Raw genomic sequence first — 72,089 nt, forward strand, 5'->3', positions numbered from 1 at the left:
CTATTTGCCTTATCTTTTTCTTTACGAGAAAAATGGGCGAGTGAAAACCGAAGTTTGGATTTGAAAAAAAAATTGAACAACCAAAGGCACAAATGCTGAGAGTCATAATTCCAAAAAGTATCTATGATTTTTAAGGATTTTAAACTCTTTTAGTTTCTTATATATTAGGTTTTGCAATCATAGGAAAAGGGGGGGATGAGGCATTTTAAATTGAGAGTTGACTCCCTAACCATCAGTCATTTCTAAAACTGTTACACATCATTAATCGATCAAACCATTTACGATGATCTATATTTTTTAGGTTGGCTTTTTGTAAAATAGGCAAAATGTGGGTTGTTTGGCCCAGGTAAAATCCCACCGCACGTTAACTTGAGAAATTAATTTTTTCTATTCCTTGAAATTTTTGGATCATTAGGTCATTTGCATCTTCAACATGTTTCAGGCATGCATATCCATATTTAAGGCATGTTAGGATCAATTAGGAATCTCTTTCATTTAAAATTCCACCTAGCTATTTAGGGTTGAACTATTGGAATTTTCCAAACTTGGATAACAAAACTTTGGTGTTCATTTTTAGTGCGTGAAATAACTTTCTTCACTTACATTTATTATAGTTTTAAATTTTTTGCATACATAAACTTTAAAATTTTCATTTTGTTGTGATCTATCTGCCTTATCTTTTTGTTTACGAGAAAAATGGGAGAGTGAAAACTCAAGTTTGGATTTGAAAAAAATTATACATCCAAAATGGAAATGCACAAATGTTTAGAATGATAATTCCAAAAAGTATTTGTCATTTTTAAGGATTTTAAATTCTAATATTTTTTTATATATTAATTTTTGAAATCATCAGAATAGGGGGCGAGGCATTTTTAACTAAGTTTTGACTCCATTACCATAAGTCATTTCTAAAAAAAATTATAGCCATTACCCATCATTAATCAATCAAAACATTTACGATGATCTATGATTGTTAGGTTCGCATTTTGTAAAATAGGCATAAATGAGCGGTTTGGCTCTGGTAAATATCCCACCGCACGTTAACTTGAGAATTTAATTTTCTCTACTGCTTGAGATTTTTGGATCATTAGGTCATTTGTGTCTTCACAATGTTTCAGTGTTGCATATCTATATATGTACTATTGGAATCTCCCAAACATGTCTAACGAAACTTTAGTGTTCATTTTTAGTGCGTGAAATATTTTTGTTCACTTACTTTTATTATAGTTTTCAATTTTTTGGCATACATAAACTCTAAAATTTTTATTTTGTTGCGATCTATTTGCCTTATCTTTTTGTTTAAGAGAAAAATGGGAGAGTCAAAACACAAGTTTGCATTTAAAAAAAAATTGAACATTCAAAATGGAAATGCACAAATGCTGACAGAGATCATTCCAAAAAGTATATGTGATTTTTATGGATTTTAAATTCTTTTTGTTTTTTATATATTAGGTTTTGCAATCATCGGAATAGGGGGCGAGGCATTTTTAACTGAGTGTTGACTCCAAAACCATAAGTCATTTCTAACAAAAATATAGCCGTTACACATCTGTAATCTACCAAAATATTTACGATGATCTATGATTGCTAGGTACTCTTTTTGTAAAATAGGCAAAAAGTGGGTTGTTTGGCTCTGGTAAATATTCCACTGCACGTTAACTTGAAAATATTATTTTTTTACGCCTTGAAATTTTTGGATCAATAGGTCATTTGCATCTTCAACATGTTTCAGGCATGTAATTCCATTTTAAAACATGTTAGGATCAATTAGAAATCACTTTCTTGTAAAATTCCTCCAAGCTATTTGGGGTTGTACTAGTGGAATTTCCAAAGCATGGATAACAAAACTTTGGTGTTCATTTTAAGTGCGCGAAATAATTTTCTTCACTTACATTTATTATAGTTTTTCAATTTTTTGCATACATAAACTCTAAAATTTTCATTTTGTTGTGATCTATTTGGCTTATATTTTTTTTACGAGAAAAATGGAAGAGTGAAAACTCAAGTTTGGATTTGAAAAAAAATTGAACAACAAAAACGGAATTGCACAATACTGAGAGACATAATTCCAAAAAGTATCTATAATTTTTAAGGATTGTAAACTCTTTTAGTTTCTTATATATTTGGTTTTGTAATCTTCGGAAAAGTGGGGGTGAGGCTTTTTAAACTAAGTGTTGACTCCCAAACAATAAGTCATTTCCAACGCCATTACACATCATTAATCAATCAAAACATTTACAATGATCTATGATTGTTAGGATGGCTTTTAGTAAAATAGGCAATAAGTGGGTTGTTTGGCTCTGGTAAATATCCAATCGCAAGTTAACTTGAGAATTTAATTTTTTCAACTCGAAATTTTTGGATCATTAGGTCATTTGCATCTTCAACATGTTTCAGGCATGCATATCTATATTTAAAACATGTTGGTATCAATTAGAAATCTCTTTCTTATAAAATTACACCAAGCTATTTTGGGTTGTACTAGCGGAATTTCTCAAACAAGGATAACAAAACTTTGTGTTCATTTTTAGTGCGTGAAATAATTTTCTTCACTTACATTAATTATTTTTTTATATTTTTTGCATACATAAACTCTAAAATTTTCATTTTGTGGTAGTCTATTTGCCTTATCTTTTATTTACCAGAAGAATGGAAGAGTGTAAACTCAAGTTTGGATTTGAAAAAAAGTTGCACATCCAAAATAGAAATGCACAAATACTGAGAGATATCATTTTGAAAAGTATCTGTAATTTTTAAGGATTTTAAACTCTTTTAGTTTTTTATATATTAGGTCTTGCAATCATTGGAAAAGGGGGGGGGGGGGGGGGGGGGGGTGAGGCATTTTTAACGAAGTGTTGACTCCTAAACCATAAGTCATTTCTAACAAAAATTATAGCCGTTACACTTCATTAATCGATCAAAATATTCACAATGATCTATGATTGTTATGTCAACTTTTTGAAAAAGAGGCAAAAAGTGGGTAGTATGGATCTGGTAAATATCCCACCGCACGTTAACTTGAGAATTTAATTTTTTCTACGCCTTGAAAATTTTAGATCATTTGGTCATTTGCATCTTCAACATGTTTCAGGGCATATCCATATTTAAAACATGTTAGGATCAATTTGAAATCTCTTTGTTTTAAAATTCCACCACGCTATTCGGCGTTGTACTAGTGGAATTTCCCAAACATGGAAAACAAAACTTTGGTGTTCTTTTTTAGTGCGTGAAATAACTTTATTTACTTATATTTATTATAGTTTTCAATTTTTTCCATAAATAAACTTAAAATTTTTCATTTTGTTGTGATCTATTTTCCTGATACTTTTGTTTACGAGAAAAATGGGAGAGCGAAAACTCAAGTTTCGATTTGAAAAAAACTGAACATCCAAAATAAAAATGCACAAATGCTAAGAGAGATAATTCCAAAAATTATCTGTGATTTTTAAGAATTGTAAACTCTTTTAGGTTTTTATATATTAGGTTTTCCAATCATTGGAAAAGGGGGGTGAGGCATTTTTAACTGAGTGTTGACTCCTAAACCGTAAGTCATATCTAACAAAAATTATAGCCATTACACATCATTAATTGATCAAAACATTAACGATGATTTAAGATTGTTAGGTCCGCTTTTTGTAAAATAGGAAAAAAGTGGGTTGTTTGGCTCTGGTCAATATCCCACCGCACGTTAACTTGAGAATTTAATTTTTCTACTCCTCTAGATTTTTGGATCATTAGGTCATTTGCATCTTCAAAATATTTCAGGCATGCATATCCATATTTAAAACATGTTAGCATCAATTACAAATCTCTTTCTTTTAAAATTCCACCATGCTATTAGGGGGTACAAGTGGAATTTCCCAAAGATGGATGAAAAACTTTGGTGTTCATTTTTTGGGGGTGATATTAGTTTTCATCACTGAAATTTATTATATTTTTCAATTTTTGGCTTACATAAACTCTAAAATTTTCTTTTTTTTGTGATCTATTTGCCTTATCTTTTTGTTTACGAGAAAAAAATGGGAGAGTGAAAACACATGTTTGGATTTGAAAAAAAATTGAACATCCGAAATGGAAATGCACAAATGTTGAGAGAGATCATTCCAAAATAGTATATGTGGTTTTTAAGGATTGTAAATTCTTTGTTGTTTTTTATATATTAGGTTTTATAATCATCAGAAAAGAGGGGGGGGGGGGGGGGGGGGAGGCAATTTTAACTGAGTGTTGACTCCCAAACCATAAGTCTTTTTTTGCCAAAAATTATAGCCGTTACACTTCATTAATCGATCAAAACATTTACAATGATATATGATTGTTAGGTCCGTTTTTTGTAAAATAGGCAAAAAGTGGGTTATTTGGCTCGTGTAAATATCCCACTGCACGTTAACTTGAGAATTAAATTTTTTTAACTCCTTGAAATTTTTATACAAGTAGGTGATTTGCTTCTTCAACATGTTTCCGGCATGCATCTCCATATTTAAAACAATATAGGATAGATTAGAAATCTCTTTCTTACAAAATTCCACCACGTAATTAGAGGTTGTACTAGTGGAATTTCCCAAACATGGATAACAAAACTTTGGTGTTCATATTTAGTGCATGAAATAGTTTTCTTCACTTACATTTATTATAGTTTTCAATTTTTTTCATCCACAAACTCTTAAATTTTCATTTTGTTGTGAACTATTTGCCTTATCTTTTTGTTTACAAAAAAAAAAAATAGTTGAATGAAAACTCATGTTTGGATTTGAAAAAAAATTTAACATCCAAAAAGGAAATGCACAAATGCTGAGAGAGATCATTCAAAAAAAGTATATGTGATTTTTAACGATTGTAAAATCTTTTAGTTTTTAATATATTAGGTTTTGCAATCATCGGAAAAGGGGGGGCAATGCAATTTTAACTAAGTGTTGACTCCCAAACCATAAGTCATTTCTGACAAAAATTATAGACATTACACATCATTAATCGATCAAAAAATTTATGATGATCTATGATTGTTAGGTCAACTTTTTGTATAATAGGCAAAAAGTGGGTTGGTTGGCTTTGGTAAATAATCCACCGCACGTTAACTTGAGAATTAAATTTTTTCTACTCCTTGAAATTATTGGATGATTAGGTCATTTGCATCTTCAATAAGTTTCAGGCATGCATATCCATATTTAAAACATGTTAGGATCAATTACAAATCTCTTTCATATAAAATTCCACCAAGCTATTAGGGTTGTACTAGTGGAATTTCCCAAACGTGGATAAAAAATCTTTGGTGTTCATTTTTAGTGCGTGAAATAATTTTCCTCACTGAAATTTATTTTAGTTTTCAACTTTTTCCATACATAAACTCTAAAATTATTTTTTTTTTTATCTGTTTGCCTTATCCTTTTGTTTACGAGAAAAAATGGGAGAGTGAAAAATCAAGTTTGGATTTGAAAAAAAAATTGAACATCCAAAATGGAAATGCACAAATGTTGAGTGAGATCATTCCAAAAAGTATTTGTGATTTTTAAGGATTTTAAACTCATTTAGTTTCTTATATATTAGGTTTTGCAATCATCGAAAAAAGGGTGGGCAAGGAAAATTTAATTAAGTGTTGACTCCCAAACCATAAGTCATTTCTAACAAAAATTATTGCCGTTACGTATAATTAATCGATCTAAGCACTTACAATGATCTATGATTGTTTGGTCTGCTTTTTGTAAAATAGGCAAAAAGTGGGTTGGTCGGCTCTGGTAAATAATGCACCGCACGTTAACTTGAGAATTAAATTTTTTCTACTCCTTGAAATTTTTGGATCATTAGGTCATTTGCATCTTCAAAATGTTTCAGGCATGCATAGCCATATTTAAAACATGTTAGGATCAATTACAAATCTCTTTCTTATAAAATACCACCAAGCTATTAGTGGTGGAACTAGTGTAATTTCCCAAACATGGATAAAAAAACTTTGGTGTTAATTTTTAGTGCATGAAATAATTTTCTTCACTTACATTTATTATAGTTTTCAAGTTTTTTGCATATATAAAATCTAAAATTTTCAATTGGTTGTTATCTATTTGCCTAATCTTTTTGTTTACAAGAAAAATGGGAGAGTTAAAACTCAAGTTTGGATTTGAAAAAAAGTTGAACAACCAAAATGGAAATGCACAAATGCTGAGAGACATAATTCGAAAAAGTATCTATGATTTTTAAGGATTGTCAACTCTTATAGTTTCTTATATATTATGTTTTGCAATCATTGGAAAAGGGGGGGTGAGGCATTTTAAACTGAGAGTTGACTCCCAAACCATCAGTCATTTCTAACGCCGTTACACGTCATTATTCAATCAAAACATTTACGATGATCTATATTTGTTAGGTCAGCTTTTTTTAAATTAGGCAAAATGTGGGTTGTTTGGCCCAGGTAAATATCCCACTGCACGTTAACTTGAGAAATTAATTTTTTCTACTCCTTGAAATTTTTGGATCATTAGGTCATTTGCATCTTCAACATGTTTCAGGCATGCATAACCATATTTAAAACATCTTAGGATCAATTAGAAATCTCTTTCTTATAAAATTTCACCAAGCAATTAGGGATTGTACTACTAGAATTTCCCAAACATGGATAACAAAACATTGGTGTTCATTTTTAGTGTGTGAAATAATTTTCTTCACTTACATTTATTTTAGTTTTCATTTTTTGGCATACATAAGCTCTAAAATTTTTATTTTGTTGGGATCTATTTGCCTTATATTTTTGTTTACGAGAAAAATGGGACTGTGAAAACCTAAGTTTGGATTTGAAAAAAAATTGAACATCCAAAATGGAAATGCACAAATGCTGAGAGAGATAATTCCAAAAAGTATCTGTGATTTTTAAAGATTGTAAACTTTTTTAGTTTTTTATATATTAAGTTTTGCAATCATCGGAAAAGGGTGGGCAAGGGAAATTTAATTGTGTGTTAACTCCCAAACCATAAGTCATTTCGAACAAAAATTATAGCCGTCACACATTTTAATGTATCAAAACATTTATGATGATCTATGATTGTTTGGTCCACCATTTTTAAAATAGGCAAAAAGTGGGTTGTTTCGCTCTGGTAAATATCCCACCGCACATTAACAAGAGAATTTAATTTTTTCTACTAGTAGAATTCCACCAAGCAATTTGGGGTTTTACTACGAGAATTTCGTCAACGTGGATAACAAAACATTGGTGTTCATTTTTAGTGCGTGAAATAATTTTCTTCACTTACATTTATTATAGTTTTCAGTGTTTCGCATACATAAACTCTAAAATTTTCATTTTTTTGTGATTTATTTGCCTTTCCTTTTTGTTTATGAGAAAAATGGGCTCAAGTTTGGATTTGAAAACAACTTGAACATCCAAAACAGAAATGCACAAATGCTGAGAGAGTTAATTCCAAAAGGAATTTCTGATTTTTGTGGATTGTAAACTCTTTTAGTTTTTTATATAATAGGTTTTCCAATCATAAAAAAATGGGGGGTGAGGCATTTTTAACTGAGTTTTGACTCCCAAACCATATGTCATTTCTAAAAACAATTGTAGCCATTACTCATCATTAATCGATCAAAACATTTACGATGATCTATGATTGTTCGGTCCGCTTTTTGTAAATTGACAAAAACTAGATTGTTTGGCACTCATAAATATTCCACCACACGTTAACTTGAGAATTTAAATTTTTTTACTCCTTGAAAAGTTTGGATCATTGTTTCACTTGCATCTTCAACATATTTCAGGCATGCATATCGAAATTTAAAACATGTAAGGATCAATTAAAAGACTCTTTCTTATAAAATTTGACCAATCACTTAGGGCTTCTACTAGTGAAACTTCCTAACCATGGATAACTAAACTTTAGTGTTCATTTTTTGTGCGTGAAATAATTTTCTTCACTTACATTTATTATAGTTTTAATTTTTTTACAAACTTAAATTCTAAAATTTTTATTTTGTTGTGATCTATTTGCCTTATCTTTTTGTTTAGGAGAAAAATGGGAGAGTGAAAACTAAAGTTTGGATTTGAAAAAAAAATTGAACATCCAAAATGGAAATGCACAAATGCTGACATAGATCATTCCAAAAAGTATATGTGGCTTTTAAGGACTGTAAACTCTTTTAGTTTTTTCTATATTAGGTTTTGCAATCATCGGAAAAGTGGGGGCGAGGCATTTTTAAATAAGTGTTGACTCCCAAACCATAATTCATTTCTAACTAAAATTATAACCATCACACATCATTAATAGATCAAAACATTTACGATGATCTATGATTGTTAGGTTTGCTTTTTGTAAAATAGGCAAAAAGTTGTTTGGCTCTGGTAATATCCCACTGCATGTTAACTTGTGAACTTATTTTTTTCTACTCAAAATTTTTGGATCATTAGGTCATTTGCATCTTCAACATGTTTCAGGCGTACATATCCATAGTTAAAACATGTTAGGATCAATTAGAAATCTTTCTTTTAAAATTCCACAAAGCTATTAGGGTTGTACTAGTGGAATTTCACAAACATGGATAACAAAACTTACTTGTTAATTTTTAGTGCACAAACTAAATTTATTCACTTACATTTGTTTTAGTTTTCGATTTCTTGCATACATAAACTCCAAAATTTTCATTTTGATGTGATCTATTTGCCTGATCTTTCTATTTATGAGAAAAATGGGAGAGTGAAAATTCAGGTTTGGATTTGAAAAAAAATTGAAGATAAAAAATGGAAATGCACTAATGCTGAGAGAGATAATTCAAAAAAGTATCTATCATTTTTAAGGATTGTAAACTTTTTTATTTTTTTATATATTAGGTTTTGCAATCATCTGAAAAGTGGAGGTCAAACATTTTTAAATGAGTGTTGACTCCCAAACCATAAGTAATTTCAAAACAAAAATTATAGCTGTTACACATCTTTAATCGATCAAAACATTTACGATTATCTATGATTGTTAGGTCCGCTTTTTGTAAAATAGGCAAAAAGTGGGTTGTTTAGCTCTGGTAAATATCCCACCGCACGTTAACTTGAGAATTTACTTTTTTTTACTCCTTGAAATTTTTATACCATTAGGTCATTTGCTTCTTCAACATGTTTCTGGCATGCTTCTCCATATTTAAAACATCTTAGGATCAATTAGAAATATCTTTCTTATAAAATTCCACCAAGTAATTACAGGTTGAACTAGTGGAATTTCCCAAACATGGATAACAAAACTTTGGTGTTCATTTTTAGTGCGTGAAATAATTTTATTCACTTACATTTATTATAGTTTTCAATTTTTTTCATCCATAAACTCTTAAATTTTCATTTTTTTTGTGATCTATTTGCCTTATCTTATTGTTTACAAGAAAAAAAGGTTGAGTGAAAACTCATGTTTGGATTTGAAAAAAAAATTAACATCCAAAAAGGAAATGCTCAAATGCTGAGAGAGATCATTCAAAAAAGTATATGTGATTTTTAACCATTGTAAACTCTTTTAGTTTTTAATATATTAGGTTTTGCAATCATCGGAAAAGGGTTGGCAAGGCAAGTTTAACTAAGTGTTGACTCCCAAACCATATGTCATTTCTAACAAAAATTATAGCCATTACACATCATTAATTGATCAAAACATTTATGATGATCTATGATTGTTAGGTCCACTTTTTTTATAATAGGCAAAAAGTGGGTTGGTTGGCTCTGGTAAATAATCCACCGCACGTTAATTTTTTCTACTCCATGAAATTTTTGGATGATTAGGTCATTTGCATCTTCAACATATTTCAGGCATGCATATCCATATTAAAAACATGTTAGGATCAATTAGAAATCTCTTTCTTATAAAATACCACCAAGCTATTAGTTGTTGAACTAGTGTAATTTCCCAAACATGGATAACAAAACGTTGGTGTTCATTTTCAGTACGCAAAATTATTTTCTTCATTTAAATTTATTATAGTTTTCAAGTTTTTTGCATACATAAACTCTAAAAATATTATTTGGTTGTTATCTATTTGCCTTATCTTTTTGTTTATGAGAAAAATGGTAGAGTGAAAACTCATGTTTGGATTTGAAAAAAAATTGAACAACATAAATGGAAATGCACAAATACCGGGAGACATATTTCCAAAAAGTATCTATTATTTTTAAGGATTTTAAAAACTTTTAGTTTCTAATATATTAGGTTTTGCAATCATTGGAAAAGGGGGGGGGGGGGGGGGGGGGGGGGGGGGGGGGGTGGTGGTGAGGCATTTTAAACTGAGAGTTGACTTCCAAACCAACAGTCATTTCTAACGCTGTTACACATCTATAATCGATCAAAATATTTACGATGATCTATATTTGTTAGGTCGACTTTTTGTAAAATATGTAAAATATGGGTTGTTTGGCCAAGGTAAATATCCCACCGCACGTTAACTTGAGAAATTAATTTTTTCTACTCCTTGAAATTTTTGGATCATTTGGTAATTATCATCTTCAACATGTTTCAGGTATGCATAACCATATTTAAAACATCTTAGGATCAATTAGAAATCTCCTTCTTATATAATTTCACCAACTTATTAGGGGTTGTAGTAGTGGAATTTCCCAAACATGCATAATAAAACTTTGGAGTTCATTTTTAGTGCGTGAAATAACATTCTTGACTTACATTTATTAAAGTTTTAAATATTTCACATACTTAAACTCTAAAATTTTTATTTTATTATTATCTATTTTCCTTATCTTTTTGTTTTCGAGAAAAATGTGAGAGTGGAAACTCAAGTTTGGATTTGAAAAAAAATTGAGCATCCAAAATGGAAATGCAAAAATGCTGAGAGAGTTAATTCCAAAAAGTATCTGTGATTTTTAAGGATTGTAAAATCTTTTATTTTTTTATATATTAGGTTTTGCAATCTTGGGAAAAGGGGGGGGGAGGGGAGGGGCGAGGCATTTTTAACTGAGTGATGACATCCAAACCATAAGTCATTTCTAAAAAAAATTATAACCGTTACACATCATTAATTGATCAAAACATTTATGATGATCTATGATTGTTAGGTCCGATTTTTGTAAATTGGCAAAAACTGGATTGTTTGGCACTGGTTAATATCCCACCGCACGTTAACTTGAAAATTTAATTTTTTCTACTCCTTGAATATTTTGGATTATTGGGTCATTTGGGTCTTCAACATGTTTCAGGCATGCATATCAAAATTTAAAACAAGTTAGGATCAATTAAAAATCTTTTTCTTATAAAATTTCACCAAGCACTTAGGGCTTGTACTAGTGGAATTGCCCAAACATGGATAAAAAAATTTGGTGTTCACTTTTAGTGCGTGAAATAATTTTATTCACGTACATTTATTATAGTTTTAAATTTTTTGCAAACATAAATTCTAAAATTTTCATTTTGTTGTGATATATTTGCCTTATCTTTTTGTTTACGAGAAAAATGGGAGATGAAAACTCATGTTTGGATTTGAAAAAAATTGAACATCCAAAATGGAAATGCACAAATGCTGAGAGAGATCATTCCAAAAATTATATGTGATTTTTATGGATTGTAAACTCTTTTAGTATCTTATATATTAGGTTTTGCAATCATTGAAAAAGAGAAGGCGAGACATTTTTAACTGAGTGTTGACTCCCAAACCATAAATCTTTTCTAACAAAAATTATAGCCATTACACATCATTAATATATCAAAACATTTACGATGATCTATGATTGTTAGGTCCACTTTTTGTAAAATAGGCAAAAAGTGGGTTGTTTGGCTCCTGTAAATATCCCACAGCACGTTAACTTGTGAATTTGTTTTTTTCTACTCAAAATTTATGGAGCACTAGGTCATTTGGATCTTCAACATGTTTCAGGCATGCATATCCATTTTTAAAACATGTTAGGATCAATTAGAAATCTCTTTCTTATGAAATTGCACCAAGCTCTTAGGGGTTGTACTAGTGGAATTTCCCAAACATGGTAACAAAACTTTGGTGTTCATTTTTAGTGCGTGAAATAATTTTCTTCACTTACATTTATTATACTTTTCAATTTTTTGCATACATGAACTCTAAAATTTTAATTTTGTTGTGATCTATTTGCCTTATCTTTATGTTTTCGAGAAAAATGGGAGTGTAAAAACTCAAGTTTGGATTTGAAAAAAAATTGAACATCCAAAATAGAAATGCACAAATGCTGAGAGAGATAATTCAAAAAGTACCTTTGATTTTTAAGGATTGTAAACAATTTTGTTTTTTATAAATTAGGTTTTGGAATCATTGAAAAGGAGAGAGGGGGGGGGGGGGGGGGGGGGGGGGGGGGTGTGTTTAGCATCTTTAACTGAGTCGACTCCCAAACCAGAAGTCATTTCTAATGCCCTTACACAACATTAATCAATCAAAAAATTTATGATGATCTATGATTGTTAGGTCCGTTTTTTGTAAAATAGAAAAAAAGTGGGTTGCTTCGCTCTGGTAAATATCCCATTGCACGTTAACTTGAGAATTTAATTTTTTCTTCTCCATGAAATTTTTGGATTATTAGATCATTTGCATCGTCAACATATTTCAGGCATGCATATCCATATTTAAAACATGTTAGGATCAATTAGAAATCTCTTTCACATAAAATTCCACCAAGCTATTAGGGGTTGTACTAGTGGAATTTTCCAAACATGAAAAAAAAACTTTGATGTTCATTTTTGGTGCTTGAAATAATTTTTTTCACTTACATTTATTATAGTTTTTAACTTTTTGCAAGCATAAATTCTAAAAATTCTTTTTCTTGTGATCTATTTGTCTTATAATTTAGTTTACAAGAAAAACGGGATAGTGAAAACTCAAGTTTGGATTTGAAAAAAAATTGAACATCCAAAATGGTAATGCACAAATGTTGAGAGAGGTGGCATTTTTAACTGAGTATTGACTGCCAAACCATTGTCATTTCTGAAAAAAATTATAGCTGTTAAACATCATTAATCAATCAAAAAATTTACGATGATCTATTATTATTAGGTCCGATTTTTGTAATTAGGCAAAAACTATATTGTTTGACTCTGGTTATCCCACCGCATGCTAACTTGAGAATTTAATTTATTATACTGAAATTTTTTGGATCATTAGGTCATTTGCATCTTAAACATGTTTCAGGAATGCATATCCATATTTAAAACATGTTAGGATCAATTAGAAATCTCTTTCTTATAAAATTCCACCAAGCTCTTAGGGGTTGTACTAGTGGAATATCCCAAACATTGATAACAAAACTTTGGTATTTATTTTTATTGAGTTAAATAATTTTCTTCACTTACATTAATTATAGTTTAAATTTCTTTGCATACATAAACTCTAAAATTTTCATTTTTTTGTGATCTATTTGCCTTATCTTTTTGTTTACGAGAAAAATGGGAGAGTGAAGACTCAAGTTTTGATTAGAAAAAAAATTGATCAGCCAAAATAGAAATGCACGAATGCTGAGAGAGATAATTCCAAAAAGAATCTATGATTTTTAAGAATTGTAAACTATTTTTTTTTCTATATATTAGGTCTTGCAATCATCAGAAAGGATGGGGGGGGGGGGGGGGGGGGGGGGGGGGAGGGGAGGAGGCTTTTTTAACTGAGTGTTGACTCCCAAACCATAAGTCATTTCTAACAAAAATTATGGCCATTACACATAATTAATCGATCAAAACATTTACGATGATCTATGATTGTTAGGTCCGCTTTTTGTAAAAAGGGGAAAACGGGGTTGTTTGGCTCTGGTAAACATCCGACAACACTTTAACTTGAGAATTTAATTTTTTCTACACCTTGAAAATTTTGGATAATTAGGTCATTTGCATCTTCAATAGGTTTCAAGCATGCATAGCCATAGTTAAAACATGTTAGGATCAATTAGAAATCTCTTTCTTATAAAATTGCACCAAGTTATTAATGGTTGTACTGGTGGAATTTCCCAAACATGGATAACAAAACTTTGGTGTTCATTTGTAGTGCGTGAAGTAATTTTCTTCATGTACATTTATTATAGTTTTCAATTTTATGCAAAGATAAACTCTAAAATTTTCATTTTGTTGTGATCTATTTGCCTTATCTTTTTGTTTACGAGAAAAATGGGAGAGTTAAAATTCAAGTTTGGATTTGAAAAAAAAAATAACATCCAAAATGGAAATGCACAAATGCTGAGAGAGTTAATTCCAAAAAGTATCTGTGATTTTTAAGGATTGTAAACTTTTTTAGTTTTTTATATATTAGGTTTTGCTATCAACAGAAAAGAGGGGGGGGGGGGGGTGAATAACATTTTTAACTGAGTGTTGACTCCCAAACAATAATTCATTTCTAATAAAAATTATAGCCGTTACACATCATTAATTGATCCAAACATTTACGATGATCTACGATTGTTAGGTCCGCTTTTTCTAAATAGGCAAAAACTGTGTTGTTTGGCTCAAGTAAATAACCCACCTCATGTTAACTTGAAAATTTAATTTTTTCTACTCTTTGAAATTTTCTGATCATTGGATCATTTGCATCTTCAACATGTTACATGCATGCATATCCATATTGAAAACATGTTAGGATTAATTACAAATCTCTTTCTTACAAAATTCCACCAAGCTCTTGGGGCTTGTACTAGTGGAATTTCCCAAACAAGGATAAAAAAACTTTGGTGTTCAGTTTTAGTGTGTGAAATAATTTTCCTCACTTATATTTATTACAGTTTTCCATGTTTTGCATACATAAACTCTAAAATTTGCATTTTTTAGTGATCTATTTGCCTTATCTTTTTGTTTACCAGAAAAATCGGAGAGTGAAAACTCAAGTTTGGATTTGAAAAAATATTGAACATCCAAAATGGTAATGAAAAAATGCTGAGAGACATAATTCATAAAATTATCTATGATATTAAAGGTTTGTAAACTCTTTTAGTTTTTTATATATTAGTTTTTGCAATTATCAGAAAGGGGGGGATGCTTTTTTAACTGAGTGTCGACTCCCAAACCATAAGTCATTTCTAACAAAAATTATAGCCATTACACATCATTAATCGATCAAAACATTTATAATGATCTATGGTTGTTAGGTCCACTTTTTGTAAATAGGCAAAAACTTGGTTGTTTGGCTCTGGTAAATATCCCGCCGCACGTTAATTTGACAGTTTAAGTTTTTTCTACTCCTTGAATTTTTTGGATGATTAGATTTTTTTCATCTTCAACATGTTTCAGGCATGCATATCCATATTTAAAACAAGTTAGGATCAATTAGTAACCTCTTTCTTATAAAATTCCACTAAGTTATTAGGGGTTGTACTAGTGGAATTTCCCAAACATAGATAACAAAACTTTGGTGTTCATTTTAAGTTCTTAAAACAATTTTCTTCTCTTAAATTTATCTTAGTTTTAAATTTTTTGCATACATAAACTCTAAAATTTTCATTTTGTTTTGATCTATTCGCCTTTTCTTTTTGTTTATGCAAAAAACGGGAGAGTGAAAACACAAGTTTGGATTAGAAAAAAATTGAAAATCTAAAATGGTAATGCACAAATACTGAGAGAGATAATTTGAAAATGTATAAGTGATTTTTGAGGATTTTAAACTCTTTAATTTTTTATATATTAGGTTTTTCAGTCATCGGAAAAGAAGGGGGGGTGGGGGGGTGTTGTTGCATTTTTAACTGAGTATTGACTCCCAAACCATAAGTTATTTCTAACAAAAATTATTGCCATTACACATCTTAAATCGATCAAAACATTTACGATGATCCATGATTATTAGGTCCACTTTTTGTAAATAGGCAAAAACTAGATTGTTTGACTCTGGTAAATATCCCAATGCACGTTAACTTGTGAATTCAATTTTTTCTACTCCCTAGAATTTTTGGATCATTGGGTCATTTGCATCTTCAACATGTTTCAAGCATGCATATCCATATTTAAACCATGTTAGGATCAATTAGAAAACTCTTTCTTATAAAATACCACCAAGCTCTTAGGGGTTGTACTAGTGGAATTTCTCAAACATGGATAACGAAACTTTGGTGTTCATTTTTAGTACGTGAAATAATTTTGTTCTGTTAAAGTTATTATAGTTTTCAATTTTTTGCATACATAAACACTAAAATTTTCATTTTTTTTGAGATCTAGTTGCCTTATCTTTTTGTTTATGAGGAAAATGGGAGAGTGAAAACACAAGTTTGGATTAGAAAAAAATTATTATCCAAATTGGAAATGCACAACTGCTGAGAGAGATATTTCCAAAAAGATTCTGTGATTTTTATGGATTGTAAACACATTTAGTTTTTTATATATTAGGTTATGCAATAATCATAAAAGGGGGGGTGAGGCATTTTTAACTGAGTGTTGACTCCCGAACCAAAAGTCATTTATAACAAAAATTACAACCGTTACACATCATTAATCGATCAAAACATTTACGTTGATCTATGATTTTTAGGTCCACTTTTTGTAAATAGGAAAAAATTGGGTTGTTTGGCACTGGTAAATATCCCACTGCACATTTACTTGAGAATTTAATTTTTTCTACTCCTTGAAATTTGTGGATCATTAGGTCATTTGCATCTTAAACATTTTTCAATCATGAATATCAATATTTAAAACATGTTAGGATCAACTAGAAATCTCTTTGTTATAATATTCCACTAAGCTATTAGAGGTTGTAGTAGTGGAATTTCTCCAACATGGATAACAAAATTTTTGTTCATTTTGAGTGTGTGAAATAATTTTCTTCACTTACATTTATTATAGTTTTCAATTTTTTTCATACATAAACTCTAAAATTTTCATTTAGTTGTTATCTATTTGCCTCATCTTTTTGTTTACTAGAAAAATGGGAGAGTGAAAACTCAAGTTTGAATTTAAAAAAAATTGAACATCCAAAATGGTAATGCTCAAATGCTGAGAGAGATGATTCCTAAAAGTATCTGTGAATTTTAAGCAATGTAAACTCTTTAATTTTTTATATATTAGGTTTTGCAATTATCGGAAAAGGAGGGGCGTGACATTTTTAACTGAGTATTGACTCCCAAACCATATGTCATTTCTAACAAAAATTATAGCCGTTACACATCATTAATCGATCACAACATATATGATGATGACCTATGATTGTTAGGTACACATTTTGTAAGTAGGCAAAAACTGGATCATTTGACTCTGGTAAATATCCCTCCGCACGCTGACTTCAGAATTTAATTTTTTCTAGTCCTTGAATTTTTTGGATCATTAGGTCATTGGCATCTTCAACATGTTTCAGGAATGCATATCCATATTTAAAACATGTTAAGATCAATTAGAAATCTCTTTCTTATAAATTTCCACCAAGCTCATAGGGTTGTACTAGAGGAATCTCCCAAACATGGATAACAAAACTTTGGTGTTCATTTTTAGTGCGTGAAATAATTTTCTTGACTAACATTTATTATAGTTTAAAATTTTTTGCATACATAAACTCTAAAATTTGTATTTTTCTGTGATCTATTTGCCTTATCTTTTTGTTTATGAGAAAAATGGGAGAGTTAAAACTCAAGTTTGGATTTGAAAAAAAAATTAAAAATCCAAAAAGGAGATGCACAAATGCTGAGAGTGATAATTCCAAAAAGAATATGTGATTTTTAAGGATTGTAAACTCTTTTAGTTTTTTATATATTAGGTTTTGCTATCATCAGAAAAGGGGGGGAGTGAGGCATTTTTTACTGAGTGTTGTCTCCCAAAAAATAAGTCATTTCTAAAAAAATTTATAGCCATTACATCATTAATCGATCAAAACATTTACGATGATCTATGATTGTTAGGACTGCTATATGTAAATAGGCAAAAACTAGGTAGTTTGGCTGTGGTAAATATCCCAACACATGTTAACTTGAGAATTTAATTTTTTCTAGTCCTTGAAATTTTTGGATCATTAGGTCATTTGCATCTTCAACATGTTTTAGGCATGCATATCCATATTTAAAACATGTTAGGATCAATTATAAATCTCTTTCATACAAAATTCCACCAAGCAATTAGGGGTTGTACAAGTGGAATTACCCAAACATGGATAACAAAACTTTGTTGTTTATTTTTAGTGTGTGAAATAATTTTCTTCACTTATCAAAAAGATCAAAATTGTTTGTGGTTGGGAGTCCACGATGGAAGAACTTCATCCTCGTCAAAAAGATGAAAATTATTTGTGGTTGGGAGTCCACGACGGAGGAACTTTATCCCCGTCAAAAAGATGAAAATTATTTGTGGTTGGAAGTACATGACGGAGGAACTTCATCCCCGTCAAAAAATGATAATTATTTGTTGTCGGGAGTCCACGATGGAGGAACTTCATTGCCGTCAAAAAGATAAAAATTATTTTACTCTCACTTTATAATGTCGCAGGTCCTCAATGAAGGACGGAACAACATGAGGGGGAGTATTGGAAGATGAAGGCATATTGGAAGATATGCCATTTTAGTAAAAAAAATATTATATACATCATTTGAAGCAAGGTGGGAGTTCATGTTGTTCTCTCACCCCCAGCTTGAGGGGGAGTGTTAGAAGATAAGCTCAAGCCCACACGGCCAAGGAAGGCCCACAAGATGGGCCCAAGCCCTTAAGAAGTAGAACCCACAATGATTACCATGAGCTGGCTTCCTTATCACATCGATTGGAAGATCAAGAAGGACTCAAAAAGTATCTTTATCTTAGGGTCATGACCAAGAAGAGTTTTAGTTTGAGTTATGTTTGTTTTTTATCAATATTGAGTTACCTAATTATGTTAGGACTTACCTTAAGTGTTAGAGTTTTGGTGTAATTGGGACAAGGGTAGTTTTATTGTAATTGGACTCTACTACCTTCCTCTATTATGAATAGAGGTTCATGTACTCTAATTACAACAAGTTATTGATCTCAATGAAGTATTTCACTTTTCCATAAATTCAACATAAGTCATTTCTAAAAAAAATTATAGTCGTTACTCATCATTAATCAATCAAAACATTTACGATGATCTATGATGGTTAGGTTCTCTTTTTGTAAATAGGCAAAAACTGGGTTATTTGGCTTTGGTAAATATCCCTCCGCACGTTAACTTGAGAATTTAATTTTTTCTACTCCTTAAAATTTTTGGATCATTAGGTCATTTGCTTCTTCAACATGTTTCAGGCATGCATATCCATATTTAAAACATGTTAGGATATTTTAGAAATCTCTTATTATAAAATTCCACCAAGCTATTAGGGGTTGTACTAGTGGAATTTCCCAAACATGAATAACAAAACTTTGGTGTTCATTTTTAGTGCGTGAAATAATTTTCTTCACTAATATTTATCATAGTTTTTAATTTTTTGCATACATAAACTCTAAAATTTTCATTTTCTTGTTATCAATTTGCTGAATCTTTTCGTTTAAGAGAAAATTGGGAGAGTGACAACTCAAGTTTGGATTTGAAAAAAAATTGAACATCCAAAATGGAAATGCACAAATGCTGAGAGACATAATTCCAGTAACTCTCTAAGATTTCTAAGGATTTTAAAATCTTTTAGTTTTTTATATATAAGGTTTTGCAATCATCGTAAAAGGAGGGGAGGGGTGGGGGGTGTGGGGCGAGGTATTTTTAACTAAGTGTTGACTCCAAAACCATAATTCATTCCTAACAAAAATTATAGCCGTTACACCGCTTTAATCGATCAAATCATTTACGATGATCTATGATTGTTAGGTCCTCTATTTGTAAACATGAAAAACTGGGTTGTTTGCTTCTGGTAAATATCCCACCACAAGTTAACTTGAGAATTTAATTTTTTCTACTTGAAATTTTTGGATCATCAAGTCATTTGCATCTTCAAAATATTTCAGGCATGCTTATCCATATTTAAAACATGTTAGGATCAATTAGAAATCTCTTTCTTATAAAATTCCACCAAGCTATTAGGGTTTGTACTAGTGGAATTTCCCAAATATGGATAATAAAATTTTGGTGTTCATTTTTGGTGCGTGAAATAATTTTCTTCACGTACATTCATTATAGTTTTCAATTTTTTTGCATACATAAACTCTTAAATTTTTATTTTGTTTTGATCTTTTTGACTTATCTTTTTGTTTATGATAAAAATGGGAGTGTGAAAACTCAAGTTTGGATTTGAAAAAAAATTGAACATAAAAAATGGAAATGCACAAATGCTGGGAGAGATAATTCAAAAAAGTATCTGTGATTTTTAAGGATTGTAACCTCTTTTAATTTTTTATATATTAGGTTTTGAAATCATTGGAAAAGGGGGGCGAGGCATTTTTAACTGAGTGTTGACTCCCAAACCATAAGTCATTTCTAATAAAACTTATAGCCGTTAAACATAATCAATCGATAAAAACATTTAAGATGATATATAATTGTTAGGTCTGCTCTTTGTAAATAGGCAAAAACTGGGTTGTTTGGCTCTAGTAAATATCCCACCGCATGTTCACTTGAGAATTTAAGTTTTTGTACTCGAAAATTTTGGATCATTAGGCCATTTGCATCTTCAACATGTTTCAGGCATGCATATCCATATTTAAAACATGTTAGGATCAATTAGAAATTTTTTTCTTATAAAATTCCACAACGTTATTAGGGGTTGTACTAGTGAAATTTTCCAACATGGATAACAAAACTTTGGTGTTCATTTTTAGTGCATGAAATAATTTTCTTCACTTACATTTATTATAGTTTTCAATTTTTTGCATACATCGACTCTAAAATTTTCATTGTGTTGTGATCTATTTGCCTTATCGTTTTCTTTACGAGAAAAATGGGAGAGAGAAAACTGAGGTTTGGATTTGAAAAAAAATTGCAAATCCAAAATGGAAATGCATATATCATGAGAGAGATAATTCCAAATTATATCAATGATTTTTAAGGCTTGTAAACTCTTTTAGTTTTTTATATACTAGGTTTTGCAATCGTCAGAAAAAGGGGGCGAGACATTTTTTAAGTAAGTGTTGACTCCCAAACCATAAGTCATTTCTAACAAATATTACAGTCGTTACACATAATTAATCTTTCAAAACATTTACATTGATCTATGGTTGTTGTTTGGCTCTGGTAAACATCCCACCGCAAGTTAACTTGAAAATTTAATTTTTTATACTTCTTGAAATTTTTGGATCAATAGGTCATTTGCATCTTCAACATGTTTCCGGCATGCATATCCAAATTTAAAACATGTTAGGATCAATTAGAAATCTTTTTCTTATAAAATTTCACCGAGCTATTAGGAGTTGTACTAGTGGAATTTCCAAAACATGGATAAAACAACTTTGGGGTTCATTTTTAGTGTGAGAAATAATTTCCTTCACGTACATTTATTATAGTTTTCAATTTTTTGCATACATAAACTTAAAAATTTTCATTTTGTTGAGATCTATTTGCCTTATCTTTTTGTTTACGAGAAAAAATGGAGAGTGAAAACTCAAGTTTGGATTTGAAAAAAATTGAAACCATAAGTCATTTCTAAAAAACTTATAGTCGTTACACATCATTAATCGACCTAATCATTTACGATAATCCATGATTGTTCGGTCCGCTTTTTGAAAATAGACAAAAATTGGGTTATTTGGCTCAGGTTAATATCCCACCGCACGTTAACTATAGAATTTAACTTTTTCTACTCAAAATTTTTGGATCATCAAGTCATTTGTGTCTTCAAAATATTTCAGGCATGCTTACCCATATTTAAAACATGTTAGGATCAACTAGAAATCTCTTTATTATAAAATTCCTCCAAGCTATTAGAGGTTGTACTAATGGAATTTCCCAAGCATCGATAGCAAAACTTTTGGTTTCATTTTTAGTGGGTGAAATAATTTTCTTCACTTACATTTATTATAGTTTTTAATTTTTTAGATATATAAACTCAACAATTTTTTATTTTTTTGTGTCCTTTTTGCCTTATCTTTTGTTTTCATGAAAAATAGGAGAGTGAAAATTCAAGTTTGGATTTGAAAAAAAATTGATTATGCAAAATGGAAATGCACAAATGCTGAGAGAGATAATTCCAAAAAGTATCTGTGATTTTTAAGGATTGTAAACTCTTTTAGTTTTTTATATATTAGGTTTTGCAATCGTTGTAAAAGGGGGGGGGGGGGGGGCATTTTTAACTGAGCGTTGACTCCCAAACCATAGGTCATTTCAAATAAAAATTATAGCCGTTACACATCATTAATTGATCAAAACATTTACGATGATCTGTGATTGTTAGGTTTGCTTTTTGTAAATAGGCAAATACTGGGTTCTTTGGCTCTGGTAAATATCTCACCGCACGTTAACTTGAGAATTTAATTTTTTCTACTCCATGAAAGTTTTGGATCATTAGGTCATTTGCATCTTCAACATGTTTCAGGCATGCATATCCATATTTAAAGCATGATAGGATCAATTAAAAATGTCTTTCTTATAAAATTCCACAAAGTTATTAAGCGTTGTACTAGTGGAATTTCCCAAACATGGATAACAAAACTTTGGTGTTTATTTTTAGTTTGTAAAATAATTTTCTTCACTTACATTTATTATAGTTTTCAATTTTTGGCATACATAAACTCTAAAATTTTCATTTTTTTTTTATATGTTTGCCATATCATTCTGTTTACAAGAAAAATGGGAGAGGGAAAACTCAAGTATGGATTTGAAAAAATATTGAACATACAAAATGGAAATGCACAAATGCTGAGAGAGACAATTCCAAAAAGTATCTGTGATTTTTAAGGATTGTAAACTCTTTAATTTTTTATATACTAGGTTTTTTAATCATCGAAAAAGGGGGGGGAGGGGTACATTTTTAACTGAGTTTTGATGCCCAAACCATAAGTCATTTCTAACATAAATTATAGCCGTTACACTTCATTAATCGATCAAAACCTTTACCATGATCTATGATTGTAAGGTCTACTTTTTGTAAATAGGCAAAAACTGGATTGTTTGACTCTAGTAAACATCCCACCGCATGTTAACTTGAGAATTTAATTTTTTCTACCCATTAAATTTTTTGGATCATTAGGTCATTTGCATCTTCAACATGTTTCAGGCATACCTATCCACATTTAAAACATGTTAGGATCAATTATAAATCTCTTTCTTATAAAATTCCACCAAGCTATTAGGGGTTGTACTTGTAGAATTTCCCAAACATGGATAACAAAACTTTGTTGTTCATTTTTAGTGCGTGAAGTAATTTTCTTCACGTACATTTATTATATAGTTTTCTATTTTTTCTAACATGAACTTAAAATTTTTATTTGGTTGTGACCTATTTTCCTTATCTTTTTGTTTATGAGAAAAATGGGAGAGTTAAAATTCAAGTTTGGATTTGAAAAAAAATTGAACATCGAAAATGGAAATGCACAAATGCAGAGAGAGATAATTCCAAAAAGTTTCTATGATTTTTAAGTATTGTAAACTCTTTTATTTTTTTATATATTAGGTTATGCAATCATAGAAAAAGTGGGTATGAGGCATTTTTAACTAAGTGTTGACTCCCAAACAGAAAGTCATTTCTAACAAAAATTATAGCCATTACACTTCAATAGTCGATCAAAACATTTACGATGATCTATGATTGTTAGGCCCACCTTTTTGTAAATAGGCAAAAACTGGGTTGCTAGGCTCTGGTAAACCTCCCACCGCACGTTAACTTGAGAATTTAATTTTTTCTACTCGAAATTTTTGGGTCATTAGGTCATTTGCATCATCAAAATGTTTCAAGCATAGCTATCCTTATGTAAAACATGGTAGGATCAATTAGAAATCTCTTTCTTATAAAATTCCACCAAGCTATTAGGGGTTGTACTAGTAGAATTTCCCAAACGTGGATAACAAAACTTTGGTGTTCATTTTTAGTGAAGTAATTTTCTTCACGTACATTTATTATAGTTTTCAATTTTTTGCATTCTTAAACTCCAAAATTTTTATGTTGTTCTGACCTACTTGCCTTATCTTTTTTATTATGAGAAAAATGGGGGAGTGATAATTCAAGTTTGGATTTGAAAAAAAAAAAACATCCAAAATGGAAATGCAAAAATACTGAGAGAGATAATTTCAAAAAGAATCTATGATATTTAAGGATTGTAAACTCTTTTAGTTTTTTATATATTAGGTTTTTCAATCATCAGAAAAGGGGAGGTGAGGCATTTTTAACTGAGTGTTTACTCCGAAACCATAAGTCATTTCAAACAAAAATTATAGCCATTACACATCATTAATCGATTAAAACATTTATGATGAGCTATGATAGTTAGGTCCGATTTTTGTAAATAGGCAAAAACTGGGTTGTTAGGCTCTGGTAAACATCCCACGGCATGTTAACTTGCGAATTTAATTTTTTATTCTCCTTGAAATTTTTTGATCAATAGGTCATTAGTATCTTCAACATGTTTCAGGCATGCCTATCCATATTTAAAACATGTTAGGATCAATTAGAAATCTCTTTTTTTTCAAATTCCACCAAGCTATTTGGGGTTGTACAAGTGGAATTTTCCAAACATGGATAACAAAACTTTGGTGTTCATTTTTAGTGCGTAAAATAATTTTCTACAAGTACATTAATTATAGTTTTATATTTTTTTCATACATAAACTCTAATTTTTTTTTGTTGTGACCTATTTGCCGTATCTTTTTGTTTATGAGAAAAATGGGAAAGTGAAAATTGAAGTTTGGATTTGAAAAAAAATTGAACATCCATAACCAAAATGAACAAATGCTGAGAGAGATAATTCCAAAACGTATCTGTGATTTTTAAGGATTGTAAACTCATTAATTTTTTATATATTAGGTTTTGCAATCGTGGGAAAAGGGGGGGCAAGATATTTTTAACTGAGTGTTGACTCACAAACCATAAGTCATTTCCAACAAAAATTATTGCCATTACACATCATTAATCGATCAAAAGATTTACAATGATTTATGATTGTTAGGTCCACATTTGGTAAATAGGCAAAAACTGGAATGTTTGACTCTGGTGAACATCCCTATGCGCATTAACTTGAGAATTTAATTTTTTCTGCTCCTAGAAATATTTGGATCATTAGGTCATTTGCATCTTCAACATGTTTCAGACATGCTTATCCATATTTAAAACATGTTAGGATCAATCAGAAATCTCTTTCTTATAAAATTCCACCAAGCTATTAGGGGTTGTGGTAGTGGATGGATAACAAAACTTTGGTATTCCTTTTTAGTGCGTGAAATAATTTTTTTCACTTACATTTGTTATAGTTTTAAATTTTTTGCATACATAAACTCTAAAATATTCATTTTGTTGTGATCTATTTTCCTTTTCTTTTTGTTTACGAAAAAAAAGGGAGAGTGAAAACTCAAGTTCGGATATGAAAAAAAATTGAACATCCAAAATATTAATGAAAAAATGCTGAGAGACATCATTCCAAAAAGTATATTTGATTTTTATGGATTGTAAACTCTTTTATTTTTTTTATATATAAGATTTGGCAATCATCGAAAAAAGGGGGGGGGGGGGGTGAGGCATTTTAAACTGAGTGATGACTCCAAAACCAGAAGTCATTTCTAAAAAAAATATAGTCGTTACACGTCATTAATCGATCAAAATATTTTGTGATGATCTACAGCTGTTAAGTTTGCTTTTTGTAAATAGGCAAAAACTGGGTTGTTTGGCTATGGTAAATATCCCACCACACGTTAACTTGAGAATTAAATTTTTTCTACTCGAAAGTTTTGGATCATTAGGTCATTTGCATCTTCAATATGTTTCAGGCATGCAAATCCATATTTAAAACATGTTAGGATAAATTATATATTAATTTCATATAAAATTCCACCAAGCTAATAGGGGTTGTACTACTAGAATTTCCCAAACATGGATAACAAACTTTGGTGTTCATTTTTAGTGCATGAAATAATTTTATGTACTTAAATTTATTCCAGTTTCAAAATTTTGCATACATAAACTCTAAAATTTTCATTTTTTTGAGATCTATGTGCCTTATCTTTTTTTTATGAGAAAACTAGGAGATTGAAAACTCAAGTTTGGATTAAAAAAAAGTTTAAAATCCAAAATGGAAATGCTCAAATGTTGAGAGAGATCATTCATAAAATAATTTGTGATTTTACTCCCAAACCATAAGTAATTTCTAACAAAAATTATAGCCATTACACATCATTAATCTATCAAAACATTTACAATGATCTATGATTCTTAGGTTTGCTTTTTGTAAATAGGAAAAAACTAGGTTGTTTAATCTCACCGCACGTTAATTTGAGAATTTAATTTTTTCTACTCCTTAAAATTTTTGGATGATTAGATCATTTGCATCTTCAACATGTTTCAGGCATGCATATCCATCTTTGAAAGATGTTAGGATCAATTAGAAATCTCTTTCTTATAAAATTCCACCAAGCTATTAGGGGTTGTACAAGTGGAATTTCCCAAACATAGATAACAAAACTTTGGTGTTCATTTTTAGTGCATGAAATAATTTTCTTCACGTACATTTATTATAGTTTTCAATTTTTTGAATACATAAGCTCCAAAATTTTCATTTTTTTGTGATCTATTTGCCTTATCTTTTTGTTTACGAGAAAACTGGGGGAGTAAAAACTCAAGTTTGTATTTAAAAAATAATAATAACATAAATGGAAATGCAAAAATGATGAGAAAGATAATTTCAAAATGTATCTGTGATTTTTAAGGATTGTAAACTCTTTTAGTTTAGTAGATATTAGGTTTTGCAATAATCTGAAATGGGGGGAGCGAGGCATTTTAAACTGAGTGTTGACTCCCAAACAATAAGTCATTTCTAAAAACAATTTACAATGATCCATGATTATTTGGTCCACTTTTTCTAAATAGCCAAACACTGGGTTGATTGGCTCAGGTAAATATCCCACTGCACGTTAACTTGACAATTTAATTTTTTCTACTCCTTGACATTTTTGGATCATTAGGTCATTTGCAACTTCAACATGTTTTAGGCATGAATATCCATATTTAAAACATGTTAGGATCAATTATAAATATCTTTCCTATAAAATTCCACCAAGCTATTAGGGATTGTACTTGTGGATTTCCCAAACATGGATAACAAAACTTTAGTGTTCATTTTTACTATGCGAAATAATTTTCTTCACGTACATTTATTATAGTTTTCAATTTTTTGCATACATAAACTCTAAAATTTTCATTTTGTTGTGATCTATTTGCCTTGTGTTTTTGTTTAAGAGAAAAATGGAAGAGTGAAAACTACAGTTTTGATTTGAAAAAAAAATTGAACATCCAAAATGGAAATGCACAAATGCTGAGAGAGATAATTGCCAAAAGTATCTGTGATTTTTAAGGATAGTAAACTATTTTAGTTTTTTATATATTAGGTTTTGCAATCATCAGAAAAGCGGTGGGGAATTTTTAACTCAGTCTCGACTCCCAACCCATAAGTCATTCCTAACCAAAGTTATAGCCATTACACATCATTAATTGATCAAAACATTTATGATGATCTATGATTGTTAGGTTCGCTTTTTGTAATAAGGCAAAAACTGGGTTGTTTGGCTCTGGTAAATATCCCACTACACGTTAACTTGGGAATTTAATTTTTTCTAGTCAATGAAATTTTTAGGTCATTAGGTCTTTTGCATCTTAAACATATTTCAGGCATGCATATCCATATTTAAAACATATTAGGATCAAATAGAAATCTCTTTCTTATAAAAATCCACCAAGCTATTAGGGGTTGTAATTGTGGAATTTCCCAAACATGGATTTTTAGTGCATGTAATAAGTTTTTTACTTACATATATTATAGTTTTCAAAATTTTGCATACATAAACATTAAAATTTTCATTTTTTGTGATATATCGGCCTTATCTTTTTGTTTACAATAAAAATGGGAGAGCGAAAACTCAAGTTTGGAGTTTTAAAATAATTGAACATCCAAAATGGAAATGCACAAATGCTGAGAGAGATATTTCCAAAAAGTACCTGTGATTTTTAACAATTGTAAACTCTTTTAGATTTTTATATATTAGGTTTTGCAATCATCAGAAAAGGGGGGGCAAGGAATTTTTAGTTTTTTCTCCCAAGCCATAACTCATTTCTAACGCCGTTACACATCGTTAATTGATCAAAACATTTACAATGATCTATGATTGTTTGGTCCACTTTTTGTAAAATAGACAAAAAGTGGGTTGTTTGGCAGTGGTAAATATTCCACCGCACGTTAACTTGAGAATTTAATTTTTTCTACTACTTGAATTTTTTGGAACATTAGGTCATTTGCATATTCAACATGTTTCAGGTATGCATTTTCATATTTAAAACTTGTTAGGATCAATTAGAAATCTCTTTCTTAAAAATTCCACCAAGCTATTAGGGGTTTGTACAAGTGGAATTTCCCAAACATGGATAACAAAACTTTGGTGTTCATTTTTAGTGCCTGAAATAATTTTCTTCACTTTCATTTATTATAGTTTTCGATTTTTTGCATAACTCTAAAATTTTCATTTTCATGTGATCTATTTGCCTAATCTTGTTGTTTACGAGAAAAATGGGAAAGTGAAAACTAAGGTTTGGATTTGAAAAAAAAATTAACATCCAAAATGGAAATGCACAAATGTTGAGAGAGATAATTCCAAAAAGTTAATTGAGATTGAATTCAAAACCATAAGTCATTTCTAACTGAGTATTGAATTCAAAACCATAACTCATTTCTAACTAAAATTATATCCGTTACAAATCTTTAATCGATCTAAACATTTACGATGATCTATGATTATTAGGTCCGCTTTTTGTAAATAGGCAAAAAAGTGGGTTGTTTGGCTCTGGTAAATATCCGACCACGTTAACTTGAGAATTTAATTTTTTCTACTCCTTGAAATTTTTGGATCATTAGGTCATTTGCATCTTCAGCATGTATCAGGTAACCATATCCATATATTAAAAATGTTTGGATCAATTAAAAATCTCTTTCTTACACCAAGCTATTAGGGGTTGTAATAGTGCAATTTCCCAAACATGGAGAACAAAACTTTGGAGTTCATTTTTAGTGCGTGAAATAATTTTCTTCACTTACATTAATTATAGTTTTCAATATTTTGCATACATAAACTTTAAAATTTTCATTTTGTCGTGATCTATTGGCCTTATCTTTTTGTTTACGAGAAAAAAGGGAGGGAGTAAACTCAAGTTTGGATTTAAAAAAAATGAACATAAAAAATGGAAATGCACAAATGTTGAGAGATTATACCAAAAAGTATTTGTGATTTTTATGGATTTTAAACTCTTTATGTTTTTATATACTAGGTTTTGAAATCATAGGAGAAAGGGGGCGTGACATTTTTAACTGATTGTTGAATTCCAAACCATAAGCCATTTCTAACAAAAATTATAGCCATTACACATCATTAATCGATCAAAACATTTATGATGATCTATGATTGTTAGGTTCACTTTTCATAAATAGGCAAAAAGTGTGTTGTTTGGCTCTGGTAAATATCCCACCGCAAGTTAACTTGAGAATTTATTTTTTCCACTTCTTGAAATTTTTGGATGATTAGGTCATTTGCATCTTCAACATGTTTCAAGCATCAATATCCACATATTTAACATGTTAGGATCATTTCGAAATCTCATTCTTATAAAATTGCACAAAGCTATTAGGGGTTGTAATAGTGGAATTTTCCAAACATTGATAACAAAACTTTGGTGTTCATTTTTAGTGCTTGAAATAATTTTCTTCACTTACATTTATTATAATTTTCAATTTTTTTCATACGTAAACATTAAAATTTTCATTTTGTTGTAATCTATTGGCCTTATCTTTTGTTTACCAGAAAAATGGGAGAGTGAAAACTCAAGTTTGGATTTGAAAAAAAATTGAACGTCGAAAATGGAAATGTACAAATGCTGAGAGAGATAATTCCAAAAAGTATATATGATTTTTAACGATTATAAACTCTTTTAGTTTTTTACATATTAGGTTTTGTAATTATCGGAAAAGGTTGGCGAGACATTTTAACTGAGTGTTGACTCCTAAACCATAAGTCATATTGAACAAAAAATTATTGCCATTATACATCATTAATCGATCAAAATATTTATGATGATCTATGATTGTTAGGTTCGCTTTTTGTAAATAGGCAAAAACTGGGTAGTTTGGCAGTGGTAAATGTCCCACCGCATGTTAACTTGAGAATTTAATTTTTTCTACTCCTTGAAATTTTTGGATCATTTGGTCATTTACATCTTCAACATGTTGCAGGCATGCAAATCCATATTTAAAACATGTTAGGATCAATTCGAAATCTCTATATTATAAAATTCTTCAGAGCTATTAGGACTACTAGTGGAATTTCACAAACAAGTACACCAAAAATTTGGTGTTCATTTTTAGTGCGTGAAATAATATTCCTCATGTACATTTATTATAGTTTTATATTTTTTGCATACATAAGCCCTAAATTTTTAAATTTTTGTGATCTATTTGCCTAATCTTCTTGTTTTCGAGAAAAAAATGGAGAGTGAAAACTCAAGTTTGGATTTTAAAAAAAATTAACATCCAAAAGGGAAACAAATGCAGAGAGATAATTCCAAAAGTATCTGTAATTTTTAAGGTTTGTAAACTCTTTTAGTTTTTTATATATCAGGTTTTGCAATCATAGGAGAAAGGGGGGGGGGGGGGGGGGACGCATTTTGAATTGAGTGTGGACTCCCAAACCATAAGTCATTTCTAACAAAAATTATAACCATTATACAACATTAATCGATCAAAAAATTTACGATGATCTCTGATTGTTAGGTCCACTTTTTTTAAATAAGCAAAAACTAGGTTGTTTGGCTATGGTAAATATCCCACGGCACGTTAACTTGAGAATTTAATTTTTTCTACTCCATGAAATTTTTGGATCATTAGGTCATTTGCAACTTCAACATATTTCAAGCATGCATATCCATATTTAAAACATGTTAGGATCAATTAGAAATCTCTTTCTTATAAAATTCCACAAAGCTATTAGGGTTGTACTAGAGGAATTTTCCAAACATGGATAACAAAACATTGGTGTTCATTTTTAGTGCGTGAAATAATTTTTTTCACTTAAATTTATTATAGTTTTCAATTTTTTGCATTCATAAACTCTAAGATTTTTATTTTGTTGAGATCTATTTGCCTTATCTTTCTGTTTACGAGAAAAATGGGTCAGTGAAAACTCAAGTTTGTATTTGAAAAAAAATTGAACTTCCAAAAAGGAAATGCACAAATGCTGAGAGAGATAATTCCAAAAAGTATTTGTGATTGTTAAGGATTGTAAACTCTTTTAGTTTTTTATATATAAGGTTTTACAATCATCGGAAAAGGGGGAGGGAGGGGGTCGAGGAATTTTTAACTGAGTGTTGACTCTCAAACCATAAGTCATTTCTAACAAAATTATTGCCATTGCACATCATTAATCGATGAATATTTTTACGATGATCTACAATTGTTAGGTCTTCTTTTTTTTAATAGCCAAAAATTGGGTTGTTTGGCTATGGTAAATATCCCACCGCATGTTAACTTGAGAATTTAATTTTTTCTATTGGTTGAAATTTTTGGATCATTAGGTTATTTGCATCTTCAACATGTTTCAAGCATGCATATCCAATATTTAAAACATGCTAGGATCAATTAGAAATCTTTTTCTTATAAAATTCCACAAAGCTGTTAAGGGTTGTACTAGTGCAATTTTCCAAACATGGATAACAAAACTTTGGTGTTAATTTTTAGTGTGTGAAATAATTTTCTTCACTTACATTTATTATAGTTTTCAATTTTTTGCATTCTTAAACTCTAAAATTTTCATATTGTGTTGATCTATTTGCCTTTTCTTTTTGTTGACGAGAAAAATGGGAGAGTGAAAACTCAAGTTTGGATTTGAAAAAAAATTGAACATCCAAAATGGAAATGCACAAATTCTGAGAGAGATAATTCAGAAAAGTATCTATGATTTTTAAGGATTGTAAAATTCTTTTAGTTTTTTATATATTAGGTTTTGCAATCATTGGAAAAAGGGGGCGAGGCATTTTTAACTAAGTGTTGACTTCTAAACCATTAAGTCATTTCGAACAAAAAATTATAGTCATTATATATCATTAATTGATCAAAACATTTACGATGATCTATGATTGTTTGGTGCGTTTTTTTTAAATTGGCAAAACTGGTTGTTTGGCTCTAGTAAATATCCCACCACACATTAACTTGAGAATTTAATTTTTTCTGCACCATGAAATTTTTGGATCATTAGGTCATTTTCATCTTCAACATGTCTCAGGCATGCAAATCCATATTTAAAACTTGTTAGCATAAATTAGAAATCTCTTTCTTATAAAATTCCACCAAGCTATTAGGGGTTGTACTAGTGGAATTTTCCAGACATGGATTTGGTGTTCATTTTTAGTGCATGAAATTAATCTCTTCACTTAAATTTATTATAGTTTTTAATTTTTTGCATTCATAAACTCTAAAATTTTCATTTTGTTGTGATCTATTTGCCTTATCGTTTTGTTTACGAGAAAAATGGGAGAGTAAAAATTTAATTTTGGATTTGAAAAAATGTTGAACATCCAAATTGGAAATGCACAAATGCTGAGAGAGATAATTCCAAAAAGTATCTGTGATTTTTAAGGATTGTAAACTCTTTTAGTTTTTTATATATTAGGTTTTGCAATCATCGGAAAAGGGTGGCGAGGCATTTTTTACTGAGTGATGACTCCCAAAAAATAAGTCATTTCTAACAAAAAATTATAGCCGTTATACATCATTAATCGATCAAAACATTTATGATGATCTATGATTGTTAGGTCCACTTTTTGCAAATAGGCAAAAAACTGGGTAATTTTGCTCTGGTAAATATCCCAATCCACGTTAACTTGAGAATTAGTTTTTTTCTACTCCATGAAATTTTGGGATCATTAGGTCATTTGCATCTTCAACATGTTTCAGGCATGCATATCCATATTTAAAACACGTTAGGATCAATTAGAAATATCCTTCTTATAAAATTTCACAAAGCTATTAGGGGTTGTACTAGTGGAATTTTCCAAACATAGATAACAAAACCTTGGTGTTCATTTTTAGTGCGTCAAATAATTTTCTTCACTTACGTTTATTATAGTTTTCAATTTTTTGCATACAAAAAATCTAAAATTTTCTTTTTGTTGTGATCTATTTGCCTTATCTTTTTGTTTACAACAAAAAAGGGAGAGTGAAAACTCAAGTATGGATTTGAAAAAAAATTGAACATCCAAAATGGAAATGCAAAAATGGTGAGAGAGTTTATTCCAAAAAGTATATGTGATTTTTAAGGATTGTAAACTCTTTTAGTTTTTTTGTATATTAGGTTTTGGTATCATCAAAAAAGGGGGGGGGGGGGGGGGGGGGGGGGGAGGCTTCTTTAACTGAGTTTTGACTCTCAAACCATAAGTCATTACTAACAAAAATTATAGACGTTACACATCATTAATCGATCAAAACATTTATGATGATCTACGATTGTTAGGTCCGCTTTTTTTAAAAGGCAAAAACTTCGTTGTTTGGCTCTGGTTAATATCCCACCGCAAGTTAACTTGAGAATTTAATTTTATCAATTGCTTGAAATTTTTGGATCATTAGGTCATTTGCATCTTCAAGATGTTTCAGGCATGCATATCCATATTTAAAACATGTTAGGATTAATTAGAAATCTCTTTCATATAAAATCCACCAAGCTATTAGCTGTTGTACTAGTGGAATTTTCCAAACATGGATAACAAAACTTTGGTGTTTATTTTTAGTGCATGAAGTAATTTTCTTCAATTACATTTATTATAATTTCCAATTTTTTTCATACATAAACTCTAAAATTTTCATTTTGTTGTGATCTATTTGCCTTGTCTTTTTGTTTACGAGAAAAATGGGAGAGAGAAAACTCAAGTTTGGATTTAAAAAAAATTGAACATCCAAAATGAAATGCACAAATACTGAGAGATATAATTACAAAAAGTATATGTGATTTTTAAGGATTGAAACTCTTTTAGTTTAGTTTTTTTATATATTAGGTATTGCAATCATCGAAAAAGGGGAGAGGAGGGAGGCAGTTGGGTTGGGGGAATTGTTAACTAAGTGTTGACTCTCAAACCATAAGTCATTTCTAACTAAAATTATAGCTGTTACACATCATTAATTGATAAAAATATTTCGACGATCTATGATTATTAATTCTGCTTTTTGTTAATAGGCAAAAACTGGGTTGTTTGTCTCTAGTAAATATCCCTTCGCATGTTAACTTGAGAATTTAATTTTTTCTACTTGTTGAAAATTTTGGATCATTTGGTCATTTGAACCTTCAACAAGTTGCAGGCATGCAAATCCATATTCAAAACATGTTAGGATCAATTAGAAATCTCTTTCTTAGAAAATTAAACAGAGCTATTAGGGGTTGTACAAGTGGAATTTTACAAACATGGAAACCAAAACTATGGTGTTTATTCTCAGTGCGTGAAATAATTTTCTTCACGTAGATTTATTATAATTTTCAATTTTTTGCATACATATGCCCTAAAATTTTCAATTGTTGTGATCTATTTGCCTTATCTTTTTGTTTACGAGAAAAATGGAAGAGTGAAAACACAAGTTTGGATTTAAAAAAAAATTGAACATCGAAAAGGGAAATGCACAAATGCAGAAAGAGATAATTCCCAAAAGTATCTGTAATTTTTAAGGATTGTAAACTCTTTTTGTTTTTTATATATTAGGTTTTGCAATCATCGAAGAAGGGTGGTGAGGCATTTTGAATTGAGTGTTGACTGCCAAACCATAAGTAATTTCTAACAAAATATATAGCTGTTACACATCATTACTCAATCAAAACATTTATGATGATCTATGATTGTTAGGTCTGCTTTTTGTAAATAGGCAAAAAATGGGTTGTTTGGCTCAGGTAAAGATCCCACCGTGCATTAACTTGAGAATTTAATTTTTTCAACTCCTTGAAAATTTTGGATTATTAGGTCATTTGCATCTTCGAGATGTTTCGGGCATCCATATCCATATTTAAAACATGTTAGGATTAATTAGAAATCTCTTTCTTATAAAATTCCACCAACCTATTAGGAGTTGTACTAGTGAAATTTCCCAAACATGGATAAAAAAACTTTTGTGTTCATTTTTAGTGCGTGAAATAATTTTCTTCATGTACATTTATTATAGTTTTGAATTTTTTGCATACATAAACGCTAAAATTTTCATTTTGTTTTGATCTATTTGCCTTTTCTTTTTGTTTACGAAAAAAATGGGAGAGTGAAAACTCAAGTTTGGATTTGAAAAAAAAATGAACATCCAAAATGGAAATGCACAAATACTGAGAAAGATAACTTCAAAAATTATATGTGATTTTTAAGGATTGTAAACTCTTTTAGTATTTGATATATTAGGTTTTGCAATCATCGGAAAGGGGGGGGGGGCTGAATGTTGACTCTCAAACCATAAGTAATTTCTAACAAAAATTATAGCCGTTACACATCTTTCATCGATCAAAATATTTATGATTACCTATGATTGTTAGGTCAAGTTTTTGTTAATAGGCAAAAACTGGGTTGTTTTGTTTTGATAAATATCCCACCGCACGTTAACATGGGAATTTAATTTTTTCTACTATTTTGAAATTTTGGATCATTTGGTCATTTGCATCTTTAACATGTTTCAGGCATGCATATCCATATTTAAAACATGTTAGGTTCAATTAGAAATCTCTTTCTAATAAAATTCCACTGAGCAATTAGGGGTTGTATTAGTGGAATTTTCCAGACATGGATAACAAAACTTTGTTGTTCAATTTTAGTACATGAAATAATTTTCACCACGTAAATTTATTAAAATTTTCAATTTTTTGCACACATATACCCTAAAATTTTCAATTGTTGGGATCAATTTGCCTCTTCTTTTTGTTTACATGAAAAAAGGGAGAGTGAAAACAAAAATTATCGAAAAAGGGGAGGGGGGGCATTTGTAAATGATTGTTGACTTCCAAACGTTTACTAACAAAAAAATTATAGTCGTTACACATCATTAATTGAGCTAAATATTTACAATGATCTACGATTGTTAGGTCCGTTTTTTGTTAACAGGAATATATTGGGTTGTTTGGCTTTTGTAAATATACCATCGCACGTTAACTTGAGAATTTAATATTTTCTACTGCTTGAAATTTTTGGATCATTTGGTCATTTGCAACTTCAATAAGTTGTAAGCATGCAAATCCATATTTAAAACATGTTAGGATCAATTAGAAATTTCTTTCTTATAAAATTCCACAAAGCTATTAGGGTTTGTACTAGTGGAATTTCTCAAACATGGAAACCAAAACTTTGGTGTTCATTTTCAGTGCGTGAAATAATTTTCTTCACGTACATTTATTATAATTTTCAATTTTTTTGCATACATAAGCCTTGAAATTTTCAATTGTTGTGATCTATTTGCCTGATCTTTTTGTTTACGAGAAAAATGGGAGAGTGCAAACTCAAGTTTGGATTTAAAAAAAAAATTAACATCCAAAATGGAAAGGTACAAATGAAGAGAGAGATAATTCCAAAAAGTATCTATAATTTTTAAGGATTGTAAAATCTTTTTGTTTTTTATATATTAGGTTTGACAATCATCGGAGAAGGGGGTGAGACATTTTCAACTGAGGGTCGACTACCAAACCATAAGTATTTTCTAACAAAAATTATATCCCTTAAACATTATTAATTAATCAAAACATTTACGACGATGATCTATGATTGTTAGGTCCGCTTTTTGTAAACAGGCAAAAACTCGGTTGTTTGGCTCTGTTAAATATCCCACTACAACTTTACTTGAGAATTTAATTTTTTTAACTCCTTGAAATTTTTGGATCATTAGGTCATTTGCATCTTCAAGATGTTTCAGGCATGCATATCCATATTTAAAACTTGTTAGGATTAATTAGAAATCTCTTTCTTATAAATTTCCACCAAGCTATTAGGGGTTGAACTAGTGGAATTTCCCAAACATGGATAACAAAACTTTGGTGTTCATTTTAAGTGTGTCAAATAATTTTCTTCACGTACATTTATTATAGTTTTCATTTTTTTGCATACTTAAATGCTAAAATTTTCATTTTTTTGTGATGTCTTTGCCTTACTTTTTTGTTTATGAGAAAAATGGGAGAGTGAAAACTCAAGTTTGGATTTGAAAAAAAATTGAACATCCAAAATGGGAATGCACAAATGCTAAGAGAAATAATTCCAAAAAGTATCTGTGAATTTTAAGGATTGTAAAATCTTTTAGTATTTTATATATTAGGTTTTGCAATCAACGGAAAAGGGGGGCGAGGAATTTTTAACTGAGTGTTGACTCTAAAACCATAAGTCATTTCTAAGAAAAATTTTAGCCGTTACATATCATTAATCAATTTATATATTTATTATGATCTACGATTGTTAGGTCCTTATTTTGTTTATAGGCAAAAACTGGGTTATTTGGCTCTAGTAAATATCACACTGCATGTTAACTTGAGAATTTAATTTTTTCTACTGCTCGAAATTTTTGGATCATTTGGTCATTTGTTTCTTTATCATGTTTCAGGCATGCACATCCATTTTTAAAACATGTTAGGTTCAATTTGAAATCTCTTTCTTATAAATTCCATAGAGTTATTAGGTGTTGTACTAGTGGAATTTTCCAAACATGGATAACAAAACTTTGGTGTTAATTTTTATCGCATGAAATAATTTTTTTCACGTAAATTTATTATAGTTTTTAATTTTTTGCACACATAAGCCCTAAAATTTTTTATTGTTGTGATCTCTCTGCCTTATCTTTTTGTTTACGAGAAAAATGGGAGAGTGAAAACTCAAGTTTGGCTTAAAAAAATTGAACATCTAAAATGGAAATGCACAAATGCTGAGAGAGATCGTTCCAAAATGTATCTGTGATTTTTAAGTATTTTAAACTCTTTTAGTTTTAAATAAATTAGGTTTTGCAATCATCGTAAAAAGGGGGTCGAGGCATTTTTAATTGAGTGTTGACTCCCTAACCATAAATCATTTCAAAAAAATTATAGCAGTTACACATCATTAATCGATCAAAACATTTACTATGATTTATTATAGTTAGGTCCTCTCTTTGTAAATAGGCAAAAAGTGGGTTGTATGGCTCTTGTAAATAACCCACCGCACGTTAACTTGAGAATTTAATTTTTTCTACTCATTGAAATTTTTGGATCATTATGTCATTTGCATCTTCAAAATTTTTCAGGCATGCATATCCATATTTAAAACATGTTAGGATCAATTAAAAATCTCTCTCCAATAAAATTCCACCGAGTTATTAGGGGTTGTACTAGTGGAACTTCCCAATCATAGATAACAAAACTTTGGTGTTCATTATTAGTGCGTGAAATAATTTTCTTCACGTATATTTATTATAGTTTTCAATTTATTTTATACATAAACGCTGAAATTTTCATTTTGTTGTGATCTATTTGCCTTATCTTTTTGTTACGAGAAAAATGAAAGAGTGACAACTCAAAGTTTGGATTTTAAAAAAAATTGAACATCCAAAATGGAAATGTACAAATTCTGAGAGAGATAATTCCAAAAATTATTAGTTGTTTTTAAGGAATATAAACTATTTTATTTTTTTATATAGTAGGTTTTGCAATCATCGGAAAAAGGGGGTGAGGCATTTTTAACTGAGTGTTGACTCCCAAACCACAGGTCATTTCTAACAAAAAATTATGGCCGTTATACATCATTAATCGATCAAAACATTTACGATGATCTTTGATTGTTAGGTCTGGTTTTTGTAAATAGGCAAAAATTGGGTTGTTTGGCTCTCGTAAATATCCCACCGCACGTTAACTAGAGAATTTAATTTTTTCTACTAATGAAACTTTTGGATCGTGAGGTCATTTCCATCTTCAACATGTTTCAGGCATGCATATCCATATTTAAAATATGTTACGTTCAATTAGAAATGTCTTTCTTATAAAATTCCACAAAGCTATTAGAGGTTGTACAATTGGAATTTTCCAAACATGGATAACAAAAATTTGGTATTCATTTTTAGTGTCTGAAATAATTTTCTTCACTTACATTTATTACAGTTTTCAATTTTTTGCATACATAAACTCTAAAATTTTCTTTTTGTTGCCATCCACTTGCCTTATCTTTTTGTTTAAGAGAAAAAATGGAGTAAGAAAAGTCAAGTTTGGATTTTAAAAGAAATTGAACATCCAAAATGGAAATGCACAAATCTTGGGAGAGATAATTCCAAAAAGCATATGTGATTTTTAAGGATTCTAAACTATTTTAGTTTTTTATATATTAGGTTTTGCAATCATCGAAAAAGAGGTAGAGGGGGGGGGGGGGGGGGGGTGGTGTGGGATGTGGTGCAATTAATTTTTAATTGTGTGTTGACTGTCAAACCCTAAGTCATTTCAAACAAAAATTATAGCCGTTATACATCATTAATCGATCAAAATATTTATGATTATTAGGTCCGCTTTTTGTTAATAGGCTAAAACTGGGTTGTTTATCTCCAGTAAATATCCCTCTGCACGTTAACTTGAGAATTTAATTTTTTCTATTGCTTGAAATTTTTGGATCATTTGGTCGTTTGCATTTTCAACATGTTGCATGCACGCAAATCCATATTTAAAACATGTTAGGATCAATTAGAAAAATCTTTCATATAAAATTCAACAGAGCAATTAGGGGTTGTACCAGTGGAATTTCACAAACATTGAAACCAAAACTTTGGTGTTCATTTTCAGTGTGTGAAATAATTTTCTTCACGTACATTTATTATAAGTTTTAAATTTTTGCATACGTAAGCCCTAAAATTTTCAATTGTTGTGATCTATTTGCCTTATCTTTTTGTTTACGAGAAAAAAGGGAGAGTGTAAACTCCAATTTGAATTTAAAAAAAAATTGAACATCGAAAATGGAAATGCACAAATGAAGAGAGAGATAATTCCAAAAAGTATTTGTAACTTTTAGGGATTGTAAACTCTTTTTTTTTTTTTATATATTAGGTTTTGCAATCATTTGAGAAGGGGAGGCGAGGCATTTTGAACTGAGTGTTGACTCCCAAACCATATGTCATTTCTAACAAAAATTATAGCCATTACACATCATTAATCGATCAAAACATTTATGATGATCTATAATTGTTAGGTCCGCATTTTGTAAATAGGAAAAAATTGAGTTGTTTGGCTCTGGTAAATATCCCACTGCACGTTAACTTGAGAATTTAATTTTTTCAAGTCCTTGAAATTTTTGGATCATTAGGTCATTTGTATCTTCAAGATGTTTCAGGCATGCATATCTATAATTAAAACATGTTAGGATGAATTAGAAATCTCTTTCTGATAAAATTCCCCCAAGCTATTAGTGGAATTTCCCAAATATGGATGACAAAACTTTGGTGTTCATTTTTAGTGCATGAAATAATTTTCTTCACCTACATTTATTATAGTTTTCAATTTTTTGCATACATAAACGCTAAAATTTTCATTTTGTTGTGATGTCTTTGCCTTATGTTTTTGTTTACGAGAAAAATGGGAGAGTGAACAATCAAGTTTGTATTTGAAAAAAAATTGAACATCCAAAATGGAAATGCACAAATGCTAAGAGTGATAATACCAAAAAGTATCTATGATTTTTAAGGATTGTAAACTTTTTTAGTATTTAATATATTAGGTTTTGCAATCATCGAAAAAGGGGAGGCGAGGAATTTTTAACTGAGTGTTGACTCTCAAAACATAAGTCATTTCTATAAAAAAATTATAGTAGTTACACATCATTAATCGATCAAAATAATTATGATGATCTACGATTGTTAGGTCCACTTTGTCTTAATAGTCAAAAACTAGGTTTTTTGGCTCTGGTAAGTATCCTACTGCACGTTAACTTGAGAATTTAATTTTTTCTACTGCTTGAAATTTTTAGATCATTAGGTCATTTGCATCTTTAACATGTTTCAGGCATGCATATCCACATTTTAAACATTTTAGGTTCAATTAAAAATTACTTTCTTATAAAATTCCACTGAGCTATTAGGGGTTGTACTGGTGGAATTTTCCAAACAAGGATAACGAAATTTTGGTGTAAATGTTTTGTGCAAGAAATATTTTTCTACATGTAAATTTATTATAGTTTTCAATTTTTTGCACACACAAGCCCTAAAATTTTCAATTGTTGTGATCTATTTGCCTTTCTTTTGGTTTACGAGAAAAATGAGAGAGAGAAAAGTCAAGTTTGGATTTAAAAAAAAATTGAACATCCAAAATGGAAATGCACAAATGATGAGAGTGATAATTCCAAAAAGTATCTGTGATTTTTAAGGATTGTAAACTCTTTTAGTTTTTTAATCATTGAAAAAGGGGGGTGGGGGTGGCATTTTTAACTGAGTGTTGACTCCCAAACCATTAGTCATTTCTAACAAAAATTATTGCCGTTTCACATCATTAATCGATGAAAATATCTACGATGATCTACGATTGTAAAGTCCGCTTTTTGTTAACAGGCAAAAACTGGGTTGTTTGGCTGTAGTAAATATCCCACCGCACGTTAACTTGAGAATTTAATATTTTCTACAAGAAATTTTTGGATCATTTGGTCATTTGCATCTTCAACAAGTTGCAGGCATGCAAATCCATATTTAAAACATGTTAGGATCAATTAGAAATCTCTTTCTTATAAAATTCCACAAAGCTATTTGGGGTTGTACTAAAGGAATTTCATGAACATGGACACCAAAACTTTGGTGTTCATTTTCAGTGCGTGAAATAATTTTCTTCACGTACATTTATTATAATTTTCAATTTTTTGCTTACATCAGCCCTAAAATTTTCAATTGTTGTAACCTATTTGCCTTATCTTTTTGTTTAGGAGAAAAATGGGAGAGTGCAAACTCAAGTTTGGATTTTAAAAAAAAATTAACATCCAAAATGGAAATGCACAAATGAAGAGAGAGATAATTCCAAAAAGTATCTGTAATTTTTAAGGATTGGAAACTCTTTTTGTTTTTTATATATTTGGTTTTGCAAAGTTTTTTATATATTTGGTTTTGCACACGTCGGAGAAGGGGGGGCGAGGCATTTTGAATTGAGTGTTGACTCCCAAACCATAAGCCATTTTTAAAAAAAATTATAGCCGTTACACATCATCAATCGATCTAAACATTTATGATGATCTATGATTGGGAGGTATGCTTTTTGTAAACAGGCAAAAACTGGGTTGTTTGGCTCTGGTAAATATCCCACTGCACGTTAACTTGAGAATTTAATTTTTTCAACTCCATGAAATTTTTGGATCATTAGGTCATTTGCATCTTCAAGATGTTTCAGGCATGCATATCCATATTTAAAACATGTTAGGATTAATTAGAAATCTCTTTCTTATAAAATTCTACCAAGCTATTAGGGGTTCTACTAGTGGAATTTCCCAAACATGGATAAAAAACTTTGGTGTTCATTTTCAGTGCGGGAAATATATTTTTTCACGTACATTTATTATAATATTTAATTTTTTGCATATATAAACCCTAAAATTTTCAATTGTTGTGATCCATTTGCCTTATCTTTTTGTTTACAAGAAAAATGGGAGAGTGCAAACTCAAGTTTGGATTTTAAAAAAAAAAATTAACATCCAAAATGGAATGGCACAAATAAAGAGAGAGATAATTCCAAAAGGTATCTGTAATTTTGAAGGATTGTAAACTTTTTTTTATATATATTTTAGGTTTTGCAATCATCGGAGAAAGGGGGCGAGGCATTTTGAACTGAGTGTTGACTCCCAAACCATAAATCATTTCTAACAAAAATTATTGCCGTTACACATCATTAATTGATCAAAACATTTATGACAATCTATGATTGTTAGGTCCGCTATTTGTAAACAAGCAAAAACTGGGTTGTTTGACTCTGGTAAATATCCCACTTCACGTTAACTTGAGCATATAATATTTTCAACTCCTTTAAATTTTTCGATCATTTGGTCATTTGCATCATCAAGATGTTTCAGGCACGCATATCCATATTTAAAAAATGTTAGGATTAATTAGAAATCTCTTTCTTATAAAATTCTACCAAGCTATTAGGGGTTGTACTAGTGGAATTTCCCAAACAAGGATAACAAAACTTTGGTGTTCATTTTTAGTGCATGAAATAATTTTCTTCACATACATTTATTATATTTTTCAATTTTTTGCATACATAAATGCTAAAATTTACATCTTTAGTGATCTATTGGCCTTATCTTTTTGTTTACGAGAAAAAATGGGAGAGTGAAAACACAACTTTGGATTTGAAAAAAAATTGAAAATCCAATATGGAACTACACAAAATGCTGAGAGAGATAATTCCAAAAAGTATATGTGATTTTTTAGGATTATAAACTCTTTTAGTATTTTATATATTAGGTTTTTCAATCATCGGAAAAGGGGGGTGAGGAATTTTTAACTGAGTGTTGACTTTAACACCATAAGTCAATTCTAACAAAAATTATAGCCGTTACATATCATTAATCGATCAAAATATTTATGATGATCTATGATTGTTAGGTCCGCTTTTTGTTAATAGGAAAAAATTGGGTTGTTTGGCTCTGGTAAATATCCCACCGCACGTTAAATTGAGAATTTAATTTTTTCTACTGCTTGAAAGTTTTGGATCATTTGGTCATTTGCTTCTTTAACATGTTTCAGGCATGCATATCCATATTTAAAATATGTTAGTTCAATTAGAAATCTTTTTCTTATAAAATTTCACAGAGCTATTAGAGGTTGTACTTGTGGAATTTTCCAAACATGGATTACAAAACTTTGGTGTTAATTTTTAGTGCGTGAAATAATTTTATTCACCTAAATTTATTATAGTTTTCAATTTTTTTCACATATAGGCCCTAGAATTTTCAATTGTTGTGATCTATTTGCCTTATCAGTTTGTTTACGAGAAAAATGGGAGAGTGAAAACTCTAGTTTTTATTTTAAAAAAATTGAACATCCAAAATGGAAATGCCCAAATGCTGAGAGAGATAATTCCAAAATGTATCTTTGATTTTTAAGGATTGTAAACTCTTTTTGTTTTTTATATATTAGGTTTTGCAATACTTGGAAAAGGGGTGAGGCATTTTTAAATGAGTGTTTTACATACATAAACTTTAAAATTTTCATTTTGTTGTGATCTATTTTCCTTATCTTTTTGTTTACCAGAAAAAAATTGAACTTCCAAAATGGAAATCACAAATACCGAGAGAGATAATTCCAAAAATTATCTGTGATTTTTAAGGATTTTAAACTCTTTTATTTTTTTATATATAGGTTTTGTAATCATCGGAAAATGGGGCGAGGCATTTTTAACTGAGTGTTGAATACCAAACCATAAGTCATTTCTAACAAAACATTATAGCCATTACACATCATTAACTGATGAAAACATTTACGATGATCTATTATTGTTCGGTCCGCTTTTTGTAAACATGCAAAAAGTTGGTCGTTTGGCTCAGGTAAATATCCTACCGCACGTTTACTTGAGAATTTAATTTTTTATACTCCTTGAAATTGTTTTGATCATTAGGTCATTTGCATCTTCAACATGTTTCAGGCATGCATATCCATATTTAATACATGTTAGGATCAATTAGAAATATATTTCTCATAAATATTCACCAAGCTATTAGGGGTTGTACTAGTGGAATTTCCCAAGCATGGATAACAAAACTTTGGTGTTCGTTTTTAGTGCATCAAATAATTTTCTTCACTTACATTTATTATAGTTTTCAATTTTTTGCATACATAACCTCTAAAATTTTCATTTTCTTGTGATCAATTTGCCTTTTCTTTTTGTTTACAAAAAAATGGGAGAGTGAAAACTCAAGTTTGGATTTTTAAAAAATATAACATCCAAAATGGAAATGCACTAATGCTGAGAGACATATTTCCAAAAAGTAACTGTGATTTTTATGGATTGTAAACTCTTTAAGTTTTTTAAATATTAGGTTTTGCAACCATCGGAAAAGGGGGGGCGAGGCGTTTTTAACAGAGAGTAGACTACCAAACCATAAGTCATTTCCAATAATCAATTATAGCCTTTATACATCATTAATAGATCAAAACATTTACGATGATCTATTATTGTTCGGTCCCCTTTTTGTAAATAGGCAAAAAGTTGGTTGTATGGCTTTGGTAAATATCATACTGCACGTTTACTTGAGAATTTAATTTTTTATACTCGAAATTTTTGGATCATTAGGTCATTTGCATCTTCAACATGTTTCAGGCATGCATATCCATATTTAATACATGTTAGGATCAATTAGAAATCTCTTTCTTATAAAATTCTGCCAAACAATTAGGGGTTGTACTAGTGGAATTTCCCAAACATGGATAACAAAACTTTGATGTTCGTTTTTAGTGCGTCAAATAATTTTCTTCACTTTCATTTATTATAGTTTTCAATTTTTTACATTCATAACCTCTAAAATTTTTATTTTCTTGTGATCTATTTGCCGTTTCCTTTTGTTTACGAGAAAAATGGGAGAGTTAAAAATCAAGTTTGGGTTTTAAAAAAAATTGAACATCCAAAATGGAAATGCACATATGCTGAAAGATATAATTCCAAAAAGTATCTATGATTTTTATGGATTGTAAACTCTATTAGTTTTTTTATATTAGGTTTTGCAATCATCGGAAAAGGGGGGGCGTGGCCTTTTTAACTGAGAATTGACCCCCAAACCAAAAGTCATTTCTACCAAAAATTATAGCCGTTACACATCATTAATCGATCATAACATTTATGAAGACCTATGATTGTTAGGTCTGCTTTTTGTATATAGGCAAAAACTTGGTTGTTGGGCTTTGGTTAATATCCCATCGCATGTTAACTTGAGAATTTAATTTTTTTTACACCTTGAAATTTTTAGATCATTAGTTCATTTGCATCTTCAACATGTTTCAGGCATGCATATCCATATTTAAAACAAGTTAAGATCAATTAGAAATCTCTTTCTTATAATATTTCACCCAACAATTTGGGGTTGTACTAGTGGAATTTCCCAAACAAGGATAACAAAACATTGGTGTTCATTTTTAGTACGTAAAATAATTTTCTTCACTTACATATATTATAGTTTTCAATTTTTTGCATACATAAACTCTAAAATTTACAATTTGTTGTGATCTATTTTGCTTATCTTGTTTTTTTTACGAGAACAATTGGAGAATAAAAACTCAAGTTTGGATTTTAAAAAGAATTGAACATCCAAAATGGAAATGCACAATTGTTGAGAGAGATAATTCCAAAAAGTATTTGTGATTTTTAAGGATTGTAAACTCTTTTAGTTTTTGATATATTAGGTTTTTCCATCATTAGAAAAGGGGGGGCGAAACATTTTGAACTAAGTGTTGATTCCCAAACCATAAGTCATTTATAACAAAAATTATTGCCGTTACACAATTTAATCTATCAAAACATTTACGATGATCAATGATTGTTAGGTCCTCTTTTTGTGAATAGGCAAAAAGTGGGTTGTTTGGCTCTGGTGAATATCCCCCTGCACGTTAACTTGAGAGTTTAATTTTTTCTACTCCTTGAAATTTTTGGATAATTCGGTCATTTGCCTCTTCAACATGTTTCAGGCATGCATATCCATATTTAAAACATGTTAGGATCAATTAGAAATCTCTTTCTTATAAAATTCTACAAAGCTATTAAGGGTTATAATAGTGGAATTTCCCAAACAAGGATAAAAAAACTTTGGTGTTCCTTTTTAGTGCGTGAAATAATTTTCTTCACTTACATTTATTATAGTTTTCAATTTTTTGCATACATAAACTCTAAAATTTTCATTTTGTTGTGATCTATTTGCCTTATCTTTTTTGTTTACTAGCAAAATGGGAGATTGAAAACACAAGTTTAGATTGAAAAACAAAATTGAACATGCAAAATGGAAATGCACAAATGCTGAGAGAGATATTTACAAAAAGTATCTGTGATTTTTAAGGATTGTAAACTCTTTTAGTTTTTTATATATTAGTTTTTGCAATCATCGGAAAGGGGGGGCGAGGCATTTTTAAGTGAGTGTTGTCTCCCTAACCATAAGTCATTTCTAAAAAATATATTGCTGTCACACATCATTAATCGATCAAAACATTTACGATGATAAATGATTGTTAGGTCCAGCTTTTGTAAATAGGAAAAAAGTGGATTGTTTGGCTCGGGTAAATATCCCACCGCACGTTAACTTGAGAATTTAATTTTTTCTACTCCTTAAATTTTTTGGATCATTATGTCATTTGCATCTTCAACATGTTTTAGGCATGCATATCCATATTTAAAACATTTTAGGATCAATTAGAAATCTCTTTCTTATAAAATTCCACCAAGCTATTAGGGTTTGTACTAATGAAATTTCCCAAACATGGATAACTAAACTTTGGTGTTCATTTTTATTTCGTGAAATAATTCACTTTTCTTACATTTGTTATTGTTTTCAATTTTTCTCATACATAAACTTTAAAATTTTCATTTTGTTGTGATCTATTTGGCTTATCTTTTAGTTTACGATACAAATGGGACAGTGAAAACTCTAGTTTGGATTTGAAAAAAAATTGAACAACCAAAATGGAAATGCACAAATTCTGAGAGAGATAATTCCAAAAAGTATCTGTGATTTTTAAGGATAATAAACTTTTTTTGTTTTTTATATATTAGGTTTTGCAATCATCAGAAAAGGGGGGGCGAGACATTTTTAACTAAGTGTTGTCTCACAAACAAAAAGTCATTTCTGACAAAAAATTTAGCTGTTACACATTAATTGATCAAATCATTTACGATGATCTATGATTGTCAGGTCCGCTTTTTGTAAATAGGCAAAAAGTTGGTTGTTTGGCTCTGGTAAATATCCCACTGCCCGTTAACTTGAGAATTTAATTTTTTTATTCCTTGAAATTTTTGGATAATTAGGTCATTTGCATCTTCAATATGTTTCAGGCATGCATATTCAAATTTAAAATATGTTAGGATCAATTAGAAATCACTTTCTTATAAAATTCACCAAGCTATTAGGGGTTGTACTAGGGAAATTTCCTAAACAAGGATAACAAAACTTTGGTGTTCATTTTTTGTGTGAGAAATATTTTTCTTCACTTACATTTGTTATAGTTTTCAATTTTTTTCATACATAAACTCTAAAATTTTCATTTTGTTGTGATCTATTTGCCTTATCTTTTTGTTTACTAGAAAAATGGGAGTGTGAAAACTCAATTTTGGATTTGAAAAAAAAAAATTGAACATCCAAAATTGAACTGCACAAATGCTGAGAGAGATATTTCAAAAATATGTGTTATTTTTATAGATTAAAAAATTCTTTAAGTTTTTTATATATTAGGTTTTTTAATCCTCAAAAAAGGTGGGGCGAGGAATTTTTAACTAAGTGATGTGTCCCAAACTATCAGTCTTTTCTAACAAAAATTATAGCCATTACAAATCATTAATAGATCAAACCATTTACGATGATCTATAATTGTTGAGTCCGCATTATGTAAATAGGCAAAAAGTGGGTTATTTGGCTCTGGTAAATATCCCACTGCATGTTAACTTGAGAATTTAATTTTTTTACTCCATATCCATATTTAAAACATGTTAGGATCAATTATAAATCTCTTTCTTATAAAATTCCACCAAGCTATTAGGGGTTGTACTATTGGAATTTCCCAAACATGGATAACAAAACTTTGGTGTTTATTTTTAGTGCATGAAATAATTTTCTTCACTTATATTTAGTATACTTTTAAATTTTTTTCATACATAAACTCTAAAATTTTAATTTTGTTGTGATCTATTTGCCTTATCTTTTTTTTTTACGAGAAAAATGGGAGAGTGAAAACTCATGTTTGGATTTAAAAAAAAAATAAACATCCAGAATGGAAATGCACAAATGCTAAGAGAGATAATACCAAAAAGTATATTTTATTTTTAAGGATTATAAACTCTTTTATTTTTTTATATATAATGGTTTGCAATCATAGGAAAAAGGGTGGGGGGGGGGGGGGAGGGAGAGGAAGGGGTGGGCAAAACATTTTTAAGTGAGTGTTGCCGCCCAAACTATAAGTCATTTCTAACAAAAATTATATCTATTGCACATCATTAATCGATCAAAATATTTACAATGATCTACGATTGTTAGGTCCACTTTTTGTAAAGGTGCAAAAGGAGGGTTGTTTGGCTCTAGTACATATCCCACCGCTCGTTAACTTGAGAATTTAATTTTTTCTACTGGAAATTTTGGGATCATTACGTCATTTGCATCTTCAACATGTTTCAGGCATGCATATCCATATTTAAAACAAGTTAGGATCAATTAGAAATCTATTTCTTATAAAATTCCACCAAGCTATTAGGGGTTGTAATAGTAGAATTTCCCAAACATGGATAACAAAACTTTGTTGTTCATTTTTAGTGCGTGAAATAATTTTCTTCACTTATATTTATTATAATATTCAATTTTTTGCCTACATAAATTGTAAAATTTTCATTTTGTTGTGATCTCTTTGGCTTATCTTTTTTTTACTAGAAAAATGGGATGGTGAAAACTCATGTTACGATTTGAAAAAATATTGAACATCCAAAATAGAAATGCACAAATGTTCAGAGAGATAATTCCAAAAAGTATCTATGACTTTTAAGGATTTTAAACTCTTTTAGTTTTTTATATATTAGGTTTTGCTATCATCGAAAAAAGAGAGAGGGGGGGGGGGTGTTATTTTCAACTGAGTGTTGACTCCAAAACGATAAGTCATTTCTAACAAAAAATTTAGCCATTACACATCACTAATCGATCAAAAAATTTATGTTTATCTATGATTGCTAGGTCTGCCTTTTGTAAATAGGCAAAAAGTTGGTTGTTTGGCACAAGTAAATATCCCACCGCACGATAACTTGAGAATTTAATTTTTTCTCTTCCATGATTTTTTTTTTTGTCATTAGGTCATTTGCATCTTCTACATGTTTTAGGCATGCATATCCATATTAAAATCATGTTAAGATCAATTATAAATCTCTTTCTTAGACAATTCATCCAAACTATTATGGGCTGTAATAGTGGAATTTCCAAACATGGATAACAAAACTTTGGTGTTCATTTTTCGTGTGTGACATAATTTTCTGCACTTATATTTATTATAATTTTCAATTTTTTGCACACATAAACTCTAAATTTTTTATTTTGTTTTGATCTATTTGCCTTATCTTTTAGTTTACGAGAAAAATCTGAGAGCGAAAACTCAAGTTTGGTTTTTAAAATAAATTGAACAACCAAAATGGAAATGCACAAATGCTGAGAGAGATAATTCCATAAAGTTTCTGTGATTTATAAGGATTATAAACTCTTTTTATTTTTTACTTTACAATCATTGAAAAAGCGGGGGTGAGGCATTTTTAACTGAGCCTTCTCTCCCAAACCATAAGTCATTTGTAACAAAAATTATAGTCGTTACACAATTTAATTGATCAAAACATTTACGATGATCAATGATTGTTAGGTCCGCTTTTTGAGAATAGGCAAAAAGTGGGTTGATTGGCTCTAGTGAATATCCCACCAGACATTAATTGAGAATTTAATTTTTTCTACTCGAAATTTTAGGATCATTAGGTCATTTGCCTCTTCAACATGTTTCAGGCATGCATATCCATATTTAAAACATGTTAGGATCAATTAGAAATCCCTTTCTTATAAAATTCTACTAAGCTATTAGAGGTTGTAATAGTGAAATTTCCATAACAAGGATAACAAAACTTTGGTGTTCATTTTTGTGCGTGAAATAATTTTCTTCACTTACATTTATAATAGTTTTCAATTTTTTACAAACATAAATTCTAAATTTTTTATTTCAATGTGATCTATTTGCCTTATCTTTTCATTTACGAGAAATATGGGATAGTGAAACTCATGTTTAGATTTGAAAAAAAATTGAACATCCAAAATGGAAATGTACAAATGCTGAGAGAGATAATTCCAAAAAGTATCTATGATTTTTAAGGATTGTAAACTCTTTTATTTTTTTATATATTAGGTTTTTCTATCATCGGAAAAGAGAGGGGGGGGGGGGGGGGGGGGGGGGGGGGGGGGGGGGGGGGAGCGAGGCATTTTCAATTGAGTGTTGACTCCCAAACCATAAGTCATTTCTAACAAAAATAATAGCCCTTACACATCATTAATCAATAAAAACATTTACGATGATCTATGATTGTTAGGTCCGCTTTTTGTAAATAGGCAAAAAGACGGTTATTTGGCTCTGATAAATATCCCATCGCACGTTAACTTGAGAATTTAATTTTTGCAACTCCTTGAAAAATTTGGATCATTAGGTCGTTTGCATCTTCAACATGTTTCAGGCATGCGTGTGCACATGTAAAACATGTTAGGATCAATTAGAAATCTCATTCTTATAAAATTCCACCAAGCTATTAGAGGTTTTAATAGAGGTATTTCCCAAACATGGATAACAAAACTTTGGTGTTCATTTTTAGTGCATGAAATAATTTTCTTCACTTACATTTATTATAGTTTCTAATTTTTTGCATACACAAATTCTAAAATTTTCATTTTTTTGTGATCTATTTTCCTAACCTTTTTTGTTGACGAGAAAAATGGGAGAGTAAAAACTCAAGTTTGGATTTGAAAAAATATTGAACATCCAAAATGGAATTACACAAATGTTGAAAGAGATAATTCCAAAAACTATCTGTGATTTTTAAGGGTTGTCAACTCTTTTAGTTTTTTATATATTTGGTTTTGCAATCATCGGAGAAGGGGGGGCGAGGCATTTTTAACTTGGTGTACACTATTTCTAGCAAAAATTATAGCCTGTACGCAATTTAATTGATCAAAAAATTTACGATGATTTATGATTGTTAGGTTCGCTTTTTGTGAATAGGTAAAAAGTGGGTTGTTTGGCTCTGGTAAATATCCCACCGCACGTTAACTTGAGAATTTAATTTTTTCTATGCCTGGAAAGTTTTGGATCATTAGGTCATTTGCATCTTCAACATGTTTCAGGCATGCATATCCATAGTTAAAATAGGTTAGGATCAATTAGAAATCTCTTTCTTATAAATTCCACCAAGCTATTGGGGGTTGTACTAGTAGAGTTTCCCAAACATGGATAACAAAACTTTGGTGTTCATTTTTACTGTGTGAAATAATTTTCTTCACTTACATTTATTATTGTTTTCAATTTTTTGTATAAATAAACTCTAGAATTTTCATTTGTTTGTGATCTATTTTCCTTTTCTTTTTGTTTACGAGAAAAATGGGAGAGTGAAAACTCAAGTTTGGATTTTAAAAAACAAATTGAACTTCCAAAATGGAAATGCACAAATGCAGAGAAAGATAATTCCAAAAATTATTTGTGATTTTTAAGGATTGTAAACTCTTTTAGTTTTTTATATATTAGTGTTGAAATTTTTTTTTATCGACCGGGCCAGTCCTTGTATAAGATCTGTGTGGTAGCTTTCCTAATAGGTTCGAGCCTTTTAACACATTGGTTTTAACATGGTTTCAGAGCAGGTTGGTCCCGAGTTCGAGTCCAGCTCCGATCGAATTTGTCCAGGGTTTTTTCAGTGAATTTTTCCACGGGTTTTCCCCATGCGGGGGAGTGTTGAAATATTTGTTTGTATCGATCGGGCCAGTCCTTGTATAAGATCCGTGCGGTTGCTTTCCTAATAGGTTTGAGTCTTTTAGCGCACTGGTTTCAACAATTAGGTTTTACAATCATTGGATAAAAGGGGATGAGGCATTTTTAACTAAGTGTTATCTCCCTAACCATAAGTCATTTCAAACAAAAATAATATCCGTTACACAATTTAATAGATCAAAAAATTTACGATGATCTATGATTGTTAGGTCTGCTTTTTGTGAATAGGTAAAAAGTGGGTTGTTTGGCTCTAGGAAATATCCCACCGAACGTTAACTTGAGAAAATCATTTTTTCTACTCCTTCAAAGTTTTGGATCATTAGGTCATTTGCATCTTCAACATGTTTCAGGCATGCAAATCCATATTTAAAACATGATAGGATCAATTAGAAATCTCTTTCTTATAAAATTCCACCAAGCTATTAGGGGTTGTACTAGTGGAATTTCACAAACATGGATCACAAAACTTTGTTGTTCATTTTTAGTACTTGAAATAATTTTCTTCACTTACATTTATTATAGTTTTCAATTTTTTACATACATATACTCTAAAATTTTCATTTTGTTGTGATCTATTTGCCTCATCTTTTTGTTTACAAAAAAAAGGGAGAGTGAAAACTAAAGTTTGGATTTGAAAAAAAATTGAACATCCAAAATAGAAATGCGCAAATGCTAAGAGAGATAATTCCAAAAAGTATCTGTGATTTTTAAGGATTGGTAACTCTTTTAGTTTTTTATATATTAGGTTTTGCAATCATCGAAAAAGAGGGGGCAAGTCATTTTTAACTGAGTGTTAACTCCCAAACTATTAGTCATTCCAAACAAAAATTATAACCGTGACACATCTTTAATCGATCAAAACATTTACGATGATCTATGATTATTAGGTCCATTTTTGTAAATAGGCAAAAATTTGGTTGTTTGGCTCTGGTAAATAACCCATCGCACGTTAACTTGAGAATATAATTTTTTCTACTCCTTGAAATATTTGGATCATTAGGTCATTTGCATCTTCAACATGTTTTAGGCATGCATATCCATATTTAAAGCATGTTAGGATCAATTAGAAATCTCTTTCTTATAAACTTCCACCAAGCTATTAGAGGTTGTACTAGTGGAATTTCCCAAACATGGATAACAAAACTTTGGTGTTCATTTTTAGTGGTTGAAATAATTTTCTTCACGTACATTTATTAAAGTTTTCAATTTTTTGCATACATATGAAAATTTTCATTTTGTTGTGATCTAATTGCCTTATCTTTTTGTTTACAAAAAAAATGGGAGAGTGAAAACTCAAGTTTGGATTTGAAAAAAAATTGAATATCCAAAATGGAAATGCGCAAATGCTGAGAGAGATAATTCCAAAAAATATCTGTGATTTTTAAGTATTGGAAATTCTTTTAGTTTTTCATATATTAGGTTTTGAAATCATCGGAAAAGGGTGGGTGAGGCATTTTTAACTGAGTGTTGACTCCCAAACCATTAGTCGTATCTAACAAAAAATTATAGCCATGACACATCATTAATCGATCAAAAAGTATACGGTGACATATGATTGTTAGGTCCTCTTTTTGTAAATAGGCAAAAACTAGGTTGTTTGGCTCTGGTAAATATCCCATCGCACGTCGACTTGTGAATTTAATTTTTTGTACTCGATGAAATTTTATATTCATTAGGTCATTTGCATCTTCAACATGTTTCAGGCATGCATATCAATATTTAAAATATGTTAGGATAAATTACAAATCTCTTTCTTATAAAATTCCACCAAGCTATTAAGGGTTGTACAAGTGGAATTACCCAAACTGGGATAAGAAAATTTTGGTGTTCATTTTTAGTACGTGAAATAATTTTCTTCTCTTACATTTATTATAGGTTTAATTTTTTGCATACAAAACTCTAAAATGTTCATTTTATTGTGATCTATTTGCCTTATCTTTTTGTTTGCGAGAAAAATGGTAGAGTGAAAACTCAAGTTTAGATTTTTTAAAAAATTGAACATCCAAAATGGAAATGCACAAATTCTGAGAGAGATAATTCCAAAAAGTATCTATGATTTTTAAGGATTGTAAACTCTTTAATTTTTTTATATATTAGGTTTTGCAATCATCAGAAAAGGGGGGCGAGGCAATTTTTAACTGATTGTTGACTCCGAAACCATAGGTTATTTCTAACAAAAATTATAGCCGTTACACATCATTAATCGATCAAAACATTTACGATCATCTATGATTGTTAGGTCTGTTTTTTTAAATAGGCAAAAATTTGGTTGTTTGACTCTGGTAAATATCCCTTCGCACGTTAACTTTAGAATTTAATTTTTTCTACTCCTTGACATATTTGGATCATTAGGTCATTTGCATCTTCAACATGTTTCTGGCATGCATATCCACATTTAAAACATGTTAGGATCACTTAGAAATCTCTTTCTTATAAAATTTCAATAAGCTATTAGGGGTTTGATGTAAGCGGGAATATTTAATGTGGGTACATATTCAGATCCTTAATCGGATCCGGGGTAAGTAGTCGGATTCATAATCGGATCATTTGTATTGAACCCAGGTTGGACTATAATTTTTAGAGTTACGTTTTTTTTATTTTGAGTTGCAGCCCGGGCTTGTCAGGGAGAGGTTGAGTTTGTTTAAAAGGCTATTTAGTGTTTAGGGATGGATAGTTGTTGAATGATATTGATATTTTGAATAGAATCAGAGAGGTTGCTCTGGAGGTAGATTTCTTGCGTTCCTCCCTTGATTCTCAATTTGATCCACCTACAGGATAATCGCTATCCTGATCGGCGTCAGTTGGTATCAGAGATTCAGGCTATGGAAGAAGCTAGGTCTGGCCAGAGACGCTATAGCGAGCAGTTAAAGGGTCGACGAAGACGACGCCGTCACCGTCGCCATCAGCGTTGAGCTACCGCTCAACGTTGCTACCAGAAAAACTCAGAATTCGACTGAGCAGATCTCGGGACTCGACAGAGCATTTATAGAAACAGAGTAGTGGCTCTGGATTTTTTAGAAGATATGGAATCGGAAGGGAAAGGGTTCGGTATCGATGTCGTCACCGCCAGAACTATTGTACGATGTTGTCACTGCCGTCGCCATGGCCGGAATAGCCATCGATGGACTTGGCCGAACGGAATGAGTTCGGGACTTCCCGAACACAAGGGCGCCGAAACAGAGGTTTCATGGTGCCGCAACAGGGGTTCGTTCGAGAGAGAAGAACCTCACGCGAGGCAGGAGCACCTTGGGCTGCCGGAGTCAACAGCCGAAGAGGGCCGCCGGAGAGGTCTTGATTTCGGAAAAAAGGGGATCCGAAATCCTGATTTCGGGAGAAATTTTCCATCAGTGTCGGGACATTTTCTAGAGCCAAGACATTTTGTCGATTTTGTCCGCGTCATCATTGAGACATTTGCCAAATGTTTCAAATTTTGTCAGCTTTTGAAGAGGTTTCGATTTGGGGAAATACCATTTTTTCTAAACATTCGCTTTGGGGCACTCTCGTTTCCAGGGGGAGACGAGGGTGACGAGATTGACATGCGACGCATCTGCAGCTTCTTCCAGGGGTGAAATTTTGCTAGTTTCCATGGTTGGTGGTCATGGTCATAGCCGTAATGTTCAGGTGGTGATACTTGAAGATTTGCAGAGGCAAGTCGCGAAGTTAACCCAGCTCCTAACGGCACAAGATTTTAGTTATCGTGAGATGGAAGATCACGATTCCGATGCTAGGTTCGAAAACCTATATCGCAATCATGCTCAATTCAGGGAATACTGCGGGGATTGACCTGTAGACCTCAGTTTCAGAGTGACACTACCTAATTTTTTTGGAACATTACAGGCTGAAGGATTCATCGATTGGTTGCAGGAGATAGAGAGTATCTTTGAGTATAAGGAAGTCCTAGATAGTGTCAAGGTGAAACTGGTTGCCATCAAACTCAAAGGTAGAGCATCTGTGTGGTGGGATCAGTTGAGGTGATCAAGAGACTGGCAGGGCAAGGCTAAAATCACTGATTAGGAGAAGATGAAGAAGAAGATGAAGGGTCAATTCCTTCCTTTCGGCTACACTCAAACCTTGTTTCAGCGACTTCATTTGTTACGGCAAGGCTCAAGATCAGTGGATGATTACACGGAGGAGTTCTATCAATTGATCACCCGAAATGACTTATCTGAGACAAAAGATCAGAAAGTGGCATGGTATTTGGGGGGGGGTGGTTTACAATAGCCCCTGCAGGATGTCCTCTGTCATCACTCGCTATTGACCGTTTCTTAAGCCTTCTAGAGTGCATTGGCTATGGAAAAACAACTGAACTGAAGGCCCATGATCAGAAACAATCAAAGAAGCCCACCAGCTTGTCATCCAGAATCCGTTCCTGCCCGCAACCTACACAAGGTACTTCTACTTCACGTATTAGATGTTTTCAATGTGGTGAATAGGGCCATAAGACCACTGAGTGTTGGAACCCTGCTAGTCAGAAGGGCAAAAATCTTCTGGTTGAAGAAGACGTGGTAGATGAAAATACGGAGCTTGGTGAGCCTGTATATGATGATGATGAAGATGGAGATGTGTTGTATGGTGATGGCCATGCGACTCTGGTTGTTCGTCAGAGTCTGTTGACTCCCAAGGTGGATTTAGGGGATGATTGGTTGTGGACCAATATTTTCCACATGACCTGCACAGTCGCCGATAAAGTTTGCACGATGATCATTGACAGTGGCAATTGTGAGAATGTCGTGTCTGAAGAGACTGTCCAGAAATTGCAATTGAAGATAGATCGTCATTCCAAATCGTACAAGTTGGCATGGTTGACTAAAGGCAATGAGGTAACAGTCGATCAAAGATGCCTCGTATCTTTTTCCATCGGCATGAAATATTTCGATAATGTTTGGTGCGATTTTGTCTCTATGGAAGCGTGTCATGTATTGTTAGGCCGCCCTTGGCAGTATGATCGCCGTGTTATTCATGATGGGTGGAAGAATACCTATTCCCTTAGCATCAAAGGGAAGAAGATTATGTTGGCACCTCGTCGGGACCGACCCACTCCTACTCCGATAGCCGATACTACTAACCTGCTTTCACTTTCTGGGTTTTTAGTAGAGATTGAGTGTGGAGATGTAGAGGAGGATCCTCCTCTTGCACTGTCACCTGAGCAGGCAACACTGGCCATTCCCACGAGTCATTTGAGGACTTCTGATGTTTTTAATGTCGCACCCTTGCGTCTTTGTTTTTTGGGTGCCGCTGAAACTATTATGAACTCGAGGACGAGTTCTTTTCAACCCGAGGAGACTGATGCAGGCGGAAATATTTAATGTGGGTACACATTCGGATCCTTAATCGGATCCTGTGTAAGTAGTCGGATTCATAATCGGATCTTTTGTATTGAACCCGGGTTGGACCATAATTTTTAGGGTTAGTTTTTTTTTTTATTTTGAGTTGCAGCCCGGGCTTGTCGGGGGTGTTGAGCCTGTTTAAAAGGCCGTTTAGGGTTTAGGGATGGATAGTTGTTGAATGATATTGATATTTTGAATCGAATCAGAGAGGTTTCTCTGGAGGCAAATTTCTTGCGTTCCTCCCATGATTCACAATTTGATCCACCTACAGGATAATCGCTATCCTGACCAGCGTTAGGGTTGTACTGGTGAAATTTCTCAAACATGGATAACAAAACTTTGGTGTTCATTTTTAGTGCGTGAAATAATTTTCTCCATGTACATTTATTATATTTTTTAATTTTTTGCCTACATAAATGCTAAAATTTTAGTTTTGTTGTGATATATTGGCCTTATCTTTTATTTTATGAGAAAAATGGGAGAGTGAAAACTCAAGTTTCGATTAGAAAACAAAAATATCCTAAATGGAAATGCACAAATGCTGAGAGAGATAATTCCAAAAAGTATTTGTGATTTTTAAGGATTGTAAACTCTTTTAGTTTTTTATATATAAGGTTTTGCCATCATCGGAAAAGGGAGGTGAGGCATTTTTTATTGAGTGTTGACTCCCAAACCACAAGTCATTTCTAACAAAAATTATAGCCGTTACACAACATTTATCGATCAATACATTTACGATGATCATTGATCGTTAGGTCCACATTTTGTAAATAGGTAAAAACTCGGTTGTTTGGCTCTGGTAAATATCCCACCACACGTTAACTTGAGAATTTAATTTTTTCTACTCAATGAAATTTTTGGATCATTAGGTCATTGGCATCTTCAACATGTTTCAGGCATGCATATCCATATTTAAAACATGTTAGGATCAATTAGAAATCTCTTTCTTATAAAATTCCAGCAAGCTATTAGGGGTTGTACTAGTGGAATTTCCCAAACATGGATAACAAAACTTTGGGGTTCATTTCTAGTGTTTGTAATAATTTTCTTCACTTACATTTGTTATAGATTTCAATTTTTCACATATATAAACTCTAAATTTTTCATTTTTTTTTTGTGATCTACTTGCCTTGTCTTTTTGTTTATGAGAAAAATGGGAGAATGAAAACCCAAGTTTGGATTTAAAAAAATTTGAACATCACAAATGGAAATAAAAAAATGTTGAGAGAGATAATTCCAAAAGTATCTGTGATTTTTAAAGATTGTAAACTTTTTAAGTTTTTTAAATATTAGTTTTTACAATCATTAGAAAAGGGGGGCGAGGCTTTTTTAACTGGGTGTTGACTCCCAAACCATAAGTCATTTCTAAAAAGAATTATAGCCGTTACACATCATTAATCGATCAAACAATTTATAGTGATCTATGATAGTTAGGTCGGCTTTTTGTAAATAGGCAAAAACTGAGTTGTTTGGCTCAGGTAAATATCCCACCGCACGTTAACTTGAGAATTTAATTTTTTCTACTTCTTGAAATTTTTGGATCATTAGGTCATTTGCATCTTCAATATGTTTCAGACATGCATATCCATATTTAAAACGTGTTAGGATCAATTAGGAATCTCATTCTTTTAAAATTCGACGAAGCTATTATGGGTTGTACTAGTGGAATTTCCCAAACATGGATAAAAAACTTTGGTGTTCATTTGTAGTGCATGAAATAATTTTTTTCACGTAAATTTGCTATAGTTTTCAATTTTTTGCATACATAAAATCTAAAATTTTCATTTTGTTGTGATTTATTTGCCTTATGATTTTGTTTACTAGAAAAATAGGAGATTGAAAACACAAAGTTTATATTTAGAAAAAAATTGAACATCGAAAATGGAAATGCACAAATGCTGAGAGAGATAATTCCAAAAAGTATATGTGATTTTTAAGGATTGTAAACTCTTTTAGTTTTTTATATATTAGGTTTTGCAATCATCGAAAAGCAGGGGTGGGGCATTTTTAACTGATTGTTGACTCCAAAACCTTAAGACATTTCTAAAGAAAATTATAGTCGTTACACATCATTAATCGATCAAAACATTTACGATCATCTATGATTGTTAGGTCTGTTTTTTTTAAATGGCTCTGGTAAATATCCCTTCGCACGTTAATTTTAGAATTTAATTTTTTCTACTCGAAATATTTGGATCATTAGGTCATTTGCAGCTTCAACATGTTTCTGGCATGCATATCCACATTTAAAACATGTTAGGATCAATTAAAAATATCTTTCTTATAAAATTCCACCAAGCTATTAGGGGTTGTACTAGTGGAATTTCTCAAACATGGATAACAAAACTTTGGTGTTCATTTTTAGCGCGTGAAATAATTTTCTTCACGTACATTTATTATATTTATCAATTTTTTGCGTACATCAACGCTAAAATTTTTGTTGTGTTGGGATCTATTTGCCTTATCTTTTTGTTTACGAGAAAAATGGGAGAGTGAAAACTCAAGTTTGGATTTGAAAAAAAATTGAACATCTAAAATGGAAATGCACAAATGCTGAAAGAGATAATTCCAAAAAGTATATATCTTTTTTAAGGATTGTAAACTCTTTTAGTTTTTTATATATTAGGTTTTTCCAACATCGAAAAGGGGGGGCGAAGCATATTTAACTGAGTGTTGACTCCCAAACCATAAGTCATTCCTATAAAAAATTATAGCTATTACAAATCATTAATCGATCAAAACATTTACAATGATCTATGATTCTTAGGTCCATTTTTTGTAAACGTGCAAAAAGAGGGTTGTTTGGCTCTTTTAAATATCCCACCCCACGTTAACTTGAGAATTTAATTTTTTCTACTCCTTGAAATTTTGGGATCATTACGTCGTTTCCATCTTAAACATGTTTCAGGCATGCATATCCATATTTAAAACATGTTAGGATCAATTAGAAATCTCTTTCTTATAAAATTCGACCAAGCTATTACGGGTTGTACTTGTGGAATTTCCCAAACATGGATAACAAAACTTTGGTGTTAATTTTTAGTGCGTGAAATAATTTTCTTCACGTACATTTATTATATTTATCCATTTTTTGCGTACATGAACGCTAAAATTTTCGTGTTGTTGGGATCTATTTGCGTTATCTTTTTGTTTACGAGAAAAATGGAAGATTGAAAAATCAAGTTTGGATTAAAAGAAAAAATTGAACATCCAAAATGGAAATGCACAAATGCTGAGAGAGATAATTCCAAAAAGTGTCTGTGATTTTAACGGATTGTAAACTCTTTTAGTTTTTTATATATTAGGTTTTGCCGTCATCAAAAAAGGGAGGCAAGGCATTTTTTACTGAATGTTAACTCCAAAACCATAAGCCATTTCTAACAAAAATTATAGATGTTACACCACATAAATCGATCAAAATATTTATGATGATCTATGATTGTTTGCTCCACGTTTTGTAAATAGGCAAAAACTAGGTTGGTTGGCGTTGGTAAATATCCCACCATACGTAAACTTGAGAATTTAATTTTTTCGACTCAATGAAGTTTTTGGATCATTAGGTTGTTTGCATCTTCAACAAGTTTTAGACTTGCATATCCATATTTAAAACATGTTTTGATCAATTAGAAATCCATTTCTTATAAAATTCCACCAAGCTATTAGGGGTTGCACTAGAGGAATTTCCCAAACAAGGATAAGAAAACTTTGGTGTTCATTTCTAGTGCGTGAAATAACTTTCTTCACTTACATTTGTTATAGTTTTCAATTTTTTGCATACATAAACTCTAAAATTTTCATTTTGTTGTGATCTACTTGCCTTGTCAAAATGGGAGAGTGAAAACTCAAGTTTCGAATTGAAAAAAATTTGAACATCCAAAATGGAAATGCACAAATGCTGAGAGAGAAAATTCCTAAAAGTTTCTATGATTTTTAAGGATTGTAAAATCTTTTATTTTTTTATATATTAGGTTTTACCATCATCGAAAAAGGGGGGCAAGGCATTTTTTACTGAATGTTAACTCCCAAACCATAAGTCATTTCTAACAAAAATTATAGATGTTACACCACAAAAATCGATCAAATAATTTACGATGATCTATGATTGTTTGGTCCGCATTTTGTAAATAGGCAAAAACTGGGTTGTTTGGCGTTGGTAATTATCCCACCGTATGTAAACTTAAGAATTTAATTTTTTCTACTCAATGAAATTTTTGGATCATTAGGTCGTTTGCATCTTCAACAAATTTTAGAAATGCATATCCATATTTAAAACATGTTTGGATCAATTAGAAATCCATTTCTTATAAAATTCCACCAACCTATTAGGGGTTGCACTTGTGGAATTTTACAAACAGGGATAATAAAACTTTGGTGTTCATTTCTAGTGCGTGAAATAATTTTCTTCACTTACATTTGTTATAGTTTTCAATTTTTTGCATACATAAACTCTAAAATTTTTATTTTGTTGTGATCTGCCTTGTCTTTTTGTTTACGAGAAAAATGGGAGAGTGAAAACCCAAGTTTGGATTTAAAAAAAAATTGAACATTCCAAATGGAAATAAATAAAATGCTGAGAGAGATAATTCCAAAAATTATTTGTGATTTTTATGGATTTTAAACTCTTTATGTTTTTTATATATTAGTTTTTTCAATCATTAGAAAAGGGGGGCGAGGCTTTTTTAACTTAGTGTTTACTCCCAAACCGTAAGTCATTTCTTAGAAAAATTGTAGCTGTTACACATCATTAATCGATCAAACAATTTACAATGATCTATGATTATTAGGTGCGCTTTTTGTAAATAGGCAAAAACTGACTTGTTTGGCTCTGGTAAATAACCCACCGCACGTTAACTTGAGAATTTAATTTTTTCTACTCTTTGAAGTTTTCTTATCATTAGGTCATTTGCACCTTCATTATGTTTCAGACATGCATATCCATATTTAAAACGTGTTAGGATCAATTAGAAATCTCTTTCTTACAAATTCCACTAAGCTATTACGGGTTGTATTAGTGAAATTTCCCTAACAAGGATAACAAAACTTTGGAATTAATTTTTAGTCCGTGAAATAATTTTTTTCACTTACATTTATTATAATTTTTAATTTTTTGCATACATAAACACCAAAGTTTTCATTTTCTTGTGATCTATAAGCCTTATCTTTTTGTTTACGCGAAAAATGGGAGAGCGAAAACTCACATTTGGATTAGAAAAACAATTGAACATCCAAAATGGAAACCCACAATTGCTGGGAGAGATAATTCCAAAAAGTATCTGTGATTTTTAAGGATTGTAAACTCTTTTAGTTTTTTATATATTAGGTTTTGCAATCATCAAAAAACGGGGACCAGGCATTTTTAACTGAGTGTTGTCTCCCAAACTATAAGTCATTTCTACAAAAAAATATAGCCATTAGACATCATTAATCGATCAAAACAGTTACGAAGATCTATGATTGTTGGGTTTTCTTTCTGTAGATAGGCAAAATAGGTTTGTTTGGCTCCTAAAAATGTCCCACCGCACGCTAACTTGTGAATTTAATTTTTTCCTCTCCTTCAAATTTTTAGATCATTAGGTCTTTTACATCTTCAACTTGTTTCAGGCATGCATATCCATATTTAAAACATGTTAGGATCAATTAGAAATCTCTTTCTTATAAAATTCCACCAAGCAATTAGGGGTTGTACTAGGGAATTTCCCAAACATTCATAACAAAACTTTGGTGTTCTTTTTTCGTCCGTGAAATAATTTTCTTCACTTACATTTATTATAGTTTTCAATTTTTTTCATACATAAACTCTAAAATTTTCATTTTGTTGTGATCTATTTGCCTTAGAAAAAAGGGAGAGTGAAAAGTTGAGTTTGGATTTGAAAAAAAATTGAACATCCAAAATGGAAATGAACAAATGTTGAGAGTGAGAATTCCAAAAAGTATCTATGATTTTTAAGTATTGTAAACTCTTTTAGTTTTTTAAATATTAGGTTTTGCAATCATCGGAAAAGGAGAGGCGAGGAATTTTTAAGTGAGTGTTGTCTCCCAAATCAGCCACTTCTAACATAAATTATAGCCATTCCACATCATTAATTGATCAAATCTTTTACGATGATCTATGATTGCTATATCCGCATTTTGTAAATATGCAAAAACATGGTTCTTTGGTTCTGGTAAATATCCCACCGCTCGTTAACTTGAGAATTTAATTTTTTCCACTCCTTGAAATTTTTTTTATCATTAGGTCATTTGTATCTTCTACATGTTTCAGGCATACATATCTATATTTAAAACATGTTAGGATCAATTAGAAATCTCTTTTTAATAAAATTCCACCAAGCTATTAGGGGTTGTACTAGTGGAATTTCCCAAACATGAATAAAAAAACTTTGGTGTTCATTTTTAGTGCGTAAAATAATTTTCTTCACTTACATATATTATATTTTTCAATTTTTTGCATACATAAACTCTAAAATTTTCATTTTGTGTTGATCTAAGAATTTTGTGAAAAGTCAAGTTAGGATTTTAGAAAGAATTGAACATCCAAAATGGAAATGCACAAATTCTTAGAGAGGTAATTCCAAAAAGTATATGTGATTTTTAAGGATTGTAAACTCTTTTAGTTTTTCATATATTAGGTTTTCCAATCATCGAAATAGGGGGGCGAAGCTTTTTTAACTGAGTTTTGACTCCCAAACCATAAGTCACTCCTAACAAAAATTATAGCCATTACAATTCATTAATTGATCAAAATATTTACGATGATTAATGATGGTTAGGTCCGCTTTTTGTAAATGTGCAAAAAGAGGGTTGTTTGGCTCTAGTAAATATCCCACCCACGTTAACATGAGAATTTAATTTTTTCTTCTCCTTGAAATTTTGGATCATTACGTCATTTGCATCTTCAACATGTTTCAGACATGCATATCCATATTTAAAACATGTTAGGATCAATCAAAAATCTCTTTCTTATAAAATTACACCAAGCTATTACATGTTGTACAAGTGGAATTTCCCAAACATGGATAACAAAAATTTGGTGTTCATTTTTAGTGTGTGAAATAATTTTCTTCACTTACATTTGTTATAGTTTTAAATTTTTGCATACTTAAACTCTAAAATTTTTATTTTTTTGTGATCTATTTGCCTTATCTTTTTCTTTACTAGAAAAATGGGAGATTGAAAACACAAGTTTAGATTTAAAAAAAAATTGAACATCCAAAATGGAAATGCACAAATGCTGAGTGAGATAATTCCAAAAAGTATATGTGATTTTTAAGGATTTTGAACTCTTTTTGTTTTTTATATATTAGGTTTTGCAATCATCGGAAAGTGGGGCAAGGCTTTATTAATTGAGTGTTGTCTCCCAAACCAAAAGCCATTTCTAACAAAAATTATTGTTGTTACACATCATTAATCGATCAAAACATTTTCAATGATCTATGTTTGTTAGGTCCGCTTTTTGTAAATAGGTAAAAAGAGGGTTGTTTGGCTCTTATAAAAATCCCACCGCACGTTAAGTTTTTCTTCTCGTTTTAATTTTTGGATCATTAGGTCATTTTCATATTCAACATGTTTTCGGCATGCACATGTTTTTGGTATGCATAACCTTATTTATGTTAGGATAAATTAGAAATCTATTTCTTATAAAATTCAACCAAGCTATTACTGGTGGTACTAGTGGAATTTCCCAAACATGGATAACAAAACTTTGGTGTTTATTTTTATTTCGTGAAATAATTTTCTTTCTGATATTTATTATAATTTTAAATTTTTTACATACATAAACTCTAAAATTTTCATTTGGTTGTGATCTATTTGCCTTATCTTTTTGTTTACGAGAAAAATGGGAGACTGAAAACTCAAGTTTGGATTTGAAAAAAAATTGAACATCCAAAATGGAAATGCACAAATGCTGAGAGAGATAATTCCAAAAAGTATATGTGATTTTTAAGGATTGTAAAATCTTTTAGTTTTTTATATATTAGGTTTTGCCATCATCGAAAAAGGGAGGCAAGGCATTTTTTACTGAATGTTAACTCCCAAACCATAAGTCATTTCTAACAAAAATTATACATGTTAGACCTCATAAATCAATCAAAACATTTACGATGATCTATGAATGTTTGGTCCGCGTTTTGTAAATAGGCAACAACTGGGTTATTTGGCGTTGGTAAAAATCCCACCGTACGTAAACTTAAGAATTTAATTTTTTCAACTCAATGAAATTTTTGGATCATTAGGTCGTTTGCATCTTCAACAAGTTTTAGACATGCATATCCATATTTAAAATATGTTTGGATCAATTAGAAATCCATTTCTTATAAAATTCCACCAAGCTATTAGGGGTTGCACTTGTGGAATTTCCCAAACATGGATAAGAAAACTTTGGTGTTCATTTCTTATGCGTGAAATAATTTTCTTCACTTACATTTGTTATAGTTTTCAATTTTGCATACATAAACTCTAAAATTTTCATTTTGTTGTGATCTACTTGCCTTGTCTTTTTGTTTACAAGAAAAACGTGAGAGTGAAAACCTAAGTTTGGTTTTAAAAAAAATTGAACATCACAAATGGAAATAAAAAAAATGCTGAGAGAGTTAATTCCAAAAATTATTTGTGATTTTTAAGGATTTTAAACTCTTTAAGTTTTTTATATATTAGTTTTTTCAATCATTAGAAAAGGGGGGCGAGGCCTTTTTAACTTAGTGTTTACTCCCAAACTTTAAGTCATTTCTGACAAAAATTGTAGCCGTTACACATCATTAATTGATCAAAAAAATTACGATGATCTATGACTATTAGGTGCGCTTTTTGTAAATAGGCAAAAATTGAATTGTTTGGCTCTGGTAAATAACCCACCGCACGTTAACTTGAGAATTTAATTTTTTCTACTCCTTGAAGTTTTCTTATCATTAGGTCATTTGCATCTTCAATATGTTTCAGACATACATATCCATATTTAAAACGTGTTAGGATCAATTAGAAATCTCTTTCTTACAAATTCCACTAAGCTATTACGGGTTGTATTAGAGAAATTTCCCTAACATGGATAAAAAAACTTTGGAGTTAATTTTTAGTCCGTGAAATAATTTTCTTCACTTACATTTATTATAGTTTTTAATTTTTTGCATACATAAACACCAAAGTTTTCATTTTCTTGTGATCAATAAGCCTTATCTTTTTGTTTACGCAAAAAATGGGAGAGTGAAAACTCACGTTTGGATTTGAAAGAAAATTGAACATCCAAAATGGAAACCCACAATTTCTGAGAGAGATAATTCCAAAAAGTATTTGTGATTTTTAAGGATTGTAAACTCTTGTAGTTTTTTATATATTATGTTTTGCAATCATCGAAAAAGGGGACAAGACATTTTTAACTGAGTGTTGGCACCCAAACTATAAGTCATTTCTAACAAAAATTATAGGCATTAGACATCATTAATCGATCAAAAAAGTTACGATGATCTATGATTGTTGGGTTTTCTTTCCGTAAATAGGCAAAAATAGGGTTGTTTGGCTCCTGAAAATGTCCCACCGCACGCTAACTTGTGAATTTAATTTTTTCTTCTCCTTCAAATTTTTACATCATTAGGTCCTTTACATCTTCAACTTGTTTCAGGAATGTATATCCATATTTAAAATATGTTAGGATCAATTCGAAAATTCTTTGTTATAAAATTCTACCAAGCAATTAGGGGTTATACTAGGAAATTTCCCAAACATTCATAACAAAACTTTGGTGTTCTTTTTTCGTCCGTGATATAATTTTCTTCACTTACTTTTATTATAGTTTTCAATTTTTTGCATACATAAACTCTAAAATTTTCATTTTGTTGTGATCTATTTGCCTTAGAAAAAAGGGAGAGTGAAAAGTCGAGTTTGGATTTGAAAAAAAATTGATCATCCAAAATGGAAATGAACAAATGATGAGAGTGAGAATTCCAAAATTATCTATGATTTTTAAGTATTATAAACTCTTTTAGTTTTTTAAATATTAGGTTTTGCAATCATCGGAAAAGGGGGGGCGAGGAATTTTTGAGTGAGTGTTGTCTCCCAAACCATCAGCCATTTCTAACCAAAATTATAGCCATGACACATCATTAATCGATCAAATCATTTATGATGATATATGATTGCTATGTCCGCATTTTTTAAATATGCAAAACTAGGGTTCTTTGGTTCTGGTAAATATCCCACTACACGTTAACTTGAGAATTTAATTTTTTCTACTCCTTGGAAATTTTTTTATCATTAGGTCATTTGTATCTTCAACATGTTTCAGGCATGCATATCCATATTTAAAATATGTTATGATCAATTAGAAATCTCTTTTTAATAAAATTCAACCAAGCTATTAGGGGTTGTACTAGTGGAATTTCCCAAACATGAATAAAAAAACTTTGGTGTTCATTTTTAATGCGTAAAATAATTTTCTTCACTTACATATATTATAGTTTTCAATTTTTAGCATACATAAACTCTAAAATTTTCTTTTTGTTGTGATCTATTTGCCTTATCCTTTTTTTTTTACGAGAAAAATGGGTGAGTGAAAAGTCAAGTTAGGATTTTAGAAAGAATTGAACATCCAAAATGGAAATGCACAAATTCTTAAAGAGTTAATTCCAAAATGTATATGTGATTTTTAAGGATTGTAAACTCTTTTAGTTTTTTATATATTAGGGTTTCCAATCATCGAAAAAGGCGGGCAAAACTTTTTTAACTGAGTGTTGACTCCCAAACCATAAGTCATTCCTAATAAAAATTATAGCCGTTACAATTCATTAATCGATCAAAATATTTACGATGATCTATGATGGTTAGGTCCGCTTTTTGTAAGTGTGCAAAAAGAGGGTTGTTTGGCTCTAGTAAATATCCCACCCATGTTAACTTGAGAATTTAATTTTTTCTACTCGAAATTTTTGATCATTACGTCATTTGCATCTTCAACATGTTTTAGGCATGCATATCCATATTTAAAACATGTTAGTATCAATTAGAAATCTCTTTCTTATAAAATTACACCAAGCTATTACGTGTTGTACTAGTGGAATTTCCCAAACATGGATAACAAAACTTTGGTGTTCATTTATAGTTCGTGAAATAATTTTCTTCACTTACATTTGTTATAGTTTTAAATTTTTGCATACTTAAACTCTAAAATTTTTATTTTTTTGTGATCTGTTTCCCTTATCTTTTTCTTTACTAGAAAAATGGGAGATTGAAAACACAAGTTTAGATTTAAAAAAAAATTGAACATCCAAAATGGAAATGCACAAATGCTGAGAGAGATAATTCCAAAAAGTATATGTGATTTTTAAGGATTGTAAACTCTTTTAGTTTTTTATATATTAGGTTTTGCAATCATCGGAAAGGGGGAAGAGACATTTTTAATTGAGTGTTGTCACCCAAACCATAAGCCATTTCTAACAAAAATTATTGCTGTTACACATCATTAATCGATCAAAACATTTACGATGATCTATGTTTGTTAGGTCCGCTTGGGTTGTTTGGCTCTGGTAAAAATCCCACCGCACATTAATTTGAGAATTTAATTTTTTCTTCTCCTTTTAATTTTTGGACCATTAGGTCATTTCCATATTTAACATGTATCCGGCCTGCATAACCTTATTTAAAACATGTTATTACCAATTAGAAATCTCTTTCTTATAAAATTCAACCAAACATGGATAACAAAACTTTGGTGTTCATTTTAATTTCGTGAAATAATTTTCATTTCTAATATTTATTATAGTTTTCAATTTTTTACATACATAAACTCTAAAATTTTCATTTGGTTGTGATCTATTTGCCTTATCTTTTGTTTACGATAAAAATGGGAGAGAGAAAACTCAAGTTTAGATTTGAAAAAAAATTGAACAACCAAAATGGAAATGCACAAATGCTGAGAGTGATAATTCCAAAAAGTATCTGTGATTTTTTAGGATGGTAATCTCTTTTAGTTTTTTATATATTAGGTTTTGCAATCATTGGAAAAGGGGGGCAAGGCATTTTTAACTGAGTGTTGTCTCCCAAACAAAAAGTCATTTCTAACAAAAATTATAGCTGTTCAACATCATTAATCGATAAAAACATTTACAATGAACTATGATGGTTAGGTCCGCTTTTTTAAATAGGCAAAAAGTGGGTTGTTTGCCTCTGGTAAATACCCCACCACCCGTTAACTTGAGAATTTAATTTTTTCTACTCCTTGAGATTTTTGGATCATTAGGTCATTTGCATCTTCAACATGTTTCAGGCATGCATATCCATATTTAAAACATGTTAGCATCAATTAGAAATCTATTTCTTATAAAATTCCACCAAACTATGAAGGGTTTTACTAGTGGAATTTTCCAAACAAGGATAACAAAACTTTGGTAATTATTTTATTACGTGAAATAATTTTATTCTCTTACATTTATTATATTTTTCAATTTTTTGCATACATAAACTGTAAAATTTTCATTTTGTTGTTATCTATTTGCCTTATCTTTTAGTTTATGAGAAAAAAGGGAGTGTGAAAACTCAAGTTTGGATTTGAAAAAAAAATTAACATCCAAAATGGATATGCACTAATTATTAGAAAGATAATTCCAACAAGTATCTATGATTTTTAAGGATTTGAAACTCTTTTAGTTTGTTAAATATTAGATTAGCAATCATCGAAAAGGGGGGGGGGGGGGGGGCTGGAATTTTTTACTGAGTGTTGCCTCCCAAACCATAAGTCATTTCAAATTAAAATTGTAGCCATTACACATCATTAATCGATTAAAATATTTATGATGATCTAAGATTGTTAAGCCCACATTTTGTAAATAGGCAAAAATAGGGTTGTTTGGCTCTGGTAAATATCCCACCGCAAGTTAACTTGAGAATTTAACATTTTCCACACCTTGAAATTTTTTTTATCATTTGGTCATTTGCATCTTCAATATGTTTCAGGCAAGCATATCCATATTTGAAACATGTTAGGATCAATTAGAAATCTCTTTCTTATTAAATTCCACCAAGCTATTAGGGGTTGTATTAGTGGAATTTCCCAAACAAGGATAACAAAACTTTGGTGTTCATTTTTAGTGCGAGAAATATTTTTCTTCACTTAAATTTATTATAGTTTTTAATTTTTTTCATACTTATACTCTAAAATTTTCATTTTTTTGTGATCTATTTGCTTATCTTTTTGTTTACTAGAAAAATGGGATAGTGAAAACTCAAGTTTTGATTTTTAAAAAAATTGAACATCCAAAATTGAAATGCACAAATGCTGAGAGAGATAATTCCAAGAAGTATCTATGATTTTTAAGGATTGTAAAATCTTTTAGTTTTTTATATATTAGGTTTTTAAATCATCGGAAAGAGGGGGCGATGCATTTTTAACTGAGTGTTGTCTCCCAAACCATAAGCTATTTCTAACAAAAATTATTGTTGTCACACATCATTAATCAATCAAAACATTTACGATGATCTATGATTGATAGGGCGGCTTTTTGTAAAGAGGCAAAAAGTGTGTTGATTGGTTCTGGTAAATATCCCACCGCACGTTAACTTGAGAATTTAATTTTTTTCACTCCTTGGAATTTTTTTATCATTAGGTTATTTGTATCTTCAACAAGTTTCAGGCATTCATATCCATATTTAAAACATGTTAGGATCAATTAGAAATCTCTTCCTTATAAAATTCCACCAAGCTATTAGGGGTTGTACTATTGAATTTCCCAAACATGGATAACAAAACTTTGGTGTTCATTTTTAGTGTGTGAAATAATTTTCTTTACTTATATTTAGTTTAGTTTTCAATTTTTTGCATACATAAACTCTAAAATTTTCATTTTGTTGTGATCTATTTTCCTTATATGTTTTTCTACGAGAAAAATGGGAGAGAGAACAACTCAAGTTTGGATTTTTAAAAAAATTGAACATCCAAAATGGAAATGCACAAATAATGAGAGAGATAATTCCAAAAAATATCTGTGATTTTTAAGGATCGTAAACTCTTTCAATTTTTTATATATTAGGTTTTGCAATCATCGGGGAGGGGGCTTAGTGTTTTTAACTGAGTGTTGACTCCCAATTATCCGTTACACATCATTAATCGATCAAA

Source organism: Aristolochia californica, unplaced genomic scaffold, assembly GCF_029961685.1.
Source record: "Aristolochia californica isolate CCGP_79_NKW_82.1479 unplaced genomic scaffold, dmAriCali1.0.hap1 SCAF_6, whole genome shotgun sequence".
NCBI lineage: Eukaryota > Viridiplantae > Streptophyta > Magnoliopsida > Piperales > Aristolochiaceae > Aristolochia > Aristolochia californica.